Raw genomic sequence first — 72,089 nt, 5'->3', positions numbered from 1 at the left:
GGAGAAAGCAGGGACAGGGTACTGAATTTGGATGATCAGCCATGATCTCATTAAATGGCAGAACGGCCTCGAGGGGCTGAATGGCCTACTCCTGCTCCTATCTTCTATGTTTCTATGTTTCTAGTACTGAGCTACTGCACTGCACTGGAGAGTCAACCTAGATTTTTGTGCTCAAGTGAGTGGGTCTTGAACCCACAATCTTCTGACTCAGAGGCGAGAGTGCTACCCACTGAATCTCTGGCTGTGTCCATATTAAAACTGGAAAACTAGAATCCTAGATTCTAGGATCAGTGGAAAGTCGCCTATAAACTGACGTCCCTACAAAGAAATCATCCACACGATAGCGGTATTTTACAGATAAACTTTTGGGGACAATCCTTATTTGGCTCTCTGGTGTGAGGCACGCACCAAGCCAATTGTCTAGAGTTTCCATTATTGATATCGTTTTGTCCCAAATGCCTTATGGTCTAAAACCAAATTATATATCGATAAAACCAAATGGTTTTAGACAAGCTCAAATTGAAGTGTTATATCAGCACCCAATTTTTCATGGTCAACTCATTTGCATAGCCTGAGCTGCAGATTTGGCTGGGCGCAGAGAACAGAGTAGTAACGGGAGCAGACAACTGTGTGTAAGTGAAATGTAAAGGGAAGAGGACAATTAATGTGGAATATCAGAATAAGGGGTCAAGAATTCTCAAAGTCTTTGGAAAGGTTCAGAATGCATCTCCATCCATCAGCAGCCTTTACAAGGGACGAAAGGGGAGTAGAGGTGATAGGTAAATATTAAGGGAAAGGAAACCCCTGGTGCAAGCACATAGTTGCATAAAAGTAACGGAGCAGCCCAGCACCCAACCTCCTGTTTGATGGCTGCTGAAGTGAAGGTGCTGCTGCTTGAGGTGGTTGCCTCTGTGCCACTCCAGAGCACCATACCCAGAGATCAGCATTTCAGCATTTCTGCAAGGAGAAGTTGACAAGGTTTAACCATTACTGTCATTGGAGGTGTCAGCCCAATGCTGCATAGTGAAAGCCCACGGAATTGAGGGAAAATTATTGACCTGGTAAGGAAATTGGCTGAGCGGTAGGAGACAGAGAGTAGGGATAATGGGTAAGTACTCAAATTGGCAGGCTGTGACTAGTGGTGTCCCGCAGGGATCTGTGTTGGGGTCTCAACTATTCACAGTATTTATTAACGACTTAGATGATGGCATAGAAAGCTATATATCCAAATTTGCCAATGACACAAAGATAGGTGGCATTGTAGATGAAAGCATAAAATTACAAAGGGATATTGATAGATTAAGTGAATGGGCAAAACTCTGGCAAATGGATTTTAATGTAAGCAAATGTGAGGTCATCCACTTTGGACCTAAAAAGGATAGAACAGGGTACTTTCTAAATGGTAAAAAGCTAAAAAACAGTGGATGTCCAAAGAGATCTGGGGGTTAAGGTACATAGATCATTAAAATGTCATGAACAGGTACAGAAAATAATCAAAAAGGCTAATTAAATGCTGGTCTTTATATCTAGAGGACTAGAGTACAAGAGGGTAGAAGTTATGCTGCAGCTATACAAAATGCTGGTTAGACCACACCTGGAGTACTGTGAGCAGTTCTGGGCACCACACCTTAGGAAGGATATATTGGCCTTAGAGGGAGTGCAGCGTAGGGTTAAGTTACGAGGAGAGATTACACAAATTAGGGTTGTATTCCCTAGAATTTAGAAGGTTAAAGGGTGATCTGATCGAAGTTTTCAGGATATTAAGGGGAACAGATAGGGTAGATAGAAAGAAACTATTTCTGCTGGTTGGGGAGTCTAGGACTAGGGGGCATCGTCTAAAAATTAGAGCCAGACCTTCAGGAGTGAAATTAGGAAACACTTCTACACACAAAGGGTGGTAGAAGTTTGGAACTCTCTTTCGCAAATGGCAATTGATGCGAGATCAATTGTTAATTTTAAATCAGAGATTGATAGCTTTTTGTTCACCAAATGTATTAAGGGATATGGGCCAAAGGTGGGTATATGGAGTTAGGTCGCAGAAGAGCATTGATCTCACTGAATGGCAGAACAGGCTCGAGGGGCTAAATGGCCTACTCCTGTTCCTATGTTCCTATAGTAGTTGCAGCAGATGGCACAGCTCGTCAGGTGTCAGCCTTGGCTCAGTAGTAGCACTCTCGCCTCTGAGTCATAAGATTGTGGGTTCATGTCGCACTCCAGTGACTTAAGCACATAATCCAGGCTGGCACGCCAGTACAGTACTGAGGGAGTGCTGCACTGTTGGAGGCCCTGTCTACTCTCTCAGGTTGAAATAAAAAAGCCCATGGCACTATTTCAAAGAGCAGGGGAGTTCTAACATTTATCCCTCAACCAACACCTAAAAAACAAATTATCTGGACATTTTCTCATTGCTGTCTGCAAAATTGGCTGCCGTGCTCCTACATTACATTGGCTGTAAGGCGCTTTGGGATGTCTGAGGCCATGATAGGCGCCACATAAATGCAAGTCTTTCTTTTTCTTTTTCTCTGCAGCTGGCTCTCTAGTGGCCCAGAGCCTGTGAGAGCTGTTCCCACAGTCATTGGCAGGTAGGTGTGAGTGCCACCGAAAATGTGGCACAGTGTCATCAGGGTGAATCTGAGGGAGCATCTAACATTACAGTTCATCAGGTGTTCACATAGCTTAGTGATGCCATTGGGTGTGCTATCCCAGCTTCCTTTGAGAAGAGGTTCCTCTGCATACACTAATTAACTGCCAAAGCAAGGTCTGGCCATCTCTGTCTGTAGACGCGGGCGTTAGTGTCCTGGTGGATAAGCATAGAGTAGCTTTTCTACAGCCTGACTTGCAGGTCCTCCTCCTCTTCTTCCAAACACTCAGATAGGAGAATTCCCATTGGAAAACCACTTGTGCCTGTAACGAAACCAGGATCAAAAGAAAGCTGAACAATTATCACAAAGGCTGTGAGAATGAGCAGAAAAAAAATTAAGCAAAAATGATTAATAGGTGACTGAAATAATAAAGATTATCTTTTTCATCCAGTGACCTTTAGTAACAACATCCTACATACCTGAATGTCAGAAAAGATGTGCAGATCATTCCCTTCCCACATGAATACTTACATGAAGCACCTTCCTGTTTGAGGTGGGCACATCCTATGTCACTGGTCCCCATTCCCTGAAATTATGCCACAGGGTAAAGTTGACAGCGTTCCCTCAAGGTGGAACTCCTGCCTGTTCTCCATTACTGGCTGCCTAATTTGTGCTACTACAACAACAGACCAGCAACAGACAATCCTTGATAATGGTTCTCCACGAGGATTACAGGGAAAGAAATCAATACAGAAAATTAGGCTATTTGGTCCTGTCCAGTGAGGGAAGCATTTTATATTAAAAAATACTTCCCTCCATGGTATTGTCCTCATTTAATTGGGGAGAAAAGACTGGGTGTATTTTATGCCATACCTCCCCACTAACACCACCACCAAACATATAAAATTCTCATTGAAATGTATAACATTCTTAGAGGGCTTGACAGGGTAGATGCTGAGAGGCTGTTTCCTCTGGCTGGAAGAGTCTAGAACTGGAGGTCATAGTCTCATGATAAGGGGTCGGCCATTTAGGACTGAGATGAGGAGAAATTTCTTCACTCAGATGGTTGTGACTCTTTGGAATTCTCTACCCCAGAGGGCTGTGGATGCTCAGTCGTTGAGTATATTTGAGACAGAGTTCAATAGATTTCTGGACACTAAGGGTATCAAGGGATATGGGGATAGGGCGGGAAAGGGGAGTTGAGGTTGAAGATCAGCCATGATCTTATTGAATGGCGGAGCAGGTTCGAGGGGCCGTATGGCCTACTCCTGCTCCTATCGCTTACGTTCTTATGTTCAAAGCTGAGCCACTGAAAAGTGATGATGCAGAACTCAGACTCAGCTCCCAGCTCCCTCACACTACTCATTGCTTTCAGTGGAGTGCTGGGGGCTGAGAGGGAGTGCTAAAGTGTATAATTTAAACACTGAGCTTCAACAGCAGCACAAGGGTGATGACTGAGTCAGGACACCATCCACTGGGTGGTAAAGTCCTTTTTAAAAACTTTTTCTTTTTCTTTAAATTGAGGATAGGTTCAAATAATCAAGCATCAGACAACTGCAAGGACTTAGCTTGGGAGTATTGCTTTAAATACATAATTATGACCCATAAAATACTGATGGGAAGTGTGCCAGTCATTAGCACCTATCAAATTAATGATTGCTCTGGATGATAAGGTTCACTGAGCTGCAATATGAGAGTTAATCTACTTCTCCTGCATTGTGAAGTGATAATGAAGCCCCAGAGGTCCTTCTTGAAGGCACCTTGAGCATCATTGGTTGACATGATTTTCAATGCAATAAAGTTGCCCTGATTAGCAGCCATGTGCTGATTGCTGATCAAGGAGTCTCTGTGCTGCTGTAACTTGATATTCAGCCATTGCAATGTTCACACCTGCAGGCACTTTCTTCTTAAGGGACTCCACATAAGAACAAAGAAGAATTTATTCTAATATTTTTTTAAGCAGGACATGTAGTAGAAAATACTGGGCTGAGAGATCAGAAGACCTATCCTATTAGCCATAATAGAAAATGGAAATCAGCCATTTGCATCGGCAATTATTGACAAAATAGATATTTATTAGTTTATAGGCATTGTTCCATATAAATCTGTGTGCATACAATCACTGCCAGTAATTATATAATTAAAACAGCAATGGCCCCACAATGAGATTTATTTTGCCAATTTTCACCTTTCCTCCTCTTTTAAAAGTATTGACGCCTGCTGGTGTACATTTCCCCTGGGTGCCAGGTGTAGCAAAAAGTAAAGCATTTCTGTCTAAGAGTTAACATGGCACATAAAGGGTTAATAACCCACTTCACACACAAAAAGCATCCCCCCCCACCTTAATTTAGTGCAATTGTCACAGATTTTAGTCGGTTTGTCTGCTGCTGTCCAAGGGAGGACCTAAGATATTCAGATCGAGTGCAAACACCTTGTGGGGTTTGTGCAGATATGTTTGATTGCAGACAGTCATTTAAATCTGCTGGCCCCAGTCATTTTTCTGGAATGTGTTTACCAACCTGTCTTGTTCAGATCAGAGTCTGACTGAAACTTTTGAAGAAAAATAGCTTCTATAAATGGTGAGAAAAAGAAAGTAATCACTATGAAAGAATATTGCTTATATCATAGTTGCAAACTACCTATTTTTTCTAATTCTTGAGGAATTAGCTAAGATTAATAACGACCACAAGGAAAGAAATTGTATTTATATAGTACATTTCACATTCTCAGGACATAACAAAAGTCCTTCACAGCCAATAAATTATTGTTATTTAGAAAATATGTTATTGTAAATTGCTGCCGTGCTTCCTTACATTACAACAGTGACTATGCTTCAAAAGTACTTCATTGGCTGCAATGCACTTTGGGACATGCTGAGGTTGTAAAAGACACTTTATAGGTGCAAGTTATTTCTTTGTTTCTTGCTGTTCGCTTTTTCTATGAGCGTTTCATTAACTTGTTTGGCAGTTAATGTCAAAGTCCAGTGTAGTGTCATTCTGAAAACAAGGCAGGTCACGCGATGGAACCAGTAGCCGAAACAAATTGAAGGGGGTTCTCTGTTCGTTCCCTGGGCACAGTATGAATTTACCTTGATGTTGAGGCGAGTGAAAACACCCTCCCTGGGACATAGAGCTCCCCTGCGAATGTAGTCTGAAATACAGAAGCCAAACATGTGTAGACAAAAACAAAATGAAGAAAACCCAACTCATAACACCAGGCATCTTCTGGTACCTCCTCCTCCACATGGTTGTTCTTCATACTTAGACAGTGTGTTGACAGTCCTTCAAACCTGTTCAGCAATTCTGTTAGATCATGGCTGATCTGTACCTCAACTCCATTTACCCTGCATTTCTCCATATCCCTTGATACCCTTACCAAACAAAAATATATCGACCACAATCCTGAAAAGGTCAATTGACCCAGCATCCACAGCCTTTTAGGGGAGACAGTTCCAGATTTCCACTCCCCTTTATGTGAAAAAATGCTTCAGTATTTCACTCCTAACTGGCCTAGCTCTAATTTTAAGATTATCCCCCTTTGTCATGGATTTCCCCCACCAGTGAAAGTTTCTCTGTATCTACCCAATCAATTCCCTTTAGCATTTTAAACTCCTCGATTAGAGCATCCCTCAAACTTCTAAATTCAAGGTAATTCAAAGCAAGTTTATGTAATCTGTTCACATAATTTAATTTGGTGCCCCAAACTGACCTGCAAAACTGAAGCATCTCCTTCACACTTTTCCATTCCAGCCCACTTGTCAAGCCAATTGCATCTTCGCCTGATGTCCAGACCCATCACTCACTGGGGCTCACTGCTTGAGCCATGAAAGGTGGATGATTTTCCCCTCCATAGCACAGCATCACTGCAGCCAGTTGTGGCACCTCAGCTAAAATCACATTCAGACCAAGAATCAAACCTGGAACCTGTATTACTGAATGACAAACCTTCTTTACCTACTTGGGCAGCCAAATGCAATACATTTAACAAGCAGCCCCAGATGCAGTCCAGTTGAACATTATTTTGTTCATTCAAGCTGTCCCAGGGCGGTGGGGAGGGAGAAGAAATGTAGGAAAACTTAGCTGTGTTACTTTTGAATATCCCGATCAACGAGTTTAAGATTGCACCTGGGAGTAGGTCACCTACCAGACCTGTTGGTGATGGAGGAATACATGTGATGCAAGAACCTTGGTGGGGGAAAATATTAATTATAATTTTAAAAAGGTGACACCATGGTACCCAAAGCTCGGCACTGTTCCTGGAGTAACAAGCCACAACTTCATATCTATAATTCCTCACGAGGTGAGTTCACATTCTCTGTTAGCCTTAGGAGACACCAAGCAGAGATCACCAAGGATGAATCTCTCCACAAGAACAGGGACAAAAATAACTACCATTGGCCATTCCTTTGCATCTCCTAGCAGCTAATGAGAGCAGCATCAGAAGAGGCTTGAGAGCAGGTCTCCCAATTGCTTTCTCAACTGGAGAAGGCATAGTGCATTGGGAAGACTGGGGTGGAGGGGTAAAGAAAATTATAAAAAATAAAAAGCACAGTTCTCAACAAAAAGTATTACTGGAATCTATTTCAGGGATCAAGAATGTAAACAGTGCTTTTTACTTAGAAATGGCATCGATCTGAAGTCAATGGTACAAACTAGCAACATGCAGCTGAAGATCAGCAACCCAAAGGAGTAATTTATCTAACTTCTTCCAGGTCTGATGAAAGGTCATTGACCTGAAATGTTAAATAAAAACAGAAAATGCTGGAAATACTCAGCAGGTCAGGCAGTATCTGTGGAGAGAGGAACAGAGTTAATGTTTCAGGTCGATGACCCTTCATCAGAACTGGAAGCAGTTAGATAAATTACTCCTTTGGGTTGCTGATCTTCAGCTGCATGTTGCTAGCTTGTACCATTGACTTCAGATCTATGCTGTTTGTAAGTTCCGACGAAGGGTCATCGACCTGAAACGTCAACTCTGTTTCTCTCTCTGCAAATGCTGCCTGACCTGCTGAGTGTTTCCAGCATTTTCTGTTTTTATTTATATTGTTGCCACTTGCTCCAAAAAAGTAACATTTCTAAATTAATCACATTTCAATTATGTTTCTGTACTTTATGTTTGTGTATGGGTCGGAGGGAGAAGGAGGAAGTAATGATTTATTTGTGGGACACTATAGTGTTAATATCAATAAATATGAATACACAAAGGAAAGAAGCTGTAGAAAACATTTTATGAACAAACTTCCTTTAACATTTGTGATTATAACCACTGACAGGCCAATGATTTTTCTATATCTCTATTACTAAACGGGTTACAAACTCCAGTTTTACATCGCGTGTTTTGTGCCAAATGTGTCTGGTAAATGAACAGTGTTTTTATGAAAAGGAATGTTTGTCTTTATTTTAATACTGGTTTCTTAGGCTATCCCAGTATTGTTCTATGACCAGAGTATATCATTGGTGACAATGGTTTGGTACCATTGTCATCCTACCATTGTAAATTTGGGGTTATTAATGTAGGGTATGAAGGATTAATCTGTCAGACCACAGTACAAAATTATACACTCTCTTTAAAAAGGGAGGAACTGCAAATAATTATTGACAGTGCTGTAACTTTGAGTTATTCGCTGTACTTTTACTTCATTATCCCATCAGTACCATTTTTTAAAATCTTATTTCCTCCTGGTTTTTTGTAACCTCACTGACGTAAGAAAACTACTAGGCACTTGATCTAAGCGTTAAACAAAGCTTTAATCAACTGTTTTACAACATGGAGGTCTAATTGTGTCCTTCGCTAGTTCCTGTTAAGAATGTCCTGCGCAAGCTGGGCCCGTGCCCGAGTATTTATACTCTCCCTGGACAGCGCCACCCATAGGCCGCTCAGTATTATTTCATAAGTCTTTCTTTCATGAATGACTGATTCATGTCACTCACCTTTTAGGTGTAAATGCAAATGTGCAGGAAATATTCTTGCCAATTTTACCCACCCCCTCCCCCCCAACCCAGGCAATATTAAATGGAGCCGGCCCCCTCCCCATTCCAACACACACATAATTAACATTGTGAATAATACTCTTCTTTGTTTAAAAATAGACTTAAGAGAAGTTTTCAGGGTATCTGAACAGAACTTGAGAAATGAGAAGGACATCAAATGGATTGAGTTATTCAACCAGTTCATTTAAAGTGTGTTTTCCTGAAATCCTGGCAATGCCTCAGCCAGCAGTCCAGGTCTAATATGATACATTTTTGCTTCATCAGAAGCAGTTTATAATGATCATTTTTACTAACGTAGAAAGAGTATTCCTCCTCTCACAATGGAAACCTACTGTGAAAACAATCATTGTTTTATATAAATAGGGAGACCCAACCCTTCCATACAACTATCGATCCATCAATGTAATATTCCTCCTGGGCATGAAGCTTGTGAATGAAATTACTGTTCAACATCTTGAAGACAAGAGTCTGCTATTGCAGCACCACTATGGATTCCATGATAATCACTCTTCCTAATTGATCAATCATTCATCTATCAAAATGTTATGTTATCAGATGGATTGACTTTGATTTCACACAGTTTGACATCCGGTTCTTCTCTACAACCTCCTTGATATAGTCTTAAATATAGTCATCTCCTTTCCCTTTCTGAAAATGTAATTTGCAATTGTTTCCAGGCAAGTTGTTTTGAATTGATTGTTACACAGTCCATTTGATGTATCAGCAGATGTTTCACAGGGGAGGTTACTGTTGTTTCTGCTTCGTACTCATGGTCTAGAAGACAATAGCTTGACTGGTCTTTGCTTATTTGCTACTGCAGTTCACTTTTTAACTGGAAAACCATCAAACCTTAAGCTAAAGTCTTTGGAATTACCTCATAATGATACAAAAACTGGTCACCTAAAGGACTTGCTGACTTTAATGCCTGGAACCATCGATGTTTGCATCACAAAAGGAGGTCATTTTGCCCATCATGTCAGTGCCATCATTTTGTTGCAGCAATCCAAAACTTATCCAACTGTCCTGCTTTCTCCCACATCCCTGCATCTTTCTCTGCTTCAATTATTTATCCCATTTTCCCTTAAAAGATGCAATGTTTTTGCCTCAAACACCCCCTGTGGGAAAGCATTCCCAGATCCAATAACCCTCTGCAAAAAGACATTTCTCCTAACCTCTCTCCTCACTCTCTTAGTGACAATTTTAAATTGATGACCCTTTGTCACTGATTTCCCATTCCCTATTCACTCTATCAAAACCCTTCCTAATTTTAAAGCAAAACACTATTAATTCTCCTCTGAGCCATCTCTGACCCAGTGGAAATAGTCTCCCCTCATAACTACAGTTTCCCATTCCAGGCATAATCCTGGTGAATCTGCACTGTACGCTTTCTATGGCTTTAATGTCCTTTCTACAATGTGGGGCCCAAATCTGCACATAGTACTCTAACTGTGGCCTAACCAATGTTTTGTACAAATTTATTATTACTTTTTTAATCTTGTACTTTGTGCCCCTGTTTATAAAACCCAAAGTTTAATGCTTTATCTATCTGCATTCATGCTTTCAGGGCATTATCTATTTAAACCCCTGGGTCTCTCTGCTTATCTACACTCTTCAGCAACTTTACACTGAGTGTATATTCCCATTCCTTGTTTTTCTTCCTAAAATGCATTACCTCACATTTATCCACATTTAAATTGCATCTAGCCATTCTGCTAACCTGTCTATGTGTTGCTGAAGTCTTTTACAGTCCTCTTCACTGTTTGTGTTGTCATCAAATTTTGAGAATGTGTTCCCTATCCCCAAGTCTAAAAATTGTCTGTATAATGCCAAGAACAAAAGTGGACCCAGCACTGACCCCTTGGGTACACCACCTCCAATCCTTCTCCAGTCCGAACCGCACCCATTTACCCTAACTCTTACCTGTCCATCAACCAACTTTCTATCCGTACTGCTGCATTTCCTCTTATACCACACATGTCTTGAGAGACACCTAATACAACATCTACTGAAAACCTGCTACATCTATACTGAAGGCATCAAAAAGCTTTTCAATCCAAATCTCTTCTTCAAAGGGAAAGTGCTTCAACAAATTGACTCACTCTGCCTGCTGTACATGACCTTTTCTGGCTCACACAGCTTCAGCAGCTTTGGATTTTGCAAACGATGAAGGAATAAAATGGCCAGCTTTCAAAACTCTTGAATGTGTCAGCCAGCACCATGATGCAAATTTTCCTGGATATGAACCAAATATGATAATTTCTGCAATATAGGGTGAGCGATTGATGGTGAATAGAAATCCTGAATAGAAATGTGAAGTAGACTGGGACAAACAAAGAAGCTGCTTTTAACCAGCCCTGCATAAAGCAGGAATGGGTATACAGGTAAATGCTGAGTCAGATCAAACTCCGAGTAACATGTTTAATCGAAAACTGTTTAAAACTGGGTTTCTGTGCAATTCAAAATTAAAAATAATATATTTTTGCTTTTATAGTTTAGTCATGCATTTTTCTTTTACCATGCCCAACGCGTCCCCTGATGTTAAACCAATGCAGTAAAAGCCACTCTTGCAGTTTTCAATAACAGGGGTCCATTTCTTACTACGATAGCAAAATACTGCGGATGCTGGAAATCCGAAATAACAACAGAAAACACAGGAAAAGCTCAGCAGGCCAGGCAGCATCGGTGGAGAGAGAAACAGAGTTAACGTTTCAGGTCGATGACCTTTCGTCAGAACTGGAAAAAAGCAGGAAATGGAAAGCAAGTTTAGGGGCTGGGAAAAGGAGGAGGGGATGAAAGAACAAAAGGGAAGGTCAGTGAATAGGATAGAAAGCAGGAGAGATTAAGAGACATTAAGAGATATTCAAGGTGAGAGGAGGTGGTAACGGTACAGATTAAGGAACAAAGGATGGCTCTAGATGGGGTGTGAATTGTGCTGGCAGAATGAAGGACAGCTGCCACGTGGGAGGGAAGAAGAAGAAATAAAAAGGGCCAAACAAAAATTGTGGATAAAAAAAGAAGAAAATATATATATGTGATAGGGGCCGAGGTTATGATCTGAAATTGTTGAACTCTATCTTGAGTCCAGAGGGCCTAATCGAAAGATGAGGTGCATTTCTTACTATATTCATTCACTTTTGTTTAAAATAACTCCTCATTTCAATTACTTTTCTCCCTTCATTTAAGCCCCCCATGTCATATGTCATTCCCCAGTCAAGTGTGTCCTGCTCCTTTCAATGCCACACTGCTGCTGATTGCCAGGAGGTGCCCAAATGTGTTCCCTTCTGCAGGGATTTAGCTGCTGATTTTCCCTTTCTGTTAATGTGAAACCTATTTCCTGCTTGGCACCCCCCATAGACAGTGAAGACAAGGAGCTCAGTCTGTGTGAATCATTATAGGAAGAAACTCTGCAGAATGCAACAATACTATTATACTGTATCATCCTGTTACGCTCTGTCTCACTGCTCTACAACCAGGAGTTTGAAGAAAAAGGTGCAGCAGGAAACTTAGGAATGTTTGTTGAAACGCAGTGTTACTAAAAAAGACTCCAGCAAAATCTGAGCACTACTGCATTAGATAGGGTCATTGCCATTAGTAATCACTCTTTCTAAATAGGACACTCTTGGTAAAGGAATATTCTGAAGAAGGTTCCTACAACAGTCTTATCCATGAGTCTTCAAACGATATTTAATTTTTTTTTAATGTAATTTGAAATGATATTTTTGTATTTGATCTGACAATGACTGGTCTGCTAGGCAGAGTTGCCATCTTCACACCAATTCCGACACTGGTTGCTGAAATGTGACACTATGGTGCTACGCCTCAGTTCCCAGCATGTCCCACTGAAAACAGTTAGGGCTGGATTTTCTCAATGGGGGCGCGTTGGGTTTCAGTCCCGCCCCCAACGACGTCTGGCCAACCCACGCTGTTTTCCCTTGATTGACCTTGTTAAGCCCACCCTGCGGGCTTAGCCGGCCAATTAAGGGAAAGCCGGTGACAGAGGATGTCAACGTATGACGTTTCATCTGTCAAAAAATTTTGACAGGTGAATTGTCAGCATTTGACAGCTTTGAGAAGCTGTCAAACACTGAGAATCTCTGTTCTAAGGTGAGCCCTTGTACTGAAGATGCACCAAACCTCTTTCCTTTACAGAAATCAGATGGCTGTTGCATCGGCGAATGCAGCAGCCATTCTGTCATCTCTGCCGTTGAGATGAGGCACCTCCGGATCCCCAAGGGTTGAAGCCTGCAGGAAGAAGCAAAGGTAAGTAAACTTTTTCTAACACTTTACACTCACCTCTCACGCTTACCTCTCCACACTTGCACCCATCACTCACCTCCACAGCGTACTTTTCGACCCCTCTCACCCCCACAGACCCACTGCTCGCCTCGCTGACCCTGGCGAGGTTCGCAGCAGTCGGGAAGCCTGCACTTGCAGAGGTAAAATGGGGAAAAGCCTCTTAACTGCCTGTTAACTACCTTAATTGACTGTAATCCCCTTCCTGCCTCGAGGAGACGGGTCCCTGCGCGAGTCGGGGGCCCGCCTCCCGGGAAGATGGCATGGAGGCGGGTTGGGGGCGGGATGGGTACCCGCTCCCAGTTTCTGCCATTTTTCCGGCAGTCCCGCCTCCCCAGGGCTGGCAAAATTCCCCCCTAAGAAACCATCTTCCTGCAAACTTAGGTTGAAGGTCCAAACCACGTTTGAGTAATCAGTCTCAGAGAATGAGGGATGATAAAGGCTCCAATCAGAAGACAGCCATCCACTGCATCTTGCAAAGAGAAAAATTACTTTAACCTGATTTAAAAAAAAAATTATTTTCCTTTTCAAACTTGGCTGGATTTTGTCAATGGGAAGCTTTTGGAAGCAGGACTGCTGCTTGCCGGCTTTCAATCCCACCTCCATCAGCTTCTGGCCAACCAGCGGGATTTTCCCCTGATTGACCTTGTTAAGCCCGCCCAGCGGGCTCAGCAGGCCAATTAGGGGGAAGTCACTGACAGAGCACGTCAGCGTATGACGTGCCATCTGTCAAGATTTTTTGAAAGAAGAAATGTCATCGTTTGACACCTCTGTGAAGCTGTCAAACACTGACATTCTGTGTAGTTTGATGAGGCCTTGTGTTCAGGACTCATCAAACCTTTCAACTTTGCAGAAATCACCTGGCTGTTGGTTTGGAGGATCCAACAGCCAGTCTGTGAAATCTACAATGGAGATGTCGGGACTCCGGCTCCACAGTGGCTGAAGGCTGTAGGCAGAAACAAAGGTAAGTGAACATTTTCTAACACTTTACACTCACCTTACATACTTACCACTCCACACTTGCACCCATCACTCACCTCTACATCTCGCTTTCAGACCCCTCCTACTTGTCTCCTACACCCTGGCGGGGTTCCCCGAGGCCGGGAAGCCCGCACTTTGGATGGAAAAATGGGGCTAATCCTATTTTCTGCCAGTTAATTACCTGTTAACAGGCAGTTAATAGGATTTAATCCCTTTCCCGCCTCGAGGGGGCAGGACAGCTTCCCACCTCCTGGCAAGAGGGCACGAAGGCAGGATGGCGGCGGGTTTGCCACCCACCCCCAAATTCTGCAACTTTACCGGCAGTCCCGCCTCCATACCCACCTCCTCGGGGCTGACAAAATCCAGCCCAATATGTTTTGAACAGGTACTCAAAAGTAACACTATTTTGGGACTCTTACCTCAGAGTATATTCTTTTAATTTATTTAACAGTTCAACAATAGAATACATCAGTTTATATCCTTAGTTTACCTTTACAAAACTATCACCAAGCTGCTTACTTGGCTTTTCCCTAAAGCAACAAAACTGGATGGAACGTCACTGGGCACTTGGATTATACTTACCTGTAAAGCCAAACTTTTGGAAGAGTGAAGAAAATCTTTGATACAGACTGAAAACTCACTGGAGTGAATTGAATTCTTTTTTCACAAATAAGAAAAAAATTGATTTTCACAAAAGAGTAACCCTTAACAGAAATAAGCAAAACCTGGCAGTTTTGTTTATTCAAGTGTAAGGGAATGTTTAAATGATTTTAAAAGTTTTATTTTAACATTTATTTAAACCCTCACGCTGGTAAAAGGCCTTATGAAATTTGACAGATCGCAAGTTCCGTGTTTTTGCGCATGCTCATCGCACATGGAAACCTGGAATTTGGGGGGCACTTATGACACCGTGTGCATACGCTGTCATTGACCCCGTAAAATCCGGGCCATTGTTTTTCGTAGCGGTTTGTTACAACTGAGTGGCTTGCTAGGCCATTTCAGATGGCAGTTAAGCTCAACGAAGCCGCCTGGTGGCTTAGTGTGGGCCATCGGAGGTCCTGCAGAGTGTGCAGCAGCCCTCTCCTTTAACTGAAGGGGAGAGGCATTGAAACGCGGCAACGTTCCACGGGGCCTCTGCTGAGCGCTGCCGATCGCGCCCCGACATCGCCTTGGTTACTGCCCCACCAGGAAGTGGAGCGCCCAAGATTGCACTCCACGTCCTGTGCGGGGCGGTGAGCCGAATTTAGTGGCCGGGGCGGTTCTTCCTCGCCGGGTGCTAAATGTCCGGCCTTAACTCGGTTACTGCCCCTGAACGGGGCATAACCGCATTTCGCACCCAGAGAATTTCCACTTGTGGGGAAGAGCATAACTAGAGGCCTTGGCGAGTTGTTGCAGTGCATCTTGTAGATGGTACACGCTGCAGCCACGGTGTGCCAGTGGTGGAGGGAGTGAATGTTTAAGGTGGTGGATGGGGTGCTAATCAAGTGGGCTGCTTTGTCCTAGATGGTGTCGAGCTTTTTGAGTGTTGTTGGAGCTGCACTCATCCAGGCAAATGGAGAGTATTCCATCACTCTCCTGACTTGTGCCTTGTAGATGGTGGAAAGGCTTTGGGGAGTCAGGAGGCGAGACACTCGTTGCAGAATACCCAGCCTCTGACCTGCTCTTGTAGCCATAGTATTTATGTGGGTGTTGGTCCATTTAAGTTTCGGGTTAATGATGACCCCTAGGATGTTGATGTTGGGGGATTCGGTGATGGTAATGCCGTTGAATGTCAAGGGGCGGTGGTTAGATTCTCGCTTGGTGGAGATAGTCATTGCCAGGCACGTGAGTGGCGCTAATGTTACCTGCCACTTCTCAGCCCAAGCCTGAATATCGTCCAGATTGCGAATGGAACTGAACACTGTGCAATCATCAGCAAACATCCCCCCTTCTGACCTTATGATGGAGGGACAGTCAACGTTTTAATAATGGTTCTGCGCACCATTGGGTGCTCAGTTTTATTTCCCAGGCCAGAATAGCATTGGAAGAGGCCTGAACACAGATAGGGAATGCTATGTGACACAGAGGAGACTAAAACTAAATAAATCAGCAAGAGTGATGATAAGCAAAGAAATATCTTATTTCTATATTCTTGCCCTTTGAAAATATATAAATTCAAAAGCCCTACAGCTGAGTTTAGGGACCTGCTAAGTTCTCAAATAGCCAGTTCCAAATATTTCTCTAAGTTGGGTTAAATATGTGCTGTAGCTAACAAAGTGCATCCATTTTGCAAGTACTTTTCACAATTTTTAACATGAATAGCAGCAGACAGGATTTTAAATCCTCCTAAGTATCTTGCTAAATATTTTAACAAGTAACAATGTCTCTTGAAAATAATTTGCAGTCTGTTTAGCTACACTTGCTCATACAATTTCCCTAAAATTATAACAAAATGTAACGGAAGTTGTTTTGATCGAGTTCAAAGGGGCGCTCCCAGCCCCACAAAAATAAATACCTTCTGGCCTCCTCTTCGGCTGGACTGCCAGCTGAAACTGTGCGGAGCGTGCATGGTGCATACTCCACCCAGCTGGGTCCTAAACTGCATTTGATGCATTTAAGGGGAAGCTAGTGTGAGGGGGAAAGGAATAGCAGGATATGCTGATCGAGTTAGATGAAGTAGGGTGGGAGGAGGCTCACGTGGAGCATAAACACTGGCACAGACCCGTTGGGCCGAATGGCCTGCATCTGTGCTGTAAATTCTATGTAAAATGGAATCAGGGTCCCATGTACGTCATAGGAGCACGATGCCATATTAAAAGGACTGCTGCCCGACTCCGGCAGATGCTCCGACCGCCCAGCGGTGGACACTTGGGAAGATAGCACTGGCCACACTGTTGGCGGGAACAGGATGGTAAGTCACACCTCACCGTTTTTGGAGCGTTACCACCCTTTCTCTGCCAAGCAGGAGACCTCAAAATCAACCCCCCCCCCCCCATGATATCAATAGTTATGTTAATCTCCAGGGTTGCTTGTAGAAGCATCCAGGAAAATTTACTTTCTGGAGACTCCTGGGACAATCAGGGAAGGTTGTCAATGTCAACCCTAATGCCCTCACTAAACATCTCACCTTCCTTTCCTCCTTTGGGATCTTCCTTAAAACCACCTCTTTGACCAAACTTTTAGTCACCTTTCCTAATAGCTCCTCCTTTGTCTCGCTGTCCATTTTTGACTGATTACGCCTCTGAGAAGCATCTTCAGATGTTTTTTCTACATTAAATGAGCTATATAAATGCAAGTTGTTGTTGTCAAATTTTTGTCTTATAACACTCCTGGGAAGCGCCTTGGGACATTTTACTATGTTAAAGGCGCTGTATAAATAAAGTTGTTGTTACTAATGCATGTAACAAGTGACAGATCTGTCAACTCCCACATTGTTGTGCAGTATGTCAATGCTTTTTTCATGATAAATATAACTTTCTGTGACAAATGTTACTTTCTGTGTGTATGTGTGCCCAGCTGATATTACTTTAAGAGGTTTGCAGGGCAATATTATAAAAAGGACATAGAGGCACTGGAGAGGGTGCAGAGAAGATTTACATGAGTACCAGAAATGCAAGGGTATACATATCAGGAAAGGATGAACAGGCTGGGTCTCTTTTCTCTTGAAAAGAGAAGGCTGAGGGGTGACCTAATAGAGGTCTTTAAAATTATGAAAGGTTTTGATAGAGTGGATGCAGAGGGCTAGAAATTCAGCTCCTTTGCGCCTGCTGTTAACACCTCCGGGGGCCCGGGGGGGGCGAGAAAAGCGCCTGCTGAGAAATTTGGTGGGGCGTTCATGAGGCGCTACCCGATAGCACCAGGCCGCCGCGGCAGAAATTCAACTGTGCCCCACGAGGCTGCCGTGGGCAGTGTCAGCACCAGCCTCGCGGATCGCGAGCCGGGCCGACCTCCGCTCGCGATCGGCATTTAAAGGGGAGGTGCGGTCGAGACACGTGACGCCATTTTCTTTTTTTGTCCAACCTCCAGTTCTGTGGTGTGGTCCTGCCTGCCATCGCGCAGTCCGGCACCGCTGTCTCGGCGCCGGGGCTGCTGCCATGGTACCACGCCACCCTGGTGGCTTAGTGTGGGCCATCGGAGGTCCTGCAGAGTGTGCAGCAGCCCTGCCCTTTAACTGAAGGGGAGGGGCGTTGAAATGCGGCAGCGTTCCATGGAGCCTCTGCCAAGCACTGCCGATCGCGCCCCGACATCACCTCGGTTACCGCCCCACCAGGAAATGGAGCGCCCAAGATTGCGGGGCGGTGAGCTGAATTTAGTGGCCGGGGCAGTACTTCCTGAACGGGGCGTAACCGAATTTCGCACCCAGAGAGTTTCCACTTGTGGGGAAGAGCATAACGAGAGGCCATCAATATAAGATAGTCACCAAAAAATCAAATAGAGAATTCATAAGAAACTTCTTTACCCAGAGAGTGGCGAGAATGTGGAACTCACTACTACAGGGAGTGGTTGAAGCGAATAGTATAGATGCATTTAAGGGGCGATTAGATAAGCATATGAGGGAGAAGGGAATAGAGAGTTATGTTGATGGGGTTAGATGAGGAAAGACAGGAGGAGGCTGGTGTGGAGCATAAACGCCTGATAAGACTGGTTGGGCCGAATGGCCTGTTTCTGTGCTGTATGTCCTGTGTAACACATGCACCACATTTACAGCAGTGACTACATTCCAAAAAAAGTACTTCATTGGCTGCAAAGCGCTTTGAGACGTCTGGCGATGCGGTGGTGAAAGGCGCTACATAAATGAAAGTCTTTCTTTCACACGAGCTTGTGCTGCTGCTGCTGGGGGAGGACTGCGCGTGCGCGCCGCCCGCACTCGTTTGTTTACACAGCATGCGTGCCGCTGCAGTCACGTGGGTGGGTGACGTCGCCGCGGTTGTCGGGGACCTGACGATGCGAGCTCTCAGGTGAAGGGACTACAGGTACGTGACGGCGGGCGTGGGTGGGACAGCGACGGCGCCCGGTAACTTTCTACCCGGACAGAGCCGCCGACGACGGCAACAACAACAACGCTTGCGGCGTAGCCGCCGACCGGCGCCAACTCTGCAGTTTGTTGACTCCGGCGTTCTTTTTTTTTCCCAGGCCCGCTTTGTCCTGTCCTGCCTCGGCCGGTTGACGTGAGGTTGCGAAGGCCTCGCACACACAAGAGGGGAAAAAAATTGTTGACGTCTCAGCGGGCGCGCTCCTCTGATAGGCGGGCTCTCATGATTGACAGATGTCTCGGCCAAGCGGGCCCGGGCTCTGTTGCCGACGGTGGGGCGGGGTTGAGTTGATTGGCGGGCGGCTGGCGAATCAGGTGCCGGTTAGGGTCGGTGGGCGGGCTCTCCTGCACCAGGCTTAATTTCACAGTGAGTAAAACTGCAAGGACGTGCCACAATAAGCCAGAAAGTAGCAATCACTGTTACACTCTGCCCAATAAGTCAATATAATGTTTGATTCATTCAAGGTATACTTTATTTTAAAAACAGTCTGTATTCATCCAAATTCATTTCTTGAAAAATAAATCATAATGCACCGTATAGTAATTTGACTCCTAATCTAATTTGGTTATCTTCAAATCATAAACATAAACCCACAAAGAAATTTCCATTCTGCAAATTTGCTAACTTAAAATGATTATTCAAAAGGTTAGAAGGCTTATGTATGTTTTGATTTTTGTAGCTAAAGTTTTGAATTTTAGAAATAAGTTCTTTTCAAAAACTTAACACTGCCTAGTTTAGAAAATTTAAGAATATCACCTTGTCTTATATTTAACAAATTCATTTTCATCTTGAATATGGAGGTTTTGCAATGAAAATTTCATTAAATACCTGGTAAGTCACCTCCCAAATAGCTAAATGTCACAGTTCTCTATTACATATTTCAGGAGGATGTATTACATTTTAATTGTAAAATATCTTCTTTTGTGGGTGTGTGTTTTTAAGAAGTTATTTGGTAATATTGTATATTACATATATAGAACACTAAATGTTCCACTAATTTACTCTCAATTATTCCTTCATCTGCAGCAATATTAACTTTTATTTAATATGTCTCAATATTGTTTCATGACACATATTTTGCTTTGTCATTACCTTCATCACTTTACATTTCAGTGATACAACAGCAGCCTTGAGACCCACCGATTTGTAGATTTGATTTCAAACACTTTAGGGAATGATTTCCATTTATAAAGAACAAATTTACAATTTCGCTACACTTAGCACACAGAAAAACTTTACCCATTTTATGTTGCATAAATTAACAGTGAAGGGAGATATAGTTGAAATTGTGATGTCGTTGTATTCTGATTGTTGATACTGAATCATTTGGAATCAAGAGCAAGGCTCGGGCTGACTATCACTGTGCTGTAAAATCCTGACGCAGAGTGTTAATTTTAGAACTTTAATTGCATTCTCCCAAGTACCTCTGCCTAACAATTTTTGTCGGCTTCTGTTTTAACTAAATGTTTTAAGTTTAAACTCCATTTAGCTCTATAGTCAGAGATTTAGAAAGTTGTGTTTTTAATAGTAACAATTGAAAATTAATTACTGAAAAGTGAATTGGATCGAAGGGCAACTTAACTGTAAAGCCTGTGTATATGTTTTTTTTAAACCATATTGACGTGCTGCTTAACTGGCATGGTAAATCCCTGTTCCTAAAATAGTCATGTTCATTATTAAGAAGAGGGCCTAACACCACCTTCTGAGGGCAACTAAGAATAGGAACCTAGGAATTGCTAGACGAAAAAAGACCAAGAGCCATCTAGTTCGTCTTCTACTATCCTGGTAGTCAGATGATACAACGATAATGGAGTTGTTGACTAATCATAGCAATCAATCTCTATCAATTAGTCTACAACAAACCCAGAGATGACACAACAAAAACCGCAGTGGTGGGGAGCTTTGGGAACCATAGGTCCAAAGTCACCTTTTTTCTCCCAAGCATGCTACACTTACCACATGCCCTATCTCAAATTACTCATATACTGTATCCCAAAATGTTATTTTCTGAAAGAAATCTATTGAATTTGTGTTTGAAAGAATTAATACTAATTACTTCTACTAGAGAGCCTGTTCCATAGATTGACCACTCGCTCACTGAAATATTGTTTCCACTGATTAGTTTTGAATTTACCCCTCCCCCTTCAAACGCAGGCCATGCCCTCTGGTTCTACTGTTCTGGACAAGGTGAAATAGCTTGTCATGGTCTACATTATCTAGTCCTCTTAGAATCCTAAAAACAACAGTTCTATCACCTCTCAACCTTCTTTATTCCAGTGAAAACATGCCCAATCTACATAGGTCCCAATTTTGCCGTCAGCTCCCCGCTGACCTTGAAGAAAGCTGCCCACAATGATCTAGCGATCTCTGTGGTGTCGATTTCACCTCTTCCCAACGTTAATTTGCATCTGATGCCAAGTCTAGGGGATCTCCAGCATCCAACAACAGTCATGTCATCAAGCTGGTTAAGCAGCTAATCACATTGAAGAATTCTCACAGACAGCAAATCAGGAAGTAAAATGCACTGATTTTTCGCACTTTTTAAACATTTTTTAGAGAGCGAAATAAAGATTGTGACATATACATGGGATTAAGGTAGAAGCTGAAATATCAAAAACAAACTTTAAAAAAATTATTTTATAAAACCATGGAAAAAATTGACATTGCACAACTATAAAATTAGTTTTTCAGGGCCAGAATGGTTGTTCAGCAGTAATTATGACTCAGTACGCCATTAGAAACCCAGTTGCACCTCATTCAACAAGGCTTAACTTTTTTGGGGTTTTTTAAGAGCGATAGTCCAGCGTAAAAGGGGACGTTTTCGTCAGTTCAGTGTTTTCAATTGATTGCCGGCTGTGGGGAGTTCAACAGCGCACCTTGTGGAGGAGCAGGGAATGACTAACAGTTTAGCGTTTAACTGCGCATGTGCGTTTTCCAGAAGTAGTTGTCGGTTTCGTAGTTGTCGGTTTCACAGTTGTAATGACGGCGAACGCTGACAGTTTTGCTGTCACTGCAACCGCAAATTCTGGGCCATTATCGCGCCCCATAATCCAATCCCTCCATCTCCTCAATCATTTTGGTTGCTCTCTTCTGTCTCCTTTCAATAGCTGTAATATCCTTTTTATACTATGGCAACCAGAACTGTACACCGTATTCTAAATGCGGTTGCACCAATGATTTATAAAGCAGCAGATTGCCTCACTATTTTAGCTCAATATTGTTGACATAAGGAAACATTTGATCATAGTTATGATCAGTAGGCAAAACAATCTTCATATCATGAACAATTGAATTATATTCCAGTTCTAATTTGATAGATACTTGCCCATTATGTATCAAGGTAAATTGCGTGAATGCCAATTTCATAAAATTTAAGTTTGTAATACAGGAAACTTTCTGGTATCCGGCACGGCCGGGACCGACGTGGTGCCGGTTCCGCAACAATTCCGGATAACCGAACGCTATAGTGAAAGATACGGACCTTAGAGCTCCGTATGAAGCAACAAACCCTGTTGCTTAAACAGCTCCACAAGTTGCAAGAATCTCTGTAGCTTAGCAACAGCTGCAGCCAAACCCTTGCCTTCCTCAATTTGTTGCTGTGCAAGTTATAAAAGTTAGCTGAAACCGACTCCTGAATTTTGCCGGTTAACCGACATTTCCGGTTATTTAGGGGCCGGTTAATCGAAAGTTTCCTGTATGTGGTTGGCTGAAATTGTCCAGGTTTAATGTTGAAAATCAATATGCAGGTAGTTGAATCATTTTTGCATTCAGTACTTCTTAGCTGATGTAGAGAAAAAGTTTACAAAAGCAGTGCATTTGTGTGGAAAAATTCCTTGCCCTGGAATGATTGTAGATGGTGCAGTACCTAACAAGGCATCATGGTGTGTTCAGAATCTTCAGGAACAGAGTAGCAAAAGTAAACGTTGGTCCCTTAGAGTTTGAGACAGGAGAAATTATTATGGGGAATAAGGAAATGGCAGAAATGTTAAACAAATATTTTGTATCTGTCTTCACAGTAGAAGACACAAAAAGCATACCAGAAATGGTGGGGAACCAAGGGTCTAATGAGGGTGCGGAACTTAACGTCATTAATATAAGTAGAGAAAAAGTACTCGAGAAACTAATGGGACTAAAAGCCGACAAATCCCCTGGACCTGACGGCCTACATCCTAGGGTTCTAAAAGAGGTGGCTGAAGAGATAGTGAATGCATTGGTTTTCATTTTCCAAACTTCCCTAGATTCTGGAATGGTCCCAGTGGATTGGAAGGTCACAAATGTAACACTGCTATTCAAGAAAGGAGGGAGAGAAAAAACAGGGAACTACAGGCCAGTTAGCCTGACATCAGTTGTTGGGAAAATGCTGGAATCCATTGTTAAGGAAGTGGTATCAGGGCACTTAGAAAATCATAACATGATTAGGCAGTCAGCATGGTTTTATGAAAGGGAAATCGTGTTTGACAAATTTATTAGAGTTTTTTGAGGATGTAACTAGCAGGGTAAAGGGGAACCTGTGGATGTCGTATATTTGGATTTCCAAAAGGCATTCGATAAGGTGCCACATAAAAGGTTATTACACAAGATTAGGGCTCATGGGGTTGGGGGTAATATAGTCGCATGGATAAAGGATTGGTTAAAGGACAGAAAACAGAGAGTAGGGATAAACGGGTCTTTATCAGGTTGGCAGGCTGTAACTCGTGGGGTGCCGCAAGGATCAGTGCTGGGGCCTCAGGTATTTACAATCTATATTAATGACCTAGATGAAGGGACCGAGTGTAATGTATCCAAGTTTGCTGATGATACAAAGCTAGGTGGGACAGTAAGCTGTGAGGAGAACACAGAGTCTGCAAAGGGATATAGATAGACTAAGTGAGTGGGCAGTAAGGTGGCAGATGGAGTATAATGTGGGGAAATGTGAGGTTATTCGCTTTGGCAGGAAGAATAGAAAAGCAGAATATTTTTTAAATGGTGAGAAACTTTCAAATGTTGGTGTTCGGAGAGATTTGTGTGTCCTCGTGCAAGAAACACAGAAAGCTAGCTTGCAGGTACAACAAGCAATAAGAAAGGCAAATGGCATGTTGGCCTTTATTGCAAGGGGGTTGGAGTATAAGAGTAAGGAAGTCTTGCTACAATTGTACAGGGCCTTGGTGAGACCACGCCTGGAGTACTGTGCACAGTTTTGGTCTCCTTATCTAAGGAAGGATGTACTTACCTTGGAGGGGGTGCAACAAAGGTTCACCAGACTGATTCTTGGGATGAGAGGGCTGTCCTATGATGAGAGATTGTGTAGAATGGGCCTATACTCTCTGGAGTTTAGAAGAATGAGAGATGATCTCATTGAAACATACAAGATTCTGAAGGAGATTGACAGGGTAGATGCTGAGAGGTTGTTTCCCCTGGCTGGAGTGTCTAGAACTAGGGGGCATAGTCTCAGGATAAGGGGTCGGCCATTTAAGACTGAGATGAGAAATTTCTTCACTCGGAGGGTTGTGAATCTTTGGAATTCTCTGCCCCAGAGGGCTGTGGATGCTGAGTCTTTGAGTATATTCAAGGCTGAGATCAATAGATTTTGGACTCTAGGGGAATCAAGGGATATGGAGATCAGTGGGAAAGTGGAGTTGAGGTCGATGATCAGCCATGATCTTATTGAATGACGGAGCAGGTTCGAGGGGCCATATGGCCTACTCCAGCTCTTACTACTTATGTTCTGTCATACATTAGGGTAGAAATGTACTGCGTCCATTGTTCATCACAATGCAAAAACTCGAAGTACAGTTTGATGAACATCGAGAGCACATTGAGAACGGTGTATAGTATTTTTAACATTTGGTGAGCGACATGCAGTTTCCTGTATCAGCACTGTTACTCAGCTTAACAAAACAACTTGCCTTGTGCCATTTCAAGCCTGAGAAGTTATTTGGATTGAATTGCTATTTAAAGCTACAGCATGCTTTTACTCTTCAACAATAAAGCATTATTTGGCATTATCACTTCTGACATGTAATAGTTTACAGTGCCCTTATCCATGTTTGTAGGTAATAGGAATTCACAAGAATTGCCTTTTGTTGGACATGGGGAAATTGGTCAAATTAAAATGATAAATGATGATTTTCTGATTAAAAGATCAGATCAGATTATTCGTGTTAGAGCTATTCCGAAGGAATGTGTTATTACTCAGAGACAAAGGTGGAGCGACAAAGCCCACAGTGTAGGCACTAATAAAGTTGAATTGACAGGACTACGAATTAATCGTTGGGTTACACCAAGCTTGAAGATTGTGAATAGAATGGGACGACTGAGAGAAGTAAAGAGTTCTATTTGGGGCCTTGGAAAAGAATGAGCTTGAGCAGAATACTATGCAAAGGGTCCTCTGCAGTGATTCCTGATTAAATACAATGCGGATGTAGGACCGAGGGTGAGCATGTAGGACAGCTTAATTCGAGCTTAAAAGAAACCAGAGGAAAGTTCAGAGGAGCACTGGCCCTCCTAGTATTAATAAAATAGAAAGATCCTGACAGCGATAGAGGCTAGTCATAAGAGACTGATTGGTTATCAGACACTCGGATTTTTCTTGTATTCTGTCTAGAAGTGCAGCAGAGTACTCCTCCAGTATAGGGAATTTTAGATTGATTGATTTACAAATGGGCACCCTTTCAATATTACTGAATGGTTAAGACCAAGGACTAGGAAAGCTGAATTCGTATTAAACATGTTCAGCGTGGATCAATTCCATAAATGGGAATTTCCATCTGTAGCATTTTAAAATTGGAAAAATAAAAATGTTGTGAATACCAAAACAGAAACATCTACTTTGTATTAAATGACAGTTATATTGAGACTGTCAACCAGCTAATCAAAAACTGCAACTAAACTACAACTCTTGACATTAATGTACATGTTAAGTGAACATCTGGATAGTGAAAACTCTATGTAGAGTTGAAATGTAAGGTATCTTCAAAATCAATGCATTATTTCACCTCAAAATGTAAACCAATGTTTCAGTGTTCATGGATTTCAAAAGGGAAAGTCTTGGTTGACCAACCTCATTACATTTTTTGAAGAGGTAACAGAGAGAGTAGACAAGGGTAATGCAGTAGATGTAATTTATCTAGATTTTAAAAGGCCTTCAATAAGGTATCACATAATAGACTAATGAATAAGGTCAGAGAATGCAGAGTCAGGGGACAAGTAGCAGAATGGATAACTAGCTGGCTTCAAGACAGAAAGCAGAGAGTAGGGGTTAAGGGTGGCTATTCACAGTGGCAGAAGGCGGGTAGTTGTGTTCCACAAGGATTAGTGCTGGGACCACTGTTGTTCACAATTTATATTAACGATTTAGACTTTGGAATCAAAAACACAATCGCTAAATTTGCGGATGACGCCAAATTGGGGGGGGATAATCAATACTGAGGAGGACTGCAACAAATTACAGGAAGACCTTAATAAACTTGCAGAATTACATTTTGGTAGGAAGAATAGGGAGGTCACTTATTACTTGAAGGATGCGAGTCTGGGTGGGGTAGAGGAGCAAAGGGATCGCGGAGTACAAATACACAAATCACTAAAAGTAGCGACACAGGTTAACAAGGCCATTTTTAAAAAAAAAGCAAGCCAGGCACTAGGGTTAATTTCAGAGGGATAGAATTGAAAAGTAGGGAAGTTATGCTAAACTTGTATCGAACCTTGGTTAGACCACACTTGGAGTACTGCATACAATTCTGGTCGCCATATTATAAAAAGGTTATAGAGGCACTGGAGAGGGTGCAGAGAAGATTTACAAGGATGATACCAGAACTGCAAGGGTATACCTAATCAGGAATGGATGAACAGGCTGGGTCTCTTTTTGCTTGAAAAAAGAAGGCTGAGGGGTGACCTAATAGAGGTCTTTAAAATTATGAAAGGTTTCGATAGAGTACATACTTAGAGAGTGTTCCCACTTGTGGGTAAGAGCATAACTAGAGGTCATCAATATAAGACCGTCACCAAGACATCCAATAGGGAATTCAGAAGAAACTTCTTTACCCAAAGAGTGGTGAGAATGTGGAACTCGCTCCCACAGGGAGTAGTTGAGGCAAATAGTATAGAGGCATTTAAGGGGAAGCTAGATAAGCATATGAGGGAGAAGGGAATAGAGGGTTATGCTGATAGATTTAGATGAGGAAAGACGGGAGGAGGCTCGAGTGGAGCATAAACGCCGGCATGGACTGGTTGGGCCGAATGGCCTGTTTCTGTGCCCCATATCCCATGTAATTCTATGTAATTCCAGATTAAGCAGTACAATCAGACTTTTTCCCCCACAGGGAATGTTTCTGTCCTGGCATGTATGCCCAATAGTCCGCGGGAGAGCAAGTATAATGATTTTATGTAGAAATTTGAATAATTTGTAGAAATGACCCTGAGTGGAAAGTAACTGCAGACAAATGATTGAACAGTTTTTTGACTTGGGTAGGATTGGACCTATGCCAGCATTTTCATTGGACGATGGAGCCATGCTGTCCAAGAAAATGCATAAGAAATGTGAGGGTAAAATCTGCGTTTAAAAAAATAATTGGAGAAAGCGTTTTGAAATGGAAAGTAGTACTCATGTGCATGCTGCAACTTTGGGTCGGGTGGAAGAAGTAAGAGTGAGATCCTTAATTAAAGCTTAATTAGATGAGCATTAGTGTGTTTAACTCAATGGTTCACCACATTGGTGGTTGATTTGGTATAAAATGATTGCTGTTGACAAATAAATATATCTGCTTTGAAGTTCATTGTTCCAGTGGGAATCTCTATGATATTCAGTGTTCCCACTTTTTAAATGTGAGCCATTCGGATTTAAAACTAAAAACAACACTTAGTTACACCAATAACTGGAACAAATGGAAATTATTGTTTCAGCGATCATCTGATCTAGTTTTAGTATTCATCTCACTTTTTACCTCCGAACTTGGTGTAAATAGTCACAGTATCAACAGGCGGAGAGGCCTTTGTAAGGTGCTGGTGCTCGGGAATGTGGTTTACACTTGTGTAGGATTTTACGATCTTTATGCGGACAGATCATAAATCTTTCCATTTGTGAAGTTTCCCTAATTGTTGATTACTGTTGTCCTTATTTCTAAAAGTGAATTATAATTATGGGTGTTTTGGTATTTTCAATGCTTTATATAATTTATTTCTGCTTTTTTTTCTCCCTTCATTGAGTCCTGTTTTTTTCCCTTCACCTATCACCTCGATCACCACAAAATGTTTGCAATGTCAGCACAAATACAGACTTTAAAGCTCCGAGGAAAGATTTGAATTCCAGGCTGTAGGATTTGCTCTGCGCTTGTAAAGATATAAGGCTTTATTTCTGAACTGCAATATGTCTGTTTTGCTTGAGAGAAAATAGTATATTTCAACAACTAGTTTTTAAGGTTGAGAGAAATAAATTTTTCAGAATGACCTTTTGATTATCAACAGTGCATTACATTAGCATTTTCCAAACTCATGTTTAACATATCCATTGTCTTCTGTTTTGAACAGTACATGCTTTCGTCCACGATGGAGCTTGCAACTAATTTTTTTCGTGTGGAGTTCCCGAATTTTACAAATACTCTATTACAGAAGTTAAACCAACAACGTCAAGAGGGACAGCTATGTGACATTGCTATTCAAGTTCAGGGCCATTTATTCAGGGCCCACAGGGCTGTCCTAGCTGCCAGTTCACCTTATTTTTGTGACCAGGTACTACTGAAGAACAGTAATCGAATCCTTCTACCGGATGTGATGAACCCAAAGGCATTTGAAAATGTTTTGCTGTCTTGCTACACAGGGAAACTTATACTGCCAGCCACTGACATTGTCAGTTACTTAACAGTAGCGAGCTTTCTTCAAATGTGGCATGTTGTAGATAAGTGTACAGAACTTTTAAAGGTGTGCCCGGTTGTTCATTATCCGAAGGCTTATCATTTGAATGATCATCAGTCACCCAGCAGCAGCAATTTTAATGGTTCAGGAGAGCCTTCAGAACTTGGAGCTGTGGGGCAGCCCGAGCTTCATAGAAGTGTGAATGAAGATTCAAAGCCTGATGAAAATGGCGAAGAGAGTCTCAAAGAGGACGACCTGTCACCGCCCCAATTAATCGATCATGACAACCTTCCTAGCAATTCTTCTGGGGAGCACGACCATTTAAGTGCAGAAATGAATAGCCAGGATGGTGAGGAAGGAGCAAGTGATAGTGCAGAGTACGCATACGCCAGGCCAATCTATAGTCAACCTAGTATAATGCCTCACAAACGGTGGGTGTATGTGAAACAGGAAAAATTTGAACAGGATTATGGCGATGGAATGACTCGCCCTGCTGCTGAAGAGCAGCATGTCTCTGAATCAGAAAATATTACTCCGGCCGAGCCAGTAATACAATCTTCTAGCATTGATGACAGCTTTAATATAGTTGCTGCCAAAATGCAGGAGGTGTTTGAGGAACGGCATGAGAATCGTTCTTACGATGAGCAGGTTGATTACTATGGTTCGTCACTGGATGGATTTTCAGTTGACCGGGGAGATATAAATGTCAGTGGGCACCGCCAGGACCCTTTAACAGCAGCTGAAATGCAGGTGAATCGGTTGCCAGGGTATGGCGTCGAAGCTGAACTAGGAACGGGTCTCGGCGAAAAGACCTCTCGCTCTGGCTTCACAGCTGTTGTTTACAAACTTTACCCTTGCCAGTGTGGCAAAAATTTTACTCACAAGAGTCAGCGAGACCGACATATGAGCATGCACCTTGGTCTTCGGCCTTACGGCTGTGGTGTTTGTGGTAAGAAATTTAAAATGAAGCACCATCTTGTCGGCCATATGAAGATCCACACTGGGATTAAACCATATGAGTGCCACATCTGCGGTAAGAAATTCATGTGGCGAGACAGTTTCCATCGTCATGTGACGTCATGCACTAAGCTGTATCAGGTTCCTGATATCCGCTGACAGAACTTACGGGCCACCTGGCTCAGTGAAATGAGATATGGTACTTGATGTAGTAAAGATGTTTTAAGTGCTTTTGACTCGTTCAGTGGTGTTCCCATTCGCAGTAGAAAGTCAACGGTCTCGGTGGTGACAGCCTAGGAGTCTGTTAGAAATGTGTTGGTGCCATGACAACACTTATTTAACCAAAACCATTTTCCAATAGTGTTACACTTAAATATTGCACAATTGTGTGACTCTTAGTGAACTGAAATGAAGAGATGAGCCTTACATATATATATATATATATTGAAATGAGCGGAAAGAAGGAAAAACAAAACCAAGAATAGACTTAGAACAGTGTTTTGCTAATGTGTTGTAAGCCCCATTTGCACACGAATATTGTATGTTGAGTTTAGACTGGGAGTGTTGTGCGTTAATGCTATTCAACTCACAAAGACAATTCTGTATAACAGAGAGGATTGAGGTAGCAGTTTAAACTGACTTTACTTGTAATCACTTGCATGAAAACCAGAAACCAAAAGTGAAAAACCATCTACCGTCATTTTGTACTCGCAGGCTGAAAAGGGCATTTTAACGGCAATTCCAATTAAATTGCTGTCTTCTGGAGCCTGATTCTCAAAAAGATTCTATTTGGGTCTTGAGGATTAGCAACTGAGTCAGACCCCTGGTGTTAATTGGTTCCGAGTGTGATTTGTCTCTCTAGGCTACAGGTCCGTTTGCAAAAGATACAGAAATGCAAATGACAACAGTCATTCAAACTTCTGAAATCTTTCAGCCAGACTTTCCGTTTGGAATGTTGGACAATGAGAACAACAGTTCAGGAAAATGTTCAACATTGGAATATTTGACGCTTCTTGGTAACTTTGCGATGCATCCTACAAACTTGTCTCAGTTGAATGACTAAATGGGCAGCAAGTTGGGAATAACTAAGGTAGTCGGCTGATTTGTTCAAAATTATATTATTTACATACTGTATATGTATATATTTGAAGTTAATATGTGTCTTAGACACGGTAAATGTTGAGCACAGTTGATGAATGATGAGTGAGTTATCAGTCAGTCTTATTGATGGTTTAAATAATCAGCTATTCAACCTGAGGTGTAAAAGATTCCCTTTAATAAAACCTTATTCATAACAGACCTACGCACTTAAAACCATGACACAATAATAAGACCACGCCTTTGGGAGGGAAAGGGATAGGGAAAAAACGAATAGGACGGAAGGCTTCTTTTCAGCAGCTTCAAAGCCAAAAGTGCAGCATTAGATGAAACACTTGTTGGTCCCATCAATAAATATTTAATCGTTTGTAAATGATGCGTAGTAAACTATCTGAAGTTAATTGTCTTCCTGAAAATGGCCAGTGATGTCTACTACACATCCATTCCAGTTTTGCATTACTGTAGTTAGGAAATAGGACTAAAGGGAGTCTGGAAATGAAATACTTTTCAATTTTAAGCTGCAACTTTTTAAAACTACTGCAAACAGTTGAATTGCTGATTTCCAAGCGCTGTAGCAATAGTTTCGCTATAACCCACCTTGACTCGAAAGTGATTTGAGGAATGCAAATTGCAGCACATGAAGATTACTTTCAGTGCTACAACTTTACATTACTTCAAAAAGTTAGAATGTTTGCAAGTGGCACCTATAAAAGGCTGCCACTTGTGTATTGAATTCATATCCTTTCATCCCTTGTAAACAGAGTCACTGGGTTCAATTTAGCTCCCAAATCACACGCCTGTCGGCGGGAATTTAAAACCAAGTGGTAATGTGATGCCTGAGCTCGGAAGGTCAGGATGCGTTTGATGATGGACAAGCCAGACTGGTTCATTGATAGGATGTGGAGGGTAGGTGTGTCACTGGGAGCTGGTTAACATCGCTCTAGTTGGACAAGCAGCAGCAAGTTTACCAGTGCCAAGTGCATGTGAAGGTCTCTAACTTTGGCCGGCGTTCTCTGGGCTTGGTTAAGTGGAGTGTGTCTGAAGAGGGAAGGAGTATGCACACCATTAATTGGTTCCTGCCCATATCAGACTCTAAGCTGATTTTTTTTTTTTTTTTTTAAATCATCCTTTGCGAATCTCATTTAACTTCATAAGCTTAATGGTGAACTTGATGGTGAAGTAGATAGATGGAGTAGATTTTAAACTTGTCACCTGGCCATAAAACTGGTGTTGCGGATTGGCCGCCCATTGTAGAAAGCACCCAACTTTCACTTGCATTGATCGGGTAGCCGATCTCCAGTGCCAGGTTTATGCCTGGGCAGCAAGTTGTAAATCTACTCCATAGTATTGATTTTAAGGGCTGCCATTCAGCCTCAGAATATTGATACTTTTAAATGTTCTGATTTTTTTTTTAATTCGTTCACGGGACGTGGACGTGGACGTCGCCTGTAAGTACATGCATAGGCAGCAGATCAAGGATTAGTGATGCGAATGACTGGAGTGTGCCATTCATGTCATTTCCAGTACCAGCAGGATTTAGCAAAATGTCAAGCACATTTGAAGCCTGCTCATTTTGGTTGGTAGGAACTGGAGGGAGGGAGTAGGGATCTGTTTATGCCTTGACAATTAGAGACTGAAATGTTGTTTAGTCTGTGCTACTTCCATTGTATGTCCTTTCCAGTGACTGGTTAAAGCAAAGGGGGTGCACCATAATGAGCTGCAGGCCTGCCAACTTTATTTGAGCTGATTTGACTCCCTCTCCACTGTAGTCCAGTGTAAGAATCGCACGCATGACATCACTCCTAAAAACAGAACCCAGAGAAAGAAACGCCCAAGACATTTATACCCCTGTACTATTTAAAAAATAAAATAAACCCCCAGGCTATTTGCAGAGCAAAAATCGACTGCTTATTTGTAAAATATAGTTGATTTATCTATTTCAATAATCCATTTGTGAACAGTGATTCTAGTCGTGATTTATAAAGTGCCATTTTAAAAATATGCAGTCTCTTAACAGATACTGGATTTTTGGAGTCAGTGGTGTACAGCTAAATGATGTTTAAAATGATGAGACTCAATCCCTTCCCCAATCCTAAACATGTTTCCACTAGACCAATTCAAACTTGTTTTCACACTCACTCACTCTGTTGTTAACTGTAAATTTCTAGCAGACTGTTTTTACTTAGGTTTCACTGTTAGTAGAAAATATGTACATGACATTATGTAAATGTGTTTTGACAAGGGACCTCAGTCACTCCTGTTCTGGAATATGCTGTCTCCACAGCCTAAACAGCAGTAAGTACAGGCAAGAGCAGGGAAGTGGGATTATGTCTGCTGTGGAAACTAGCACCTGTACAATGCTCCAAATAGTCTGCTTCAGTGTTGAAACTTGGTCTGGACTAATGATCTGAGACGTGAGTTCAAATCTCACCTCGCAGCTGGGGAATTTAAAATCTGTTAATTAAATACAAATCTGGAATAAAACGCTGGTATCAGTGACCATGTAACTACCCGATTGTCGTAAAAACCCATCTGGTTCACTAATGTCCTTTAGGGAAGGAAATCTGCCGTCCTTACCCGGTCTGGCCTACATGTGACTCCAGACCCACAGCAATGTGGTTGACTCTTAACTGCCCTCTGAAATGGCCGAGCAAGCCGCTCAGTTGTTAAGATGGCGGATCATCACCCCCTTCTCCAGGGCAGTTAGGGATGGGCACCAAACGCTGGCCTTGCCAGCGATGCCCACATCCTGTGAATGAATGTGGGAAAAAAACTTCTGTGTGCATGTATTATGTGTAACTGAACTGCCTGTTTGGAAATGAACATCCTGCCCTTCATTATGGTATCCTGCGCCTGATTGCACAAAGCTCATTTTGTCAAATTGTTTTATTTAAGATATAGTCCTCATTCAATTTACACTCTGTAATTTCACCATATTTTGACGGTTTTTTCATACGAGTAGGGATGCAGCTAGGTTCCCCCTCCTCTCCGAGACACACCTGCACCTTCCCTTGAAACAATTTTTGTTGCTGTCACTGATCACAGTATCTTACAGTTCAATACTGGCATTCTACACATGTCAAGTGCCATTGATGTTATCACAAGGGATATATTAATGGAACAATACCTGTGAGTGTAGTGTGACACATAATATTGGAAGAAACTGATTTGGAAGTGACATGGAATAATATGAATGACTACATTTCAAATAAAACTTTTTTAGCAAACCTTAAAATCAGTATTTTAAAACCATAACTGTTCTATCATTTCCCGTTATTAACCATTTTCATCCTTATTTGAAATAAGTAAAATAATGTAAAATTAAACATGTGGTAAGTAAATGTGCACTGATTATTTTATGATTAGATTACAGAGTTTTAGTTTATCAGATTTTGAAATCGATAGTTTATTATATTGTAGATTAATATAAATTGATTTTAGACTTTTATATATAATAAAACTGACTCATTGAAACAGTTACTGTTTTTAGAGGCTCAATTGACTGGATACTAACAAAAGAATTTATATTGGAGGAATGTATAAAAACATACTTTGAAGAATTTAATCAGTGAATTACAGTAGTGGTTGCAATAATTAACATACTCATCTTTGAGAGGCATTCTCGTGTTACTATAACTTCAAAAATGTGACCTTTTCTGTGATAAATATTCAGTATAACTCCACAGAGTGAGTTTCCAGCAGATATCCTGTCTATGTAAAGGCTACTCTATATAAAACTATGTGTTAAATTGTAATGCTACCAAATATCAAATGTAAAAGTTTAAAGTGCTACTACAACAACCTTAGGTTTTGTGAAATGGTATTTACTGTAGATTTTTTGATGCCAAGTGGAATTCCAGCGAATTTAATGAGTTCCTCTCTAATGCACATCACTAGTTTGTCAGGTTTCCATTTGTGTTAAAGTATTGATATTTATGTGTCAACACAGCTAAGCTTTGAATGTCGTAAGTTCAGATATCCACGCACAGTATCATGCACATCTCTGGTGCTGGGCTTGGGTCATTATGACTAAGGGAATAAACCATGATGCCTGATCAAGGTACTGTATAGAGAAATAAGCTCGGAACATACTGTTGTGTGTTTGTTGCCTGAGTACTGTGCTATGTGTGAAGATATATCACAAAGCAGTAGCGACTGAATACAAGATAGTAAATTAGGCTTCTATTTCACCTTTTGTTCTCGCTCCTGGTTCTTTATTTTGATTAGCTGTTACAAAATGTAAATACACACAGCCTGAACTTGAAGAAATAAATAGGATTTTTATTTTGACTTTAAAGGTCAAGTAACAAGGATGTGATTTTTGCAAATGTTATCAGTACAATGAACAAGGAAATCAGTATTGTTTTGCTTTCTGTACCACCATGTTGTTATTTAGTAATGTTTATATAATTGGCCTTCAAGCTAATTTGTTTTCTTGGTAGTTTTCTTAACTGTAAATCAGTAATGACACTACTAATTTGGTACGTATTATAGAAGCTAAGGATTCATTTAATATTTTAATTTTTTTTATTTTCAGTTGCAAAGTTCATTAAGTCACGTAGCCCAAAGTCCTCAGCTAATGAACTCCTTCCTTTAGAAAACAAAAACTCAAAATATGTTTAACAATGAGATTTCCAGTTGTATAACTTTAAGCTAATTGCGAAACATGTAAATAAGAAGATCTGTATTTAGGAAATTTTGGCACAAAAGACATCTTGTCATTTGACCTTTCTAGCAAATGGTGTAGCAGCGATTGCAATTTTTTAGGATGTTGCAGTTCTCCAAGCCCCAGCGTGTATCAGAAAGTTTTCAAAAAGACATATCAAATTGATATTGTGTTCTACTCCGGTTTAAAAATCAAGTGGGTCACTACATGATTTTCTATGTTAGTTTAACCTATGTGGGTTAGGTTTTTGAATATAAATGATCACTATCTTTCTGAACAATTGTTATCAAAGTTGTTTATTAACTGTTAAATCGCAAGTGTTCATGTTTTGTCCAATGTTATTTAAAAAGTGCTGTCAATGTGAATTTACACTGAAACTAACCACGGTAATGTCAGCTATTCTGTGAATCTATTTTTTCTCTTTGTGGTTTAAACTTTGCTTTCCATTCTAATAATAAGTATACAGTATATGGCTTGTTTATTTCAATTGCCAGTGCTGTGAGTATTAACTTCTTCTCATAGAAGAAAACTGTGACTGTTTGTATAACTATATATAGTCAAATAAATATAAGCTGACTCAGATCATTTGGTTGCTGGTTTCTTCCATTTTTCCCCAAAACAAAAGGACTTCTTTCATGTCACAAGATGCCCTTAAAATTGATTTTCTTTTGTTTCTGCGTGTGGTGAGAGCGTACACAAATGTTAAATGTATACAATAGCAATAGTTGCTTTTTTAATTAAAATCCTGAAACTAGTCTGCACGCTTTCTGTCCATCTTACTGTAGAACATTTGTCCAGTAACTCCGTGATGCAGACGCAGTTGAACATGTCTCCAAAAGTTCTTTTCTCACATCGTATCACTGTTTGGATTGTTACTTTCATATGAAATGTGTTGCCCACTGATGGGCTACATGTTTCTGTCCATATCCGAGCTGTGGAAGTCCACGGTCGTGTGCAGCAAAATAAATCCTGATGTTACTGTTGACTAAATCAAGTGGCACATTACCACTTCTGTTTATCGGTGAAGTTGATTGAGGGAGCCGCTTGTTACAACACCCTCGGCAGCAAAGAAATTACAGAACAATAAATGACAGCAATTAATGCAAAATGTGCATATATTAAAGAGTAGCGTGTGTTCCAAGGCAGTGAAATATCTCTGGGTTGAGATGACAGAATCTTGACGCCTTTCACCACGCTGCAGACTGGTCTGTGTGAAGTGTAAGTAAATAGAGTCTGACACAAGTTAACGTTTCAGTGAGTTATTTTGCAAAGTCTGCTATTTTGTATTGCAGGGAAGCTTACGTGGGGCCTACGTACATTTGTGCTGGGCTCTGCCCAAAGCATGCCAGTTGACTACAAGTTGACATATCCTTGCTCCAGACAGTTTGAGGGATGTAGCTACCACTGACACTTTTTAAAGATTAATACTTGGGATGTGGGTGCTGCTAGCATGCCCAGCATTTATTGCCTATCTGTAGTTGCCCTTGAGAAGGTGGTGAGCCGCCGCCTTGAACCGCTGCAGTCCGTGTGGTGAAGGTACTCCCACAGTGCCGTTAGGGAGGGAGTTCCAGGACTTTGACCCAGCGACGATGAAGGAGCAGCGATTAATGTCCACGTCAGGATGGTGTGTGACTTGGAGGGGAGCTTGGAGGTGATGGTGTTCCCATGCGCCTGCTGCCCTTGTCCTAGGCGGTAGAGGTTGTGGGTTTGGGAGGTGCTGCCGAAGAAGCCTTGGCGAGTTGCTGCAGTGCATCTTGTAGATGGTATACACTGCAGCCATGGTGCGCCGGTGGTGGAGGGAGTGAATGTACAGCTTGAATTTGTAATAATAAGTTCCAAATATCAAGGCTGCTTGTTCTTTCAATTCATGCACTTTGTGACTAAGGAATAAGAGTGCCAGAAATAAATCTACTTGTAATCTAGTGAAGTTGCAGGGAGGAAGGCTAATTTCCTTAAGCCCAGTGTAAATGCAGCAAAGCTCCATATTTGAATTCACTCTGCAGTAAAAGGCTTTCCTATTGGTTATTTGGATAATGAACTTGGAATTGATGCTATGTAGATGGAGAAGCTTGTTCTGCTCTCCACTCTTACTACAATACACTGCTGCATTTTTGCTGCAGTTTGAGCAATGAAACTATGTGCTATGGTAGTAAAAACAGTGAGTTTCTCACAGCGTTTAACTGAGCTCCACTACACAGCTCTGAGTGGAATAGGATTTTATTTTTCACTTTAAAGAATGGAGACCATCATCTACTATCCTTGGGCTGGCTGTACCAAAATATGACTGGGAAAAACTGAACGTGTTGGATTTTATTATTTTAAAGCGATCAGTGTAGTTATTTTGCTGCTCACTTAGTGTCATAAGTATAAAAATCTGATATTAAAGAATAAAACTCTGCAAACACAGGCACACATTCTGTCTATTTTCCACAAAATGCTAAAGGAATGCATTTCATATTCATTGTTTTAATGTCATGCTGTAAGATGTATCTGTTCTACAAGAGAATTCTACACTAATAAAATAAGAGGACGTAATGGAGCCCAGGTTTAATATTTAACATTTTCCCAGTTTGTTCATTCAGATCTTTTGTACTGATGCATACAAAAGACCAAACTTCTTACACTGTCTTAAGTGTGAAACAGTTGCCAGTAACTATGTACATTAATAAAATATAGGTGCTTGAAACAATTGTGGCCTCAGTAACTTTTTGTGTAGAAGCAAGTAAGAGCTTCAAGGTTTCTTTGTGACGCCTATGTATAAGGGTTTTTGATCTATGTAATATTAACTCTGAACTACCAAAAGGATGGAAGGTACTCATTTATTGGCAAGAAGATCTGCAAATACTAAAATTGCTCCGTTATGGAAAACAGTTTTAAGCAATGATTCCAGTAAATTATTTCAATAGTTGAGATGGGATGTATGTAGGAGAGATGGATGTGGTAATGGATATCCTGTCAATACAAGATACTGGAGTGTAAAGCCATGGAGGCATCAATTGAAGATTACCTACTCGAGCATGTTCTTTAGGACTTTGTATCGAAGGTCATAAGCTGTACATCCCACTAATAAAACTAGATATTAAGGATGAATACGCCTACCAACCACATGGAGAAACAGTCTGACCAAGTGTAGCTGGGGTTTATAGTTAAGCCAAATAAATTTAAAGGCAACTCCATTTAAAGTCATGTAAACTTTCTCTGCTTAAATTGGGTGCGCAACTGTAATCTGAAGCCCACAGTGTAAATCTTTGTCCTGAACTTGAAAGTATATAACTGCCAATGTGTGGGCACTCCCACAAGATGAGGCTTTCTGACTACAAGACTGGGTCAGATCAAAAAAGCCCCACTGAAGTATAAGGTTGGGATTATTTTCAAAGAGTGAGATGTAAAGAAATGGTTGAAAGTTTAATATTTATGCCAGCACGGTTTTTCTCGTGTTCGATGTTCATGGTTGATTCTGGAAGTCAGTATCCCCCACCAGTGGTGTGATGAGAGAGCTCTCCAATCGAACAGTAGTTTTTCCATCTCCAATATTTTATAACTAATAAAACTGTTCAAAGGGGGGGGATAAAAATCTTTCTTAATGCCCCTATAATTATTCTCCCAGTAGCGTCCAGGTGATTAATCTTTCAACTCCTGGAGACTCCAGCACATTCCTGGAGAGTTGGTAACCCTGGTGGTCCCTGTGAAGACCAGTAACTTTTAAAGCAGAGTACCGGATCTGTAGGCCATGGAGGCCTAAGCGGGAATGAAGCTCCCACTGCGGATTGGCAGCAAACCACAAGCAGCAGCCCGCAAGGAGCTGGGGGTAGTAAGGGCCAGTGGGGTGGCTCGGAGTATTTCGAGGCGGGTGGATGGAGGTGGAGTTGGTCCTCCACCGGGCTGTGAAGAGCGATGCGGCGCCACGTTGCTGTGATTCATTTGGCAACAAGCCAGAACACGAGTCAGGCCAGGAGCCGGGGCACCAAGGGTAGCACTGGCAGGTGCAGCGGGAACAGTGACGTAGCCTAAGGCCGGAGTGGAGTGGGGTGGGGTGGGGGTTGTGGTGTGCGGGTGAGGATGTTGCTGGAGAGAGAATATGAAGAGGTTATAAATGATATGAGAAATTGATTTTGATAACAACCTGAAGTCGGACTGAATAGCTCTCAACAAAGAAAAATACTTGAATATGGTAGAAGCAGCTGTGCTGAGCAATGTAGAGGCTCCACTGACTCACCTGGACCTACCTGCGTGATAGGGGACCCGTGATCGCTTACAGCTGCTCACTTTGTAATGGGGAACCATATCAAGGGGCCACCTAGAAGTGTGACAGGGAATGGTAAATACTGCAAAAACCCATCAACATTTATCCTCCAATCGACTGCACCAAACACATTCCGATTTAAATATACTACTAGGTCGATCTCCTTAAGCATTGCACATGGAGGATACAGACTAAGCGTGATCTTGAGGTGAAGTGGGATTTGAAGCGGGGGGGATAATTAGATCAGAATGTGCAGGCATAATTCAGTCTCCATTTTAAATTCGTATATTCTATCCTTATTTTTAACTTTCCATTATAAATTTCTATGTCCACATTTATAATGGAAACTGCCTATGTAAATTTGTCACACTGAATTACACTTTCCTGCCTGGGATGACACTGAAACACCAGAGAGATAGGTGTAATTATAGGGTTGGAGCGGAGGCTGACAATCAAATGATGTGAGGTTCCCCCAGCTTCAATGCTCCATGGACTGCAACCCTATCAAGACACCACTTTTTGCAGCTTGTAATAAGCATTTAAATTTGAACGTTAAGTGAGGCACCCAGGTTTGAAGAGCTTTAATAAGCATCTCAAAACCCATTCTATCTATACATGTTAAGAAATGTTTTCTGTATTTGTATTATGTTCTTAAGGAGCATTACCATAAAACTCAATGCTATATTTGTTTCATACAAACTAAACTACCACATTCCATCAAGGGTTACATTCACTCAACCGTAGCCATGGCAACTTGCACACTGTCAATAAAACAAACTTTTTTCCCCAGTTAGGCACTTTATTCTTCACAAATATGTAAGGTTACATCTATCTTGCACACTATTTCTATGCACATGGCTTCCCATGTCCTGTAATCACCATTGTTTTAGTAGGTAAGCTAGTATCATTTTTCCAGATTTTGTTCTTTTTGGCGAGAGGAATGTGCCATGAATTTCGTAATTTCATTACTATGGTGATGAAAATTCAGTCTCCGATCACTCAGATCTGAAATTATCTATGGGAGAAATTGACATGTTAACTGATTATACTGGATATCTAAATAACTTGCATCTTCTAGCGGTTGCCCAATTATAGGCAACAATGTTCCAAGAACAAACACCTGAATGTACAATTGCAGCCCCATTTTAATATTAAAGTAATATAAAAGTCTTTGTATTGACTGAAACACATAATATCCCACTGACTTCACCAGAGAAATAATGAGGAATACCATTCAAGAAATATCCCACAACAACCGCCTCCGCCCCCCGCCACCCCCCACGCATCTGTCATGCAACACAGTATCCAACTGTTAAATTATCCCAAAGCTTTTGCCTTCAGTACCTTACCTGGTAATCCATTCCAGGTGTTGATCACTCTGTGCCTTTTACTAGTTTGAACCTGTTTCCTCTTGTCTGACTGCAGAAGTTTAATTTGAAGTAATGTTCTGGATTTCCCTTTTTTATACTACAGGTAGACTACCCTTTATCCGGACTTCCGAAAACCGAAACCCTCTAAAAACCGAAGGTTTTTTCGTTCAGCGTAAGTCGTGCGTACGAACGAAAAAACCTTCGGTTTTTAGAGGGTTCCAGTTTTGGAAGTTCGGATAAAGGGTAAGTCGTGCGCACGACCCCCCGCCGGCCCCGACAACCGCCGACCCCGCCGACCCCCCCCGTGGACCCCGCCGGCCCCGACAACCGCCGACCCCCCCGCGGACCCCGCCGGCCCCGACAACCGCCGGCCCCGACAACCGCCGACCCCCACCCCCCCCCGCGTACCCCGCCGGCCCCGACCCCCGCCGACCCCGACTGACTTACGCTGAGCATCAGCGTAAGTCATGCGCACGACCCCCTGCCGACCCCCCCGCGGACCCCCGCCGACCCACCTTCCGAAATCCGAAATTCTCCTTTATCCGAAACTCGGCTGGTCCCGAGGTTTTCGGATAAAGGATAGTCTACCTGTATCTTGAATATCTCTAAGTCTTCTTTCAAGGATGAAAACCCCAAGTTTCTCCAGTATGTAGTGTCCGCGTATCAATAATACACGGACTGCAGGAGAACAATAATAACAGGTATTTACTGAACAGAGGGTAAGCTTAAACTGAAAGTACAGAAGCCTGCTATGGCTTTATAGACAGGTGTGGTCACTGCCGGTACTACAGTATAAAGTCAGTTCTCTCTTAAAGGTACATACACAACAATTCCTCCCCTTTTAGATAAACAGTACATAACATTCATTTAACAATTAAATAATAACTAATTACAATTACAGTTTTCTCTGTACTATATACATCAACTGAAATAATCATTTATAAGTTCAGTCTTTGAGGAGGCTTCCTGATCCTGACTGGATAGCGCCTTTCTCGAGTATCCTGTTCTTGCGGCGGAGTCGATTCTGGCTCATTGTCATTGGTTGGTTCGTCAGCTTCCAATACCACTGATTCTGAGGTAGACGCAATCTGTACTTCGGGTTCATTACCAGGTGCACATGCTCGTGGTATGGGTTTGGCTTGTTCCTGTGACTCTAGAATCTGGTCAGCATGGCGTCTCATGATGCTCTCTCCAACGTCCACTGTGTACATTAGTGGTCCCTGCTGTGTGCATATCGTTCCTGGCTGCCATTTTTCTGTTCGGTAGTCGCGGGCCAAGACTGGTTGCCCTATCTTGAAGCTCCTGGTTGGCTTCTCATTGATGTGCTGGAATTGCTTATCCTCAACATCTCGTCTTATGTTTGGTTTGAGCAAATCCAGGCGACATCTTAGCCTTCGGTTGAAGAACATTATGGCTGGAGCTTGGTTGGTGACTGCATGTGTCGCATTCCGGTAAGCAAACAAGAAATTATCCACCTTGTGTTGTAGTGGTATGTCGTCATTATACATCGCCTTTACTTTATTGCCTTTTTAAAGGTCTGAACAAACCTCTCAGCCAATCCATTTGTGGCTGGATGATATGGGGCAGATGTGTAATGTTTCACCCCATTATTCCTCAGAAACCTCCGGAAATCCTCGGACACAAACTGTGGCCCATTGTCAGAGCAAATCTGTTCTGGCAAGCCATTCCTGGCGAAGATGGTCCGTAGGACTGCAATAGTTTTCTCCGTGGTGGTGGAGGACATTTTGATGACCTCTGACCATTTCGAATGGGCATCCACGGCGATTAGAAACATTGAGTCCATAAATGGACCAGCAAAATCAATGTGTACCCATTGCCATGGAGATGAGGGCCACTCCTATGGGTGTAGCGGGGCCTGTGGTGGAGCGTTTTGGACCTTCTGGCATCCTGTGCATCTCTTGGTCATATCCTCGATTTCTTTATCAATTCCCGGCCACCACACAAACGCCCTGGCTAGGCTCTTCATTTTTACCCCTCCCAGATGACCCTCATGAAGCTCATTGAGCACTCTTTCTCTCAGCTTGGGTGGAATTACCACTCGGGATCCACACATCAAGGTCCCCCGGCATACTGACAGCTGTTCTCTCCTTGGCGAGAATGCTGGCAACAGTGAGTCGCCATGTGCTGGCCATCCCTTCACCGTCAAATCATAGACCCGAGAGTGTGTCGGGTCATTTCGGGTTTCCTTCTCTATACTTGAGTTTGTAACAGGTAGACGTTCGACTATGGTCGAATGGAATATCTCAACAGGGTCCACTGCAGGTGCTTCCTCCACCGTAGGCAATGGTAGGCACGACAGCCCATCAGCGTTTCCATGCTGTTTCGTACCCTTGTACTCTATGTCGTACTGATGTGCCCCTAGAAAAAGTGACCATCTTTGCAGCTGTTGCACCGTCATCACCGGAACGCCCTTCTTTGGGTTAAAAATGGAGACCAGGGGCTGATGATCAGTCAGTAGGGTGAATTTCTGCCCGTGCAGATAGTGATTGAACTTCTTCACCCCCCACACCAGGCTGAGGGCCTCCCTGTCAATCTGGGCGTAGTTACGCTTGGCTGAGGTTAATGAGCGCGATGCAAAGGCTATTGGCCTCTCTGAACCGTCAAGGAATTTGTGTGACAGCACCGCTCCAATGCCGTAGGGAGACGCATCACATGCCAACCGAATCGGTAGTGTTGGATTGTAGTGGGCCAATACTTCTTTTGAAGTGATTAGGCATTTACATTTCTGAAAGGCACGCTTACACTCATCACTCCATTTCCATGTTACTCCAGTTTGCAGCAGGGCGTTCAGTGGGTGCAAAATTGTAGATAAATTCGGCAAGAACTTCTGGTAGTAGTTCACCAACCCGAGGAACGACCTCAGTTGCGACACATTTTCCGGTGCTGGAGCCTTGACTACTGCCTCAATCTTGTCTGGGGACTTATGCAACCCTTCCTCGTCAATCAGGTGGCCACAATACGAGATTTGTCTCCTGAAGAACTCGCATTTGGGGCGGTTGGCTCGTAGCCCATATTCTTGTAATCTAGTGAGCACCTGCTCCAGGTTGGCAAGGTGTTCACTGTCATTTTCGCCCATAACCAGGATGTCGTCCAAATAACACTGGGTCCCCGGGATCCCTTGCAGGACTTGTTCCATCGCCCTCTGCCAAATAGCCGGGGCTGATGCTACCCCGAATACCAGTCGGTTGTACTGGTAAAGACCTTTGTGAGTGTTTATCGTGAGGTATTTCCTAGATGCTTCTTCCACCTCCATTTGTAGATACGCTTGGGCCAGATCAATCTTCGTAAAGCGTTTCCCTCCAGATAGTGAGGCAAAAATATCTTCTATCCGTGGAAGTGGATATTGTACTGTGTGCAGGACTGGGTTCAGTTACCTTGAAGTCCCCACAGATGCGAACCTTCTTCAGCTCCCCAGGCGTGCTGCTCAATGATTTCTTCATTACAGGAATGATGGGTGTGGCCCACTCGCTCCAGTCCACCTTGGACAGCACCCCCGAATGCTACAGACTCTCCAGCTCTGCTCCAACGGCTGGGCGGATCGCGTACGGTACCGGTCTGGCCGTAAAAAATTTTGGGTTTGCGTTATCTTCGATTTTTATCATTGCCGTTACTCCTTTGAGTCCCAAGTCCTTGTTGGAACACCTCTTTCGCGTCAGTTAGAATTTTTGACAGTCATCCAGGTGTGACGTCGTCATCCTTTTTGTCAGTCACAGTTAGCGCCTGAATGGAATGCCAATCCAATTGTATTTTTCGGATCCATTCACGTCCCAATAATGGTGGTCCTCCATCTTGTAGTATATATAGATACAGTTTCTGCGTTTCCTTGCCGTTGTATTTAACTGGCACCCTTATTTTTCCTCTGGGGTAGACCTTTTGCCCCGTGTATGTCTTCAATACAATGGACGTGTCCTTCAAGGGTATGTGTGAGAATAGCCGCTCATAGTCTCGTCGATTCATGACAGTTAGGGCTGATCCTGTGTCCAATTCCATCTTTACTGGGGACCCTGCTATCATGAGGGTGACCCAAATGGTTCGGTGATCCTCCTTTGCGATCACGTTGTGTAACTTTAGACAACTTAGTCTCCTGCTCCCGGAGTCATTATCACTCTCCTGACCTTCTGAACTACTGTCTGTCATTTTTTTTACTTTCTTGTACTTTTCCTTAGTAGTTCTTTTAGTGTTGGTTTTCTTTCCCGACCTGCAGACTCTTGCTATGTGTCCCATTTTCCCACATTGCCTGCATACTTTGTCCTTAAACCAGCAGTCCTTCTGATCATGGGTTGTTCTGCCGCAGCGATAGCACTTTTCTGCTCCATACGCCATTTCGTTAGCGCTGTATTGTTGTGGTTTCTGTTGTATTTCCGCAGCTCCCCGTGCTGCTGCTTCGTAGGATACTGCCACGCTGAAAGCCTGTTCTAGCTTCAGGTCCTTTTCCGAAAGTAGTCGTTTCTGGGTTCCTTCACTCTGGAGCCCGCAGACAAACTTATCCCTTAAGGTGTCTGCCAGTCCTGCTCCGAACTGGCAGTGCTTCGATAACTTGCGTAGTTCCGTAAGATAGTCAGCATTGCTCTCATCTTTGTGCTGGTTTCTTTTATGGAACTTGAATCTTTCTGCTATCTGCAGCGGTGTAGGGTTTAGGTGTTCCTGTAAGATATTAACAATCTCTTCAAAACTTTTCTCCATTGGTTTAGCTGGGGTAATTAAATTCCGCAATAGGCCGTACGTTCTTGCGCCCATCAAATTTAATAATACTGACGCCTTCTTTCCATCGGCCACCTCATTTGCCTTGCAGTACACTTCAATTCTTTCCACATACGTGGTCCAGTCTTCTACCTCGTTGGCGAAAGCAGGGATACTGCCACTCTTCGGCATCTTGGGTGGTTTAAAATGGCGCCTCCCGTGCTTTTTCTTCTTCCCCAATGTGTTAAAATGGCGCCTCCCGCGCTTTTCCTTCTTCCCCAATGGAATAAAATGGCGCCTCCCGCGCTTTTCCTTCTTCCCCTTGCTGCCACGCTGCTCCTAGCGTTCTACAGGGTAATGGCGGCGACCCACGGCTTCGGCGCGTCTCACTTTTCCTTCCCCTCGTTTTATTTTCTCTACGCTGCCCGGTTCTTGAGCACCGACCGCGCCCTGTGCGCTCCACCCTCTCTCTCTTTTCCTCCCGACGACGCTGCATGGCCCCTTTGCAGAGCCACTCGATCGAGCTCGAGCCCGCCGCAGTCTGGAAGGGTCAGCGCACTACCTGCTACCAGCACGATTTACTGGAACACCTTGACTGGAGAGCCAAGCCCAGCTCTCCACAGCCTCCCCTGCAATTCTCCGAACTCCGATGGATCCCTGGGTGGTTGCCCGCGGCCGACGCCCGTTGCTCTGACCTCGACCTCCAAGAAGCTTCTTTTCAGGGAAAGAGCCCCGTGAGGTGATGCAGTACTGCAGGTGAGTTCGAACCTGCTCGTCGCCAGTGTAGTGTCCGCGTATCAATAATACACGGACTGCAGGAGAACAATAATAACAGGTATTTACTGAACAGAGGGTAAGCTTAAACTGAAAGTACAGAAGCCTGCTATGGCTTTATATACAGGTGTGGTCACTGCCGGTACTACAGTATAAAGTCAGTTCTCTCTTAAAGGTACATACACAACACAGTATTTCCACCTAACTCAGACCTAGGCGCTTGGACTCCATTTTGTGGCTCTTTCATGCATACAGAGCATTCTGTTTGTTTTTGATTGTGACTAAGTATCTTGACTTTTTTTTCATTTATTAATTCATGGGTTGTGGGTGTCGCCAGCAAGGCCAGCATTTATTGCCCATCCCTAGTTGCCCTTGAGAAGATGGTGGTGAGCCGCCTTCTTGAACTGCTGCAGTCCGTGTGGTGAAGGTACTCCCACTGTGCTGTTAGGGAGTTCCCAGCGAAGATGAAGGAATGACTATATATTTTCAAGTCAGGTTGGTGTGTGACTTGGAGGGGAACTTGGAGGTGATGGTGTTCCCATGCGCCTGCCACCCTTGTCCTTTCAGTGGTAGAGGTCGCAAGTTTGGGAGGTGCTGCCGAAGAAGTCTTGGCGAGTTGCTGCAGTGCATCTTGTGGATGATACACACTGCAGCCACGGTACGCCGGTGGTGGAGGGAGTGAATCTTTAAAGTGGTGAATGGGGTGCCGATCAAGCGGACTGCTTTGTCCTGGATGATGTCGAGCTTCTTGAGTGTTCTTGAAGCCACACTCATCCAGGCAAGTGGAGAGTATTCCATCACACTTCTGTCTTGTGCCTTGTAGGTGGTGGAAAGGCTTTGGGGAGTCAGGAGGTGAGTCACTCGCTGCAGAATACCCAGCCTCTGACCTGCTCTTGTAGCCACAGTATTTATATGGCTGGTCCAGTTAAGTTTCTGGTCAATGGTGACCCCCAGGATGTTGATTGTGGGGGATTCGACAATGGTAATGTCAAGGGGAGGTGGGCAGACTCTTGCTTGTTGGAGATGGTCATTGCCTGGCACTTGTGTGGCACGAATGTTACTTGCCACTTATCAACCCAAACCTGGACGTTGTCCAGGTCTTGCTGCATGTGGGCCCGTACTGCTTTATTATGTGAGGAATTGTGAATGGAACTGAACACTGCAATCATCAGCGAACATCCCCAATTCTGACCTTATGATGGAGGAAAGGTCATTGATGAAGCCGCTGAAGATGATTTGGCCTAGGACACTGCCCTGAGGAACTCCAGCAGTGATGTCCTGGGGCTGAGATGATTGGCCTCTAACAATCACAACCATCTTCCTTTGTACTAGGTATGACTCCAGCCAGTGGAGCATTTTCCCTCTGATCCCCATCGACTTCAATTTTACTAGAGCTCCTTGATGCCACACTCGGTCAAATGCTACCTTGATGTCAAGGGCAGTCACTTTTACCTCACCTCTGGAATTCAGCTCCTTTGTCCATGTTTGCACCAAGGCTGTAATGAGGTCTGGAGCCGAGTGGTCCTGGCGGAACTCAAACTGTGCATCGATGAGCAGGTTATTGGTGAATCAGTGCAGCTTGATAGCACTGTTGACGACACCTTCCATCACTTTGCTGATGATTGAGAGTAGGCTGATGGGGCGGTAATTGGCTGGATTGGAATCTACCTGCTTTTTGTGGACAGGACATACCTGAGCAATTTTCCACTTTGTCAGGTAGATGTCAGTATTATAGCTGTACTGGAACATTTTAGCTAGAGACGCAGTTAGTTCTGGAGCAACCCTCTTCAGCACTAGAGCTGGGATGCTGTCGGGGCCCATAGCCTTTGCTATATCCAATGCGCTCAGCTGTTCCTTGATATCATGTGGAGTGAATCGAATTGGCTGAAGACTGGTATATGTGATGGTGGGAACCTCCGGAGTAGGCCAGGATCGATCATCCACTTGGGACTTCTGGCTGAAGATGGTTGCAAATGTTTCAGCCTTGTCTTTTATACTCACGTGCTGGGCTCCGACATCATTGAAGATAGGGATGTTCATGGAGCCTCCTCCTTCCATCAGTTGTTTAATTGTCCACCACCATTCACGACTGGATGTGGCAGAACTGCAGAGCTTTGATCTGATCCGTTGGTTGTAGGATTGCTTAGTTCTGTCTATAGCATGCTGCTTCCGTTGTTTAGCATGCATGTAGGACTCTGTGTTGCAGCTTCCCCAGGTTGGCACCTCATTTTTAGGGACGCCTGGTGCTGCTCCTGGCATGCTCTTCTAAACACCTTATTGAACCAGGGTTGGTCACCTGGCTTGATGGTAATGGTAGAGTGAGGGATATGCTGGGCCATGAGGTTACAGATTGTGGTGGAATACAATTCTGCTGCTGATGATGGCCCACAGCACCTCATGGATGCCCAGTTTTGAGCTGCTAGATCTGTTCTGAATCTATTCCATTTAGCACAGTGGTCATGCCACACAACACTGTGAAGGGTGTCTTCAGTGTGAAGACAGAATTTCGTCTCCACAAGGACTGTGTGGTGGTCACTCCTACCAATACTGTCATGGACAGATGCATCTGCGACAGGTAGATTGGTGAGGATGAGGTCACGTGTTGGTTCTCTCATCACCTGCCGCAGGCCCAGTCTGGCAACTGTGTCCTACTACAAAAACCCTGGATCGCTTTCAAATTCATGTTTTGCTATTTTGCCACCATTCATGAAGCATTTAGATTTTATATTTTTTCTCCCTATGTGCAGTATTTTACACTGTATTAAATATAATGTCATTTTTCTGGCCATTGCTATTTACATATTTTGTCTAACTCATATTTAGTTTGTGAATTGCTCCTCCGATTCAACTTCCACTCCTAATTTAGTATCATTGCAAATTTGACAAGTTTGTATTGAGCTTTTGAACTAAGGTCTTTAATGTACTTTAGAAATAGTCATGGTTTACAGATGTTAGCTGTACCAAAACAAAATGCCTGAATCCTGCTATTCAGAACTCGGGTGATGAAAAATGTTCAACATAGATCAGGAGCTAAAGCCAACTTGGTCAATTTGTACTATTTGTATCTCAACACATTTGAAGAGATGAAGAGACATTGGTACAGCACCAACTCAATCTCAGCCATGCTACTGGGGCGATACTGAGCACCTTCCCACAGGACAGAAAGCCAAGCCGGTCTCCTTAGCAGCCAGAATAGGATATAATTAGCAAGTGCCGATGAGCAATTCGCATGTCATTAATATGGAGACTGGGGTAACTAGAGAGAGGTGGAAAATGCAATAAATGTTAACCTGAATTATGTTTACCAGGTGTAAAAATGATATTTTTCTGGTGTGTGAAGCTGTCTTTAAGTGAAATTAGTCAACAGATTAATGTTTACTACAGAAAATAGCTGTTTGAATAAATTATTTCCTGGAGTTATACCTTTAGCATCTTGCTCAGAACAGAACACCTGGTGGATGACCAGGAATTAAACTACCTGCTGTCCAGGATATCTACCCCGAGAGGTGCCGGGGGAAGGCCCTGAGAATCATTAAAGACGCGAGCCACCCCAGCCACAACCTCTTCGCCCTGCTCCCGTCCGGTAAGAGATACCGAAGCATACGGTCTCGTACCAGCAGGTTTCGAAACCGCTTCTACCCCCAGGCCATAAGACTCATGAACGTATAATTTATTATTATTTATTACTGTTGTTTTATTTATTATTACTGTATTTCTATTAGTATTTTATCATTGTTATGCCATATTTATTCCAATGTTGGGAGGACTCGTAAAAATCAACATTTCATTGTGCAGTACACACGTCTGCTGCATATGTGACAAATAAAAATTGAATTGATGTATAGATTGTGACCTGATGTGGATTTCAGAAATGCAAACAATCACTGCTAGGAACTTCCTTCAGGTCACAAGAACTATACCTTGGGCTAGTGTTTTTTGTAACAGATGTTGATGAATGTTTGCAATGAGGTCATTAATTTGTGAATTTTTAGATTTCTTTTTAATTTCAGCAATTTAGGAAGGAGATTTGAAATGACTACATTAGGCTTGCTAGTAGGTTTTATCAGTACTTTCTTCTCATACAAAAAACAAAGGCAAAAATGTTCTCCTTTGATGCATTTTTCCTACCCTCCTATTTCTCAGTGGGAACACTGCAGCGAGGTGCTATAACAGGTTTTTATTTTGCGTTAGTTCCATTCCAAATTTCTGTCTGCCCGAACTGGTGATGTAATTTTCAATCTGTCCTTGCATCTTGCATCTTAAACGGTCCTTGCCAAAACTAGTGGCCATACAATGAAAAACTCACAACATAGCTGGAGTACAAAATAACAGATTGTGTTAAGAACCGATTTGCAATTCGCAAATCAGTTGCAAGATACTCGGTTATACTCAAGCTAGAGGTCTTGCATGTCTCTGCTCCTTTGACCTCGTCTGAAAATGCCCCGTCATAAATTTCAAACCCCCATTATTGGAGAACTTTTCAATCTCAATCTGCTAACACTCAATCTTCCCCTTTTTGTATTTTGTTTTCTAGGGGCTTTCGGGTCCTTACCAGTGGAGCGGTCATCCAGCCAATCTCCTGAGCTTCAGTTTGCGGGAATGAGTATTTCATCCTTGGTTCCAAAAACTTGCGCCCGAGTATTTTTGCTAAATTCTCTTTTAAAAAAAAAAAAATGTAGAAACCATCTTCAGAATTAATAGTACAAAATCACTTCTGCGTAGCATGGGAAAATCTATATTAATTGTTATGCAAAATAAATAATGGGTACATACGGTCCTCTTCCCCTTCCATGTCTATGTCCCGGACGTTAGGTTTTCCAGTTATACAATGAACTGTTGAGAAAATAAATACAGGATACACATTTAGCCAGGATACACATTTTTACAAAAAATAGACTTTATTGATTGATGTTATTTAGAGTTAAATGTGATCTAATATTCCCTACCCAACAAAACAAACCTTTATACTCCAAGCATCATTGGTAAAAGAGCTTGTCCCACCCTAATAATCAGATTGCCTGTCCTTTTAAGATACTCTGAAGTGTTCCTTCCTTGTAGCAGTAATGAAAGGAAAGACATCGTCAATTATTTTCCCCCCTAATTTCACTATTATGCTGTCTGAGATTTTTTTTCTTCAACAGTTTGCTGCATCATATTTTTGGCACTTTGACCTGAAACTTTGGGTTATTAGTATAAATCTCCTAAAATATAGGTGTATGCCAGCTGTTGCCTTGACATTTTTTATCGTGCTGCAGGCCATTCTGCATTGTGACCACTGCTCCGAGTAATGATGTCTGCCCAGGATATTTTTCTTTAAACCCTTTGCAAATTGTGCCAATGATTTCTGGAAAAGGCTGAAATGATTATCACAATAAGACCATTCAAAATAAGGTAACAGTCATTGAATCAACTTACAGACACAGAGGGATTGACCATAGCACAGGGCGTCATCTTCTTCTCATAGTTATTCACTCTCACTGGAGAAAAACTGGGAAAGCTGAGCACCACAAACATGTTGTTTCTCTGGGAGCAAGGCCAGCCCAAAGTTGTCTTCTATGCAGCCAATGTGAAAATACATCTAAAGACAATAATTATTGCCCCCTAGCCAATAATTGTTGCAGGATTACACGTTCCTTTATTGTCGCTGGGTCAAAATCCTGGAACTCCTTCCCTAACAGCATTGTGGGAGTACCTTCACCGCACGGCCTGCAGCGATTCAAGGCGGCGGCTCACCACCACCTTCTCAAGGGGTATTGATAATGGGCAATAAATACTGGCCTTGCCAGTGACGTCCACATCCCGTGAATGAATAAAAAAATTACTGGATTTTAATGTTTATTGATTGATTTGAAGTATTTTAAAATGTATTAATAAAATGGTACCTGCTGACCAAGATACAATGTTAAAGAATCAATTTTAACTAGTCAGCTACTGATGGCAATGAACCTAACTCAAGGTGCCATTCTTCTAGTATGAACCTAAGTGATAAGGATTGGCAAGTGATTCAATCGCAAGTGCCATTTTAGCTGAACCCAATCCTGCACAGACAAACACACACCACACACACACACCCCACACATATCTGGGGGTTGCTGAATAATGCACAAGTTTGGCAAGCTTGGGCAATTTTCTGTTCCATCGCCCAGGAGCACTGAGGTCAGTTGCAGAACCTCACCACTGCCCTAGCTGAGGTCAGCTAACGCAGCTCAAACCAGGGACTGAAATGACGCTTTGGTCCGTATTGCTGTGTTGCTCACCGACTTAACCAGCTGAACCTTTAGGGAAATTAAATTATTTGGTGAAGTCTATGCACCTATCAGGTTCAGCTCCACAGTGGGAAATCCCCACACTATGCTCCATTCCCCACCCCCCTCCCCCCATTACGGAAGAACTCTGGAAACCGTATCTGATTATGGAATGCAGACAGCAGTGCAATTGCACCAGGAACTTGATGCAGTGGGTAGGGGAGTGCGTTTATACCCACAAAGCCGCCATCTAGCATGATTGACATGTGTAACTGATCATTTCAATTTCTGGTTCAATTTCAGACCTGATCGGCAGAATTTTTTTTTAATTTCTCCCATTTTGCATTACTGCTGAGCCTTTCCTTGCCATAGCTAGTTACACTTATATAAAAAAAAATTAATGTCTTTTATTTCCTTACTGGCCCAGAATTTGCGGTCGGCGGCGAAGCAAAGGCGTTCGCCATTAGCCCCGAAGAAAGCTGCCCACAAAGTTCTTGCGATTTCTGTGGCGAGAAGTTTGCCTTTTTTTTGACGCGTGATTTCAGTGTAGTGTAATGGGGATCCCCGAGCGCGGTCTGCTGTGATGTCAACAAGCTGTCTAAGCAGCCAATCACATTGCAGAATTCTCACAGCCAGGGAAGCAGGAAATGAGAACCTGCTTTTATCCTGACTTTTTAAAAATGTTTAAAAGCAAAACCAAGATTGGGGCTCTCACTTGGGGATAAGGTACAACCTGAAATATCATGCACAAACTTTTTTTTAAAGCTTAAGTTTCTTAATGGAGAAATTTGACACTCCATAAATATAAAAATTAGTTTTTCAGGGCCATAATGTTTGCTTAACAGTCAATACACTGTTAAAACCCCAGTTGCACCTAATCCCACAGGGCCTAACATTTAATGGGGTATTTAACAGCGATATTACCACGGAAAAGCCCAAGTTCGTCAGTGTCACTGATTGCCGGCTATGGTGGGGGCCACAGCGCAGCCAGTGTCGGAGCAGTGAATGACTGACCGCAACTTCAGGATTTCCGCGTTTAGATGCGCAGGCGCTACATCCTGAAGTTGCGGTCAGTTTCAAAGGGGTAATAACGGTGAACTTCATTACCACCGCAAATTCCGGTCCAATATAGAATTCTGTTGCTTCTCTATTGTCTGAATAAGAAGACCTTTTACATCATCTAGCAATCTCCTGTTTCAAGCAGGTTACTCGGCTGATCAGCTTCCTCTGTCTGCTTGGGGGACCTGCCTATTCCTTTCCCCTCTCCTTTTTGATTCAACTAAAATGCTTGGTTATCTTTCGTTTTTTTCCCCAATGCTGAATAAAAGGCCCAAAACCTTGCCATGTTTGTTCTCTCCACAGATGCTGACAGAGACTGTTGTATATTTTCAGCATTTTCTAGTTTAAGATTTCCTGCATTTGCGCGGGGTGGGGGAGGGTCCCCCCTGTAGTCGTTGCTTTTCATTTGAATCCCAATTATGAGATGTTGCTGGAATCTGTGAATTGATCCACAGAATTCAGAATTGACGAACGCTTCCTATCCGAGAGGCTGCGAACCACTCGGCGCGCAGTTTATTCGTGATCAACAATTAAAGTTGAGGACTGGCCACTTACATTTCGTGCTGGGGTTGATGTTGAAGTGTGTGTCGAGTTTCTGAGTGCGGAGTTCTTTCCTGATGGTTTCACGGTCAATTGCGAGTTGATGCACCATGTCCTTTGGCTCCCTCTCTGCTGGACGCGCCATCCTGTTCTTTGTCCCTTGTTCAGAAGTTCTCGCCAGCTCTGCCTTGGACTCCTTCTGCTGAGGATTGTTACACTGTTACCAGGCAACCAGCACACGAACCCAAACACACGTAACACACGTGCCCCCCCCCCCCCCGAAACACGTTTAAACCAACCAGCAAACTGCGTTAGAATTTCACCTCAACTAATTGTATTTTTTCTTCAGACTGGTTTGTAACCGGTGGCAAACGGAAATGTTAACTATCAAAATATTTATTTTTAAACTATCCACACTAAAGAAAGGCTTGCGACCACTGGTGGTCCCAAAGCGCTTTACAACCAACTCCACTACTTTTGGAAGTGGAGTCACTGTTGTAATGCAGGAAACACGGCAGCCAATTTGCGCACAGCAAGCTCCCACAAAGAACAATGTGATAATGACCAGATCATTTTTTTTGTTGATTGAGGGATAAATATTGGCCAGGACACATGGAGAACTCCCCTGCTCTTCTTCACAATAGTGCCATGGGATCTTTTACGTCCACCTGAGACTTGGTTTAACGTCTCATCTGAAAGACGGTATGATGAAATATTCCATTCATCACTCATCAGTATTTCTCTGCCTGTGACTGTGGTTGGTTTCAGTTTCATTTCCATTGTATTGTACTGTGTGTAGGGCTCCGCCCATACCTGGCTCCTATGTAAGCTGGCCCAGCCTGCAGCACATCCAGTACGGCAGACCTCTGGATGGAAGATACATTCTCCTCTGTGTGTTACCTTCTAAGTCAATAAAAGCCTTGTTTTGTTTCGCTAACATCGAGTCTCGGATTTATTGAGGCACATCAATTTTATTGACTTAATTTTCAACACAATGGATCAACTCTTGAAACCCGAACGTTTGGATTTGGACCAGCATGCTTCGGACGCATCGGCACGCTTCGGACACTGGTTTATGTGTATGGAATTCTTCCTGGACAATTCCGCAGCCGTCAAAGACGCTACGGACGCTGCGAGTATGAAACTCGGAATTCTGCGGAATTGGGTAAGCCACCGGGTTTACCCCCTCATCCAAGACGCCGACACGTACCCGGCCGCCTGCGACATCTTAAAGGCGCATTACCAGCAGCCTACGAATGAGGTGTATGCTAGGCATCTGCTCGCTACTCGCGCACAGCGACCTGGGGAATCGGTGGAGGAGTTCCTAGGCACCCTGAAAACGCTTGGCAAAGACTGCAAGTGCCAAGATGTAAAAGCCGCAGTGTACACTGACGAGCTTGTTCGCGATGCCTTTATCACAGGCCTCAGCTCCACTTACATCCGGCAGAGACTGCTGGAAAAAACGGGATTGGACCTGAAACAGGCTGCGGACACAGCACGATCCCTGGATGTGGCCCAGAGAAACTCGGACGCCTGCTCTTCAGCCCGCGCCGTCCACGCCGCCACGTGCGCACCAAGGGCACCGCCATCTTGGAAGGCATCTTCCCCGCCCGGCAGCCTGACACCGTCGGGGCCCCGCTCTCCCCCCAGAAGCCCTACGACAGCCGCGACGCGTCGGGGACCCAACTGCTACTTCTGCGGGCAGCCGAAGCACACCAGAAACCTGTGCCCGGCGAAAGGCACCACCTGCTTTAAGTGCGGTAAGAAGGGGCACTTCGGGAAGGTGTGCAGAGGGAACCCCGCCGGAAAACCCGCCACCGCCGCGTGTGCGCCGTGGGAGCGGCCATCTTGGACGCCATCTTGCCCGACCTCGTGGGGTCCGCCATCTTGTGAGCAGACAGCGTGGACGCCATCTTGTCTCGATCAGGGCCCTACAGTGGCATCGGTCACAGTGGACCAGACCAGGCCGCACCCGCTATCCAAATCAATGGTGGACATCGAGGTAAACGGGTGCAGGGTTAAATGTTTAATTGACAGTGGAAGCACGGAGAGTTTTATCCACCCTGAACTGGTACAACAACTCTCCCTAAAGGTGGTCCCTACTCGGGGTACCATCTCTATGGCTGATAAAACCCAGACATCGACCATTATGGGTTACTGCACGGTACAATTGTCCGTTAACGGAACTGTATACAACAATTTTAAAGTATTAATCATGAAGAATCTATGTGCGAGCGTGATCTTGGGCCTGGATTTCCAGTGCTACCACCAAAGCATCACGCTCAATTACGGTGGGTCCCAGCCGCCCCTCACAGTGTGCGGTCTGGCTACCCTGAAGGTAAAGCCGCCTTCGCTATTCGTGAACCTTACCCCTAACTGCCGGCCAATAGCGACCAAATGCAGGAGGTACAGCTGGGAGGACAGGCGGTTTATCGCGACCGAGGTAGACAGGCTCCTGAAAGAGCGCATTATTGAACGCAGCAATAGCCCGTGGCGCGCCCAAGTGGTGGTGGTAAGGGGTAGCGAGAAGAAACGGATGGTGATCGACTATAGCCAAACGATCAACAGGTACACCCAACTAGACGCCTACCCGCTACCCCGCATATCAGAAATGGTGAACCAAATCGCCCAATACCGGGTGTTCTCCACCATTGACCTCAAGTCAGCGTACCACCAGCTCCCTATCAGACCAGAGGACCGCTACTCCGACAAAGCCCGCCCCCTCTTGAAAGCATCCTTTTTTCCGCTCTCTGCTGAGGCCCGTGCCGCCTTCAAAAGTATTAAGCAGGATATTGAGCGGGCCACGCTACAGGCAGTGGACGAGAACACTCCCTTTCAAGTGGAAAGTGATGCGTCTGACTTTGCCTTGGCGGCCACCCTCAACCAGGCGGGGCGGCCCATAGCTTTCTTCTCGAGGACCCTCCAAGGGCCCGAGATCAGACACTCCTCCGTAGAAAAGGAGGCCCAAGCCATCGTGGAGGCAGTGCGCCACTGGCGCCACTACCTAGCCGGCAAACGCTTCACCCTACTTACTGACCAGCGGTCGGTAGCGTTTATGTTCAATAATAAACAGAGGGGGAAGATTAAAAATGATAAGATTCTTAGGTGGCGGATCGAGCTCTCCACCTTCGATTATGACATCATTTACCGGCCAGGGGCCCTTAACGAATCCCCCGACGCCCTCTCATGAGGGATGTGTGCCAGCACCACCGGGGATCGGCTACAGACCCTCCACAATGACTTCTGCCACCCAGGGGTCACGCGGCTGTTCCACTTCATAAAGTCCCGCAACTTACCCTACTCGATTGAGGAAGTTCGGTCCCTGACCAGGAACTGTCGCACTTGCGCTGAGGGCAAGCCTCGGTTCTACCGCCCAGATAGAGCCCACTTAATCAAAGCTACACGGCCCTTTGAGCGGCTCAGCTTAGATTTCAAGGGCCCCCTCCCGTCCGTCGACCGCAATGTTTACTTCCTGAACATTGTGGACGAATACTCTCGTTTCCCATTCGCCTTCCCCTGCCCAGACATGACCAGCGCCACGGTCATTAAATGCCTCAACAGCCTGTTCTGCCTGTTCGGTATGCCGAGCTACATCCATACGGATAGGGGGGTGTCCTTCATGAGTGAAGAGCTACGCCAGTACATGCTGTCCAGGGGGATCGCCACGAGCCGTACCACCAGCTACAACCCCCGGGGTAACGGTCAAGTGGAGCGAGAGAACGGGACAGTATGGAAAGCAGTCACTCTAGCTCTAAGGACCAAAGGCTTCCCTATCTCCCGCTGGCAGGAAGTCCTCCCAGATGTGCTCCATTCGATACGGTCGCTATTGTGTACTGCCACTAATGCCACGCCTCACGAGCGAATGTTTGTCTTTCCCCGGAAATCCACCTCAGGCGTATCCATGCCGTCATGGCTCTCCACCCCAGGTCCGGTATTCGTGCGAAGGCATGTGAGGGGCCACAAGACGGACCCTCTCGTGGAGTCAGTGCACCTACTCCACGCCAACCCCCAATACGCATATGTCCGGCACGCCGACGGAAGGGAGGACACCGTGTCCATAAAAGACGTCGCCCCAGCTGGTAACGACGACAACCACGACAACAGCAGCAACAACGACCACAGCAACTCTTACCCACCCACTACTCTTTCATCACCCCCGGAAGAACATCGACCAACGGTACCCCCACCAACTACCCCTTCAACAACCCTGGCGGCACCCCCGGCAGAGACCCAGGAGGCCACCGGGGACACCCAGCCGACACCCGCGGCACCACAACAGCCACGTCGGTCGCAGAGGACTATCAAACCCCCGAACAGACTAAATCTATAGAAGGGGTGAATGTGATGAAATATTCCATTCATCACTCATCAGTATTTCTCTGCCTGTGACTGTGGTTGGTTTCAGTTTCATTTCCATTGTATTGTACTGTGTGTAGGGCTCCGCCCATACCTGGCTCTTATGTAAGCTGGCCCAGCCTGCAGCACATCCAGTACGGCAGACCTCTGGATGGAAGGTACATTCTCCTCTGTGTGTTACCTTCTAAGTCAATAAAAGCCTTGTTTTGTTTCGCTAACATCGAGTCTCGGATTTATTGAGGCACATCAGACGGCACCTCTGACCATGCAGCACTCCCTCAGCACTGGAGAGTCAGCCTAGATGTTTGTGCTCAAGTCTCTGGAGTGGTACTTAAACCCACAACCTTCTGACACAGAGGCGAGAGTGCTGCCCACTGAGCCACAGCTGACACTTAATCAAAATGTATTGTGAACAAAATGTGATGAATGTGTGTCTCATCAGAGATTAGGGAATCTCCAAGTCAAAAGGGAATTATTATTATTGTTGTGTGCCAAACTGACTGCTTATGGGAAAAAAACACAGATTATGGATTCAGAAATATTTAACTTATTTTTACTTTTCACTATTACTATTATTTTGCATTTTAAGTTTTCTTTCCATTTTTGTTCTTCTTGTTTCACATTGGACCCTCGGGCCAGTCCAAGAACCACTGTTCTTGTCCTGTCCCATCTCCCCAGTCCTTGCCGCACTCCCATTACTGGCCAGCACTGGCAGTGTGGAGTTCACACCCTCAGTTCACAACCTGCCCAGATCCTGAAGAAACAGTTCAAAATGTCCAAAAGTTGCCTCTGGTTAAAAAAAAATACCTGTCTGAGAATTCCAAGTATCTCTGAAGAATTTTTTTTTTTAAATAACATAAAACTTTCCTGAGAAACAAAAACTCTCCTCTAATTGACCTCAGGATGTAGCTATTTATAGCATTTAACCCAGAGAGATCAATGGATCAGATTTCTGTTCTGGTCCTGTTAGATTTTATGACCATAAAGGGACAGGTCAGATAAACAGGATATAACATAATTGTCGTAATGAAATAGCGTATCTTCTGATTTACCATTAGCAATGCCATGGGGATCTGCTATTGTGTTGAGATAAGGATATAATCAGTAATGAGAAGGGATGATCAGATGTTAATGAGTTGATTTGCAAAAGTAAGGAAGAATCAACTGATCTTTTAAATGTTTTGAACAGGGAATTATATTAACTCAAACAAAGATAGTGAGACTTGCTCAGTATGTTAATCCTTATGAAGTTTCTGGATTAAAGCTTCATCAAAGTTAGAATAAGTTTTTTATTCATTTAGCAATAAATCTAACACCTAAAAGATTTGTTTAAACACATTTTAATGTAAATGCAAGGTTCCTTCATGATAAGTGCAATTTTAGAAAATCATGTGGGTCTTTGACCTTTTGTGTCCCTCTGAACCTAAAGTTTGTCCCCTGACCTCTTCCGTGTCTGGGGTTGGCCAGTAGAGCTGCCAATTAAACAACTTACCAACCTGCCAAGAGAGGATTCCTACCAGACAACTCCATGATGTTTATGCGGGAACATGGACAATCCCACCATCTAGGGTTCCCAATCCTCCCGGATTGACCGGGAGTCTCCTGGAATCGGGGGTTCCTCCCCCGAGCGCTGCCTCCAGCAGCCCAGGAGATTCGGCGATTTTAAATTTCCCGCTGCAGTGCACCGCCCACCCACAATTCAAATTGCTTTATTGGCATGATAAGTTACATCTTATGTTGCCAAAGCATCAAAATACATTTATGGTTTAGCACATAAACGCAGTTCTATTCATACAGTGTATAAACAGGTATATCCCTGAGTGTATAAATATACATTCGCATTGTTTATATATATTCTTTTCTTAGTTTACTGGTTGTCCCTCTGTTCATGGCAAGCTGTAACATAGTGTGCCGCCAGTGTTATACAGCTTCTCTCCTCTCCCAGTAGGAATGGGAGTTTTTGGTTGTCATTCAGATTTCTGAAATCAGGGCATATTTGTGAGAATTTTTGGTAGAAATTCTCCCTGATGCCCTGATATTTTCCACAAGCTGTGAGGAAGTGCATCTCTGTCTCCACCACTCCCTGACTGCAGTGAGAGCATATCCTGTCCTCTCTTGGCAGCCTGGTCTGCCTGTGTCTGCCTTTTTCGATCGCTAGGCTATGTTCGCTAAGTCTGTACCTTGTCAAGGTTCTTCTCAGTTTGTTATCCTTTACCATGGTCAGGTAATCAGCTATGTTGTATTGTCTGTTTAGGGCCAAGTAGCAATTGAGTTTGCTTTGGGTTTTTGTTGTTTCTGCCCAATATGTCAGATATTTTTCCTTTTGCTTAGCGACGATTGTGTTGGGTCGAATTCTTTGTGTTACCCTGTTACTGTCCTGGGGCTGGTTATTGTTAGTATTGTTAGTAGTTACTTCACTGAGTCCCAGGACTAGTTGACTGAGGGTATTCTTCTTTATGGTCAGCTCTTGGCATTTCAGGGCGTCGTAGTGATAGCATTGGGGATTGCTCATTTGTAGGTGATTCCAAAATTTGGTGGCTCTTTTTTGGATAGTGATTATTAATGGATATTGGCCTAGTTCCACCCTGCATGCATTGTTTACTGTTTTCCTTTGAGTCCGGAGGATACTTTTACAGAATTCTGCATGTAGGATCTCAATTGGGTGTTTGTCCCATTTTGCAAATTCTTGTTGAGTTAGCGGTCCCCATACCTCACTGCCATAGAGTGCAATTGGTTCAATTACTGATTTGAAAATTTTGAGCCAAATGCTAATTGGGATTTCTATTTGGATTGATTTTTTGATGGCATAGAAAGCCCTTCTTGCTTTCTCTTTCAGTTCATTCACAGCCAGTTTGAAGTTTCCCGTAGAACTGATTTTTAAGCCCAAGTATGTGTAGTTAGTGGTTTGTTCAATTTTGGTTGTTCCTACTGTGAAATTTATTTTGGGTCCCTGATGTTTGGATCTTTGCTGGAACACAAGGGCTTTGGTTTTTTGGGGATTTATTGTCAGGGCCCAAGTCTGGCAGTACGACTCCAGCACGTCCAGGTTTTGCTGTAGCCCCTCTTTAGTAGGTGACAGCAGAACCAGGTCGTCTGCATAGAGGAGGAATTTAACCTTGGATTCATATAGGGTGAGGCCGGGTGCTGTAGATTGTTCAAGTAGTTTTGCCAATCCATTTATGTAAATATTAAAGAGTGTCGTCTTTCTGATGTCACCGGCTCCTGTTGGAGAAGCCTCCAGCATGGTGACGTCACCCGCAGAGAACCGCGACCTCCAAGAGGTTGGAGAGTCGGGAATTGCATGTTTCAGCATTCATAAGGGCTCTGAAACCAGGGATTCTCAGCATTGGGGTGGTCTCTGAAATGGTGGGGTGAGGGATCCTGGGATTCCCCTCCTCATAGGTGGCCTCCTGATTCTTAGAACTTGTCGCACACAAGCAAACATACTCAACTGCAGGGAACCCAACCTTGTAGAAGGTAAATGCAATAACATTTGTAGAAGTCATGTGAACAAATGTCATGTGATCAAATGTCACATGATTGGAGCTCATTTGTTCAGTCATGTGGTCAGAATGTCATGTGATCAACAACAACTTGTATTTATATAGTGCCTTTAACGTCCCAAGGTGCTTCACAGGAGTATTAAGAGACAAAAAAAATTGACACTGAGCCACATAAGGAGAAATTAGGGCAGGGGACCAAAAGCTTGGTCAAAGAGGTAGGTTTTAAGGAGCCTCTTAAAGGAGGAAAGAGAGGTAGCAAGGCGGAGAGGTTTAGGGAGGGAATTCCAGAGCTTAGAGCCTAGACAACAGATGGCATGGCCACCAAAGGTTGAGCGATTATAATCAGGGATGCTCAAGATGCCAGAATTAGAGGAGCGCAGATATCTCGGGGGGGGTTGTAGGGCTGAAGGAGATTACAGAGATAGGGAGGGGTGAGGCCATGGAGGGATTTGAAAACAAGGATGAGAATTTTAAAATCGAGACGTTGCTTAATGGTGAGCCAATGTAGGTCAGCGAGCACAGAGGTGATGGGCAAATGGGACTTGTTGCGAGTTAGGACACGGGCAGCCGAATTTTGGATGAGCTCAAGTTTACATAGGGTCGAATGTGGGAAGCCAGCCAGGAGTGCGTTGGAATAGTCAAGTCTAGAGGTAACAAAGGCATGGATGAGGGTTTCAGCAGCGGATGAGCTGAGGCAAGGGCGGAGACAGGCGATGTTACGGAGGTGGAAATAGGCAGTCTTAGTTATGCTGTGGATATGTGGTCGAAAGCTCATTTCAGGGTCAAATATGACACCAAGGTTGCGAACCGTGTGATTCAGCCTCAGACAGATGTTAGGGAGAGGGATAGAGTCAGTGGCTAGGGAACGGAGTTTGTTTCGGGGACCAAAAACAATGGCTTCGGTTTTCCCAATATTTAATTGGAGAAAATGTCTGCTTATCCAGAACTGGATGTCAGACAAGCAGTCTGACAATTTAGAGAAGAGGTAGTGAGGTAGAGCTGGGTGTCGTCAACGTACATGTGGAAACTGATGCTGTGTTTTCGGATGATGTCGCCAAAGGGCAACATGTAGATGAGAAATAGGAGGGTGCCAAGGATAGATCCTTGGGGGACACCAGAAGTAACTATGCAGGAGTGGGAAGAGAAGCCGTTGCAGATGATCCTCTGTCTATGATTAGATAGATAAGAATGGAACCAGGCGAGTGCAGTCCCACCCAGCTGGACAACGGTGGAGAGGCTTTGGAGAAGGATGGAGTAGTCAACCATGTCAAATGCTGCAGGCAAGTCAAGAAGGACGAGGTCACAAAGAATGTCATTTGTGACTTTGATGAGAGCCGTTTCGGTACAGTGGCAAGGGCAGAAACCTGATTGGAGGGATTCAAACTTGGAATTGCGACTAAGATGGGCATGGATTTGGGAGGCGACAACATGTTCAAGGACTTTGGAGAGGAAAGGGAGGTTGGAGATAGGGCGGTAGTTTGCAAGGGCGGAGGGGTTAAGGGTTGGTTCTTTGAGGAGAGGGGTGTTGATGGCAGATTTGAGACAGAGGGGTACAGTACCAAAGGAGAGAGAACCATTAACAATGTTAGCTAACATGGGAGCCAGAAAAGGAAGTTGGGTGGTCAGCAGTTTGGTGGGAATAGGGTTGAGGGAGTAGGAAGTGGGTCTCATGGTTAAGATGAGCATGGAGAGGTCATGAGGGGAGATCTGAGAGAAACTGGAGAAAGATGTGAGTTAGGGCTAGGGCAGGGGGGAACCTTAGAGGAAGTTTCGCACGGTGGACTAGGGGAAGGAAGGTAAGTGGCAGAGGCAGCTGAACGGATGGTCTCAATCTTAGAGACAAAGAAGTCCATGAGCTCTTCACACTTGTTAAATTTAAACCTCAAACCTCAAACCTCAAGGAATGCCTCTAACTAGAGTTGGCAACCCTACCACATCGTATGTGAGAATGCCTACTAATAGGGAGGAATTTTAACCCCAAAAAATGGCTGGGTTTGGGTCGGCTGGGAGGTTAAAGTATTAAAAATCTGAATTCAGACCCCAACCCACCCACTTCCAGCTTTAGCAAAGGTGGGAAGGGGGACAGGCGGCCAACCCACTCGCAGGAGGTGGGCTGGCATTTCAAATATTATATTATAATAAGGCTGCCTGCCTCATTTTGATGCTCCATTTAAAATTTAACCGTGGGTGGCCGGGTTTCCCAAGTCTCAGGAAACCCGGCAGCTAAAGAAAAGCAAGGACTGCTGGATCCAGGAGGTAAGATCCAGCTACCTGCCTCGCCAACCCCACGCGATCGGATAGCCTCCGTTGCCACCCTTCCGACCTCCCCCCAATCTCTCCCCCAGCCTCTGACCTCACCCCCAGAGGCCTCCGAGCTCTCTCTGCCCCACCCCCCCGAGGCCCCCAATGTCCCCACCCCCGTGGCAGGAAGTACTAGAATCATTGAAACATAGAAACATAGAAAAATAGGAGCAGGAGTAGGCCATTCGGCCCTTCGAGCCTGCTCCACCATTCAGTATGATCATGGCTGATCCTCTATCTCAATAACATATTCCCGCTCTCTCTCCATACCCCTTGATGCCTTTTGTGTCCAGAAACCTATCTATCCCCTTCTTAAATATATTCAGTGACTTGGCCTCCACAGCCTTCTGTGGTAGAGAATTCCACATTGACTTATGTAATTTGTCATTGGACAGCTAAACCAGTCTGAACCGTATGTTAATCATTTGTATTTGCTTGATGGATTTCTTTCCTCCTTTACTGCAGCACCTCTACAAGAAAGATGCAACACAGCACATAGGGTAACTGTGTGCAGCTTGTGCAACGATTTTAAACCACAAAATGAACTTATCTGCTTCCTTGAAATCTCCCTGTGCTCAAAATATATTAATATTTTTAATAACTCTGGTACAATTTGGGGATCTTATTAAACTGTTTTCTTTTTTGATAGAACTGGCAGAAGGATCGGTAACCAGAGATGAGGCAAAAAAAAAATTATGCAACGAGTTATTATGATCTGGAATACAATGCCTGAAAGGGTGGTGAAAACAGCTTCAATAATAACTTTCAAAAAGGAATTGGATAAATACTTGAAGGGAAGAAATTTGCAGGGTTATGGGGAAAGAGCAGGGGATTGGGACTAATCGGATCGCTCTTTCAAAGAGCCGGCACAGGCACAATGGGCCGAATGGCCACCTTCTGTGCTGCAAGATTCTATGATTCTATAACTATACAAGTTTACAGCATAAAAGATCTTTCAGCCCATTGCGTCTGTGGGGCTTTTGCTAAAACAATGCAAAACTAATCCCATTACCCCACTGTCTCCCCATATGCTGTATCTTCCTCTGCTTGAAATATTTATCCAATTTTCGTTGAAAGATCTCATGGTCTCCGCCTCAACTACTCCAGTGACAAAGACTGTCACACTCCAATAACAGAACTGACACTCCACACTCCAGAACTGGCCCCAGGTGGACAATGATGTCGCTCAGGGGCAGAATGTAGATGAGGAAAAGGAGGGGGGTAATGGATAGATCCTTGTGGGCTCTGTGGGTAACTGTGTAGGAGCAGGAAGCGAAGCCATCACTGGAGATGCTAGGGCTAATATTAGGTAAGAGTGGAACCAAGTAAGGGCAATCCCACGGAGTTGGACAATGGAGGAGGGTCATTGAAGGAGGATGATGTGGTCGACCATGTCAACGGCTGTAGAGAGGTCAAGGAGAACAGGGAAGGATAATGCACCATGATCACAGGCACAGAGGATGTAATTTGTTACTTTGTTTAAGGCCATTTCAGCTCTGTGACTGTAAAGATTCAATATGGTCGTGGATGGCAAGGGCCTTGTTCATGAGTGAACGGACATTTGGGAGAGCTATGTGGAGAAGGGTGGTGATTGATCTGCTGGCAGAGTCCAAGACAGTAGTGGTGAGTGGGATGAGCGGAATGGGGGAAAGAGGATGGCAAAGTTGGCCTCCAGCGGGTCTGCTGGAAGGGAGGATCAGTGCAAGAGGAGGATGGGGTAGTTGACATTGCTGCTCATTGGATTTTTGCACACTATCTAGCAGCACAATAAACCACAGTAATTCACCCTTTAGATCCCAACATCAGGCTTCCTCAGCTGCTGGTCTGCATTACTGCTGTGGCAGCTTTGTTTAGTTTTGTCCTCTTTACAACAGACAGGTAAGTAAGTAAAAACCAGAAGGGCAAAGCAGTCTATTTTAAGCCACCACAGCAGAGCCCAGTCCTGTCTTCACCTGACATCCACGCATGCACAGCATCAGTTTCTACAGTGCACAGCCAACAAACACTTTCTTTAGCTGTTGACAGGATAGTTTCTGCATGTGTGGCTTTCCTCCTCTATATGGTTCATGGCAGGAAGGCAGAGATGTCTGTACCTGTTGGAACAGCACCACCTCCAAGTTCCCCTCCAAGTAACACAATATCCTGACTTGGAAGTATATCGCCGTTCCTTCATCGTCGCTGGTTCAAAATCCTGGGGGCGGGGGGTTGGGGTGGTTGGGGTGGGGGACAGGGGGTAGTAGGCCGCAGACTGTGGATTCATAACCCATTTGATTATAGAAAATCTGTTGCAGTTCAGAACAGACAGAAACCGCATGGGTAGATATAGTAGGTAGAATGTGAGGGATTCAATACAGTACGGTCGTGATTATGTTACTGGACTATTAATCCAGAGGTTTGGACTAATAATCCAGAGGTTTGGACTAATAATCCAGAGAACGTGAGTGGGGGGGATAATCAATACTGAGGAGGACTGCAACAAATTACAAGAAGACATTAATAAACTTGCAGAGTGGGCATATCATTGGCAAATACATTTCAACATAGATAAATGTGAAGTGTTACATTTTGGTAAGAAAAATAAAGAGGTCGCATATTACTTAGAAAATAAAAATCTAAATAGGGTAGAGGAGCAAAGGGATTTCGGAGTACAAATACACAAATCACAAATATAAGTAGCGACTCAGGTTAATAAGGCCGTTAAAAAGAGCAAACCAAGTACTAGGGTTTATTTCTAGAGGGATAGAAATGAAAAGTAGTGAAGTTATGCTAAACTTGTATCGAACCCTGGTTAAACTACACTTGGAGTACTGTGTGCAGTTCTTGTCTCCATATTATAAAAAGGATATAGTGGCACTGGAGAGGGTGGAAGAAAGATTTATAAGGATGATACCAGAACTGCAAGGTTATACCCATCAGAAGAGGATGAACAGGCTGGGTCAGTTTTCTATTGAAAAGAGAAGGCTGAGGGGTGACCTAATTGAGGTCTTTAAATTATGAAAGGTTTTGATAGAGTAAACACAGAGAGAGTGTTTCCACTTGTGGGGAAGAGCAAAACTAGAGGCCATCAATATAAGACAGTCACCAAGAAATCAAATAGGGAATTCAGAAGAAATGTCTTTACTCAGACAGTGGTGAGGATGTGGAGCTCACTACCACAGGGAACAATTGAGGCAATTCGTATAGATGCATTTAAGGGGAATAAGCATATGAGGGAGAAGGGAATAGAGTGTTATGCTGATACAGTTAGATGAGGAAAGATGGTCTATTTCTATATATTCGATGTAATTCTAGGAGTTAAAATTCCACATGGCAGATTGAGAATTTGAATTCCGTTGTTTTTTAAAGCTGGAAATAAAAAGCTGGAATCAGTAAAAGTGACCTTGAAGCTGTCTGTTGTCATACAAACACAACTGCCTCACTAATGCCATGCTGTCCTAACCCGGTCTGGCCTTTATGTGGTTGCCTTCTGAAGTGGCCCAGAAAGTCACTCAGTTGTATCAAACTGAGGGAAACTAGAGATGAGCAATAAACAGTGGCCTTTCCAGTGATACCCACGTGCTGAGAATGAATAAATAAGTTTAAAAATCCCTCTTTTGTTTACAGATTCATCTGCATCCATAACAGCATGAAACCTATTCCTCAGGTAGCCCTTCTTTAAGCGAGCATAAATCTGACCTGCAAAAATCAGACCATTGGGGCAGGATTTTCATTGAGCCTTGGAGGCGTGTGGGGGGTTAAAATCTCGAAATCGGGGGGGGCACGAACCCATCTCGCCCCCAACCCGCCTCCATGCCAGTTTCAAAGGAGGCGGATACCCGACCTGTGCTGGGACCCGCCTCCCCAAGGCAGGAAGGGGATTAGAGCCAATTAACTACCTGTTAACAGGTAGATAACAGGCAGTTTTTAGCCTAATCCCTATTTTTATTGCTGAAATGTGGGATTCTCAACGGCTCCAAACCACGCCAAGTTAGCGAGGCGGACCGTCGGGCTGAAGGGCTTGGAGGGTTCGAGATGTCCGGTGTTCAGGTGAGTGATGGGTGCATGAGTTCAGAGGTAAGTGTGTTTGGTGTGTGTAATGTGTTTAAAGAAGTTTTACTTTTACTTACCTTTACAGCCTTCCTTCCTTCAGGTCTCGGGAGTCCCTCATCTCTCAGAAAGCAGAATGGCCGCGAGCTGTCAAAAGTTGCAGCATTCAGCTTTCTGTTCTAGAGAGATTTCTAAATCAGCCTGAGATCAACTTGGAGTATAGATTGTCAGTGTTTGACAGCTTCAAACAGCTGTCAAACGCTGATATTTCATCTGTCAAAAGCTTTTGACAGATGAAATGTCAATCTGTGACATCACCTGTTGCCGGGTGGCCCTGAATTGGCCTGCTGAGCCCGCTGGGCAGGCTCAACAAGGTCAATCAAGTGAAAATCGCGTGGGTTGGCCACAACTCTATGGAGGCAGGACTACAACCCCGAAAGTTGTAGTCCCGCCTCCTCAATCAAAATCCAGCCCTTTATGCTAACAAATGTAAGTCAGATTCTGGCCAACATAGGGTCTGATCTGAGTTTCTGTTTGACACTATTAATGAAGAATTGTCGTGAAAATCTCAAATTCTTTAACTTCAGTGGATTTTTTTTACATGGACAACAGAGAGCAAGTGAAACTTACATTTTGTAACGAGGCTTCCTCTCTGCTTCTAGAGTTGCTGGAGCAAGAGATGCAATTGTAACCCAGTTGTATCTGTCATGACACCATGCAGCAGTGAAATGGGTCAGGCTGCATAAAAAGAGTAACACAGTCAGTTCAGCCCACCTGAACTCAAAATGGTGACGGTGCTGAGACAATAGAACTGATATTTCTCTATGGATGCCACTCTGTTAAAGGGTAAAAGAGAAGATGAGATAAATCAGGAAGTAGTCACTTATTTTTTTATATAATAGATTTGTATCTTTTGGATTATTAGTGGTAGAATTACAATACTAACTATCCTATCTCAAACAAACACAAATTAAAGAATATGGTATCTTTAAATGATCTTTTAAATGCCTCACAGTACAGCCTTCTGTTATAACTTTGAATTTTCTATTTTTAACGTGCAAAGTACAGCAATTTGATTGCATAAATCACCTGAAATAAAGTGTGTAAGTAAACCAGTTTGCCTTGTTTCACTTATGTTTATTGACAGCCACCATTACATTGTGAAAAAGTAAACTATATCTTACTATAAAAAAAATGAATTTGAGTCAAACTGCCATTTAAAACCCTTTTTCCCTATTTGCAATGTGCTGACCTTTGCACGACTGTGCAAATAACAACCAAAATTACCTCCTCACAAATGGGTGCGTGTGTTGTGGGACAAGGGAGGAGGCTGGTCCCTTTTGCTAAATTGTTGGATTTTGGTAATTGTCACATGGAATACTTCACCCAGTATTTACAGGTCTGGTCCCAGGTCTAACCTTTACAGTTGTAATTGTCAGCTTGATTCAATTGGTTGCACCTCTGAGTCACGGACAAGCCCAGCTGCGGGACCTGAGCACACAGTCGAAGCTGACATTCCAGTACAGCACTGAAGGAGAGCTGCTTTTTTCGATGACATTTTAAACTGAGGTGTCGCCTGTCTGATTCAGGTGGACGCTGAAGATCCCAGATAGTAGATAGTATTTGAAGAAGAGCAATTCTCCTCGTGCCCTGGTCAACATTCCTCCCTCCACTACCAAAAAACAGTTTCATTTGTGCGTCACCTCATTCCTGTTTATGGGAACTTGATGTGTGTTTGCTACACTTCAAAATAGTTCATTGTAAAGCATTTTGAGATGTTTCTATATAGACATAGATGCTATATAAATACAGGTCTATTTTTTTCTTTTTGCAGTTCTGATCGTGCTGCCACATATCAGATAAGTATGCCGTTGAATTCTATTCCCATGCTGCTGACCCAAATTACCAATAGTTGTCAAGCTGCAAATTCCTGATCTCAGTGCTAATCCCACTTTATTCTGGGTTCAATTCATCCCCACTTTCTAATGGCTTTTCACATGCTTAATGGATACTCCATTTACATTGTAGGCTTCCCTCAGAGTGCTATCAGACGCAGCCCTATAAAGTAAACCCTGCATCAGTGCTGTCAGAGGTACCCTAATCTTCCCTGAGCAGAGTTTTCACAGGGTGTCTCCAACTGCTGGGTGTCACAAACAGCAAAGATAAACTGCTATTGACAGTACTTGGGTTGGAGTGTGATGTGCCTTCAATAACCACAAAACTAGAAGTTATAGACTTTGACAAGTTGGCTTTTAATCACTAAGATCGGAGCTAACATCTCAACACACTGACTGGCTCACAGGAATGAGTCATACAGATCCTGGGATCTTTAAGTAAGAGAGGTCAGGGGCGGAGCCAAGAGCCAAGACCTGGAACCTTCCAGGTTAGTCAGGGAAGAGGAAGTGAAACTATACACCGTGTGGGGGAGGGTAATATACATGAGTGCAAAACGAACACAGGCACGACAAACTGATTTCATTACAGAGTGGTACTCGGTAAAATAATGGGACTCAAGGCGGATAAATCACCTGGACCTGATGGCTTACATCCTAGGGTCTTGAGGGAAGTGGCGGTAGGGATTGTGGATGCATTAGTAATAATTTTCCAAAACTCCCTGGACTCAGCAAAGGTCCCGGCAGACTGGAAAACTGCTAATGTAACACCCTTATTTAAAAAGGGCAGTAGACAGAAGGCTGGAAACTATAGACCGGTTAGCCTAACATCTGTGGTAGGTAAAATTTTGGAGTCCATTATTAAGGAGACAGTAACAGGACATTTGGATAATCATAATTTAATAGGACAAAGTCAGCATGGTTTTATGAAGGGGAAGTCATGTTTGACAAATTTGCTGGAGTTCTTTGAGGAAGTAACATATAGGGTGGATAAAGGGGAACCAGTGGACGTAGTGTATTTAGACTTCCAAAAGGCATTTGACAAGGTGCCACACAAAAGATCTGGGGGTCCTGGTGCACGAAACTCAAAAGGTTAATATGCAGGTGCAGCAAGTGATTAAGAAGGCCAATAGAATGTTGGCTTTCATTGCTAGGGGGATAGAATATAAAAATAGGGAGGTATTGCTTCAGTTGTACAGGGTATTGGTGAGACCGCACCTGGAATACTGTATACAGTTTTGGTGTCCATACTTAAGAAAAGACATACTTGCTCTCGAGTCAGTACAAAGAAGGTTCACTCGGTTAATCCCGGGGATGAGGGGATGGACATATGAGGAGAGGTTGAGTAGATTGGGACTCTACTCATTGGAGTTCAGAAGAATGAGAGGCGATCTTATTGAAACATATAAGATTGTGAAGGGATTGGATCGGGTGGATGCGGGGAGGATGTTCCCGATGATGGGTGAAACTAGAACTAGGGGGCATAGTCTTAGAATAAGGGGCTGCTCTTTCAAAACTGAGATGAGGAGGAACTACTTCACTCAGAGGGTGGTAGGTCCATAGAATATGCTGCCCCAAAAAGCTGTAGAAGCTACATCATTACATAAATTTAAAACAGAAATAGACAGTTTCCTAGAAGTAAAGGGAATTAAGGGTTACGGGGAGCGGGCAGGAA

The 72,089-nt window shown here is 43.6% G+C and overlaps 2 protein-coding genes across 2 annotated transcripts; one reads left to right on the top strand and one right to left on the bottom strand.

Moving 5' to 3' along the window:
* The first annotated feature begins 18,729 nt into the window (after window positions 1-18,729).
* On the top strand, window positions 18,730-35,986 carry zbtb43 (zinc finger and BTB domain containing 43). The gene is made up of 2 exons (XM_085965607.1): window positions 18,730-18,798; window positions 28,360-35,986. The coding sequence occupies exon 2, from the start codon at window positions 28,363-28,365 to the stop codon at window positions 29,797-29,799; it is 1,437 nt and encodes a 478-aa protein (XP_085821733.1). The 5' UTR covers window positions 18,730-18,798; window positions 28,360-28,362; the 3' UTR covers window positions 29,800-35,986.
* Window positions 35,987-39,561: 3,575 nt separating this feature from the next.
* On the bottom strand, window positions 39,562-54,574 carry cfap144 (cilia and flagella associated protein 144). The gene is made up of 4 exons (XM_085965606.1): window positions 54,352-54,574; window positions 51,266-51,325; window positions 51,045-51,148; window positions 39,562-40,662 (listed from the first exon to the last, which is right to left on the bottom strand). Exons 1-4 carry the CDS (start codon window positions 54,479-54,481, stop codon window positions 40,552-40,554), a joined length of 405 nt encoding a protein of 134 aa, XP_085821732.1. The 5' UTR covers window positions 54,482-54,574; the 3' UTR covers window positions 39,562-40,551.
* Window positions 54,575-72,089: the final 17,515 nt, after the last annotated feature.

This window comes from Somniosus microcephalus, chromosome 23 (genome assembly GCF_052327205.1).
Source record: "Somniosus microcephalus isolate GS21.2 chromosome 23, FLI_Smic_1.0, whole genome shotgun sequence".
Classification (NCBI taxonomy): Eukaryota; Metazoa; Chordata; class Chondrichthyes; order Squaliformes; family Somniosidae; genus Somniosus; species Somniosus microcephalus.
This window is presented reverse-complemented; position numbering and strand designations above follow the sequence as displayed.

Excerpts from the sequence above, each read along its gene's own strand:
- zbtb43 (XM_085965607.1), top strand. The coding sequence starts at position 28,363 with ATGCTTTCGTCCACGATGGAGCTTGCAACTAATTTTTTTCGTGTGGAG.
- cfap144 (XM_085965606.1), bottom strand. The coding sequence starts at position 54,481 with ATGGCGCGTCCAGCAGAGAGGGAGCCAAAGGACATGGTGCATCAACTC. Across the intron at positions 51,326-54,351 it reads CATCAACCCCAGCACGAAAT|TTCATTGTATAACTGGAAAA; the intron begins GTAAGTGGCCAG and ends TTTTCTCAACAG. Across the intron at positions 51,149-51,265 it reads CATGGAAGGGGAAGAGGACC|AGAATTTAGCAAAAATACTC; the intron begins GTATGTACCCAT and ends TTTTTTTAAAAG.